Source organism: Pteropus medius, unplaced genomic scaffold (genome assembly GCF_902729225.1).
Source record: "Pteropus medius unplaced genomic scaffold, Ma_sr-lr_union100, whole genome shotgun sequence".
Lineage (NCBI taxonomy): Eukaryota > Metazoa > Chordata > Mammalia > Chiroptera > Pteropodidae > Pteropus > Pteropus medius.
In genome coordinates, this window is record NW_024340849.1 from 10272305 (window position 1) to 10344393 (window position 72089).

The 72089-nt window shown below is 44.1% G+C and overlaps 1 long non-coding RNA gene and 1 pseudogene across 1 annotated transcript; one reads left to right on the forward strand and one right to left on the reverse strand.

The window, feature by feature from the left end:
* Positions 1-9782: 9782 nt before the first annotated feature.
* LOC120589679 (uncharacterized) lies at positions 9783-9901 on the reverse strand (annotated as a pseudogene).
* A 215-nt stretch (positions 9902-10116) lies between these two features.
* On the forward strand, positions 10117-48407 carry LOC120584572 (uncharacterized). Its single transcript, XR_005648079.1, has 4 exons — positions 10117-10273; positions 37212-37353; positions 47338-47448; positions 47862-48407. It is a non-coding gene; the product is annotated as an uncharacterized LOC120584572 (long non-coding RNA).
* Positions 48408-72089: the final 23682 nt, after the last annotated feature.

Sequence of the window (72089 nt, forward strand, 5' to 3'; positions counted from 1 at the left end):
TTTTGAGCCTTGTATCATTTCCAGCCTGGAACTGGTCATTGCTGAGGTGAGATATCCAAAGCTCCCTTTCCTTCTGTCTGCTAAAGTTCAAGGTGGTGGCTCTTCCACCAGCCTGGGTCCTGAGTAAGAAGACATGAGCTCTTAGCTGACTTGTGGTGGACATGCAGTGTAAGCTAGGAATAAGCCTCCAGCAGTTTAAGCCTATCCTTTCTTCATTGACATGGAGACACGCACATAATCCAGAGGACATATAGGCCAGAAGTCATTTTCTCCTTTGTAAAAAGTCTTAGCTTCTAATTGATTTCTTAGCAGCGATAGAGTTTTTTTTTTTTCCTTAAACACTCCAGTTTTTGATAATAGGGCATGTGTTTCTTTTACTAAATACTAAACAAAATTTATTAGGTAGTATTTTGATTTTTCTTTTAAAAAAAAATCTCTGCCTACCTCCTTTGAAATCTTTATTAGATTATGTTTTTCTGTTCGAGGAATAAACTGAATCTACTACTTGCTCATAACAGAGGAAGCCGTTTATGATAAGAGGGGTGGGGAGAATCTAGATTCCTAGTGAGAAGCCAACTTTCAAAGGGCCCTGGCGTGCGCCCTTCAAGGGAAGGACAAGGTCACAAGGCTCTCTCAACAGTTTCCACTTCTTGCAGACAACCCTTCCTCCACTGATCAGACTGTGCTTTTAATTTAACTTTGGGTGAACAAGAGTAGTGCCACGATCAGTCGTGAAGGCCAACGCTTACAAATGTGCTAGTTCCATGAGGAGGTCCCTGGTATCAAAGGATGAGGTAATGAGGGTGCGAGAACACCATTGATGTTTTTTTTTATGATGATGACCATGGTTTTAAAATGTTTGGAATAATACAAACATGTAGTTTTTAAAAAATGGTGCTAAAAACTAATAAGGAATGCATTGGAGCATTGCTATATTCCTGTCGCCCCAGGCTTCCCACACTTAGCCTTTCTCCTGAGAGAACCAGCTCCAATTCATATGAGTAAATAATGTTTTTGATAAATGGCATGCTATAATCTATTTATCGAGATAACCTTACACATTGCCTACATTTCATTAATTCAGGATTTTGTCTCTTACACATTTCTACTTATTTTCCCTCTTCCTGCTTTTCAATATAATTTTCTATAAAAAATTTAGATAAAATCCAGAGGAAGAGTTGACGTTATTGTCAAACTACACAGACATTTTTACTACTCGATGTTACATACTTAGGAGTATATTTCCTTTCTTGTCTAACTTATTGTTTTTCTTTCTCCGGAGTTATCTTTTTGTGTTTGCTGAGTTTTCTCTATGCATATTGCCATGTATTTTCCAAATGCTCCAACAGATATCCCACGTCCGTTGAAAGTTTTTCCAAATATTCAAGTGCGACTTCAAATACTATCTAAATCCATTTCTACCCACTCTTCCTACGTCCCCTTAACCTCTTGTGAGCCTCTCCATCTCTGTTCCAATCTGGACGAATTGCTGTTGAGGTTTCGCGTGGCTGTCTTCCTGGCGCTTCTTTTTGCTGTTCTCTCCTGGGTCCTGTCTTCCTCTTTTTGATTTATTCCATTATCCTGATGAAGCACATGCTCCAAGTGAGAGCGTATGAATAGTAAATGTCTTTATTTCACCCTTGCACATGATCGGTAGTTAACTGGCAGGGCTAGTTTCATAGGTGTATGAGATGAGTGGTCACCATAGGGCCTTTCACTTAGAAGAGCCCCACATTTAGTTTAATGCTCTGTTGTCATCTTGTAATTCTTAATTTTTGAACAAGGGGCCCCACATTTTTATTTTTCACTGGGCCTCACAAGTTACGTAGCTGTTCATGTTGGCTAGATATATAAACCACCCTGTTCTAGTGTCTAGTGTTAGTATTGAGAAGTCTGGTTCCCTTTCTACAGCATTTGGCTCAATCTTTTCTCTGCGGAAGCTCTTACTTGCCTCTTTATCTTAATGAACTGACATCGAATGATCGGATTGGATTTTTTTACTATTGTTGCCTGGTGGGCTCTTTCAATCTTGAGCTTTCTATCTTGGATAGAAAGGAAATATCCTATATTATTAGTTTTTAAAGAATTTTCTTCTTTTGTCCATGGTTTCTCTTTATGAAACTCATTGTTTAGATACTGGACCATTCGGATTGATCCTCTAATTTTTATTATGTTTTGTTATTGTCTATTGGCTTGTTTTTGTAATACTTCCTGGGATTTTTCTTTGGCTTTATTTTCCAATGCTTCTATTAAATTTATGATTTCAGCTATCATATTTTAAATAACTAATCATCCCTCTTAGTCTCTGATTATTCCTTTTTTTGTAGCATTCTGTTCTTTATTATGGATGTACTATTTTCTGTTATCTTTCTGATTATTTTAATGATAGGGTTTTTTTTTAAAAAAAAAAAAAGCTTTCCCTGCCCTCTTTATGTTTCTTTTATATTTCTTTGTTCCTTTTGGTTTTTGCCTTTCCTGCCATAGACTTTCTTCAGATTTCTGCTGATCCTTGGTTCTTAGTTCATATTGAAGAGTAGAAATAAAAAGCTAATTGGAGGGTATATGTTTTCATTTTGGCTGTTGTTGGATGGGCTATACATAAAATAACAGAGGCTTGGGAATTTTTTTTTTTTTTTTTTTTTGGTAAAACCCCAAACGTCAGCATCCACAAAATTTTTCTTACTGGTCTCTTGATTTCTCCAGAGAGCAAATCCTCAAACTATAGGCATTGTGAGAGCAGGCAGAGAAAGAGAGGAATGGTATTTCACTAGTCATTATATAGTCATTTAGTGAATGTTCCTGTTTTTGAAATTATGTCTCATACTTTCTCTCCATTGTGGTATTCCCCACTTCAGAGATGACACTCTGATTCATTTTCTTCAGGGAATAAATCTGTAATCTCCTGTGGTGAGGTAAGGGGATGAGCTGGAGTCTCATCCCCTTACCTCAAAAGTCTACCCAAATGTAGACTTTTCATTAACCCTTGGGTCTTTAGCCCCAAGCCACTCCTCAGGTTTCCACGATGTCCTGTACGTCTAAGCCCTGAGCTTTTCTTGAGTTTTGCAGAGCAAACTGTTTTGTTTCTCATCAGTGCCTCTTATCAGGGCAGGTGGATTTGTGTTCTCTGTTTGGCTAAATGAGTTTCACGCCTCTATCCATTTTTAATCTTCCCAAACTTTGTGACATCTATTGTTGGCTTTCATCTCTGTCTTTGCTCTTTTCGTCCTTCTGACTTTATATATTTTTTAATTCTTTTATTTATATATTGACAGTATTTCAGGAGGAGACAGAGACACATTTGTTTTTTCAGTCTACTACATTTAAATAGAATTCTTAACTAACCTTCTAGAGTCTTTCTAATACTCTAATTCTATGTCAGAATTGATGTTGGCAACAAAGTGGTATGGAAAGTATCCAGAAGTGGGGGAAAAAATAATAAGGAGAGAAACAGAATGCTATTGTTTGACAAGGAATGTTCTTAGGTATATAAATAGATCTTTAATACCAAGGACAGATGGGGGACTTTTTTTTCTTCAAAGGTTATTCGGCTTTCTCATTTTTGGAAAATCTAAGTATTCAAGCATCAGCATGGAGGAACACCTAGCTCATTTGAGCGAGAGAAAAAGGGGAGGAAACATGTAATAACACCTATTCAGAATTGGGGAACCTGGATTGGTTTGAATAGAACTTTTTAACTCTGAAATTCTGTTTAAATTCATTTTAAAAATGATTCATAGAGAGAAAAATACTCAAGTGAGAATTGACAAAAACTTGATGGAGAAGAACAAAAGAAGAGTTAAAAATGAGAATTATGGACTGATGCCTCTAGTTTACTTTGAAATATATTTCAAAATGAGATTGTATCGAGGAATGGATAAATGGGTAGATATAGGGTCAAGCAACTAGAGCAAAATAATACCAGTATAATCTCGGTGAGTATATGACTGTTCAGTAAAATTCAATTTTACTGCGTGTTTGAAAATTTTCATAGTATAATGTTAGGGAAACAATGAGAATTGTGGTGATAAAGACGGAGATGAAGAAAACAGTACTTGTAGACAAAAACTGACGAGCAAAGCAAGCCCAGAGAAGACACCGTCACTCATATTTTCTTAGAGAAACATCTACATGTAGACTTTAAAAATTTTACCTCTAAAGACTAAAGTCAGTGCTTCATTCTTATGGATCATGTACACCCAGTCTTGCTCCTGTCCAGCACTTGAACTTCACACCTAAAATTAAGACAAGGGCTAACTTCAGCTCAAAACTAGAGGTTCTCAAACCATGGCCTGGACTTTCAACAAGAAGGAGTTGATATTGATTTTAACTGCTGCCGTAGAAAGTCACATTCCCAAGGAAAATTACTTCATGTCTAACTTTGTAGTTTTGGTTGGCACGTCCCGATGACCAGACATTGGTGCTAATGAAATCTGAGGAGTGTTGGCCAAACGGCCTTCAGCCTACACTAACTAGCATGATGCTGACTCGATATCAGAATTATGGGTCCAGTCATCACACAGATCAGTTGCTTCACATAAAACCATTACCCAGTGCCCTCCAAACAACCCTCATCCTATGGTTATCATTTATAGCTGTGTCCTTTGTGGCACAGGGGAACTGAGACCAAGCCTATCTCAAACATACTTATCACCACTTTTGGACAAAACAGTGGACTTAAGGCCATAGGAGATGTTCGACAGGATTAAACTTCTAGGTATATAAAAGCTCATCTGGGTGGTAAACAATGTTCCTTTCAGGAGAGTGTTTTAATAAAATGCTTTCAAAGTTGACAGTGTTATTGAAATAATTCAGAAATATTACCACGGAAAAGATTCTATACGAATAGAAATACCGAATGGACATGTTCATGTGTTGTCTGTATTCATCTGTTCTCATGCTGAATGATGCTGCTGCTGTTATTGGCGATGTCGTATATAAAGTGCCTTGGCAATCAGCATTGTTGCGTGCTGTAATCACAGGGCTGATATGAGGCTGTTAGGGAATAACCTCCCAAAGACCACCTGAACACATCGACTGCGGCCGTTCTGCACAGACGACTCTTCGCATGCATCTTTCTTGAATTTGATTTTTTTTTTACGAGCCCCAGGAGCTCCAGTGAATTAAAAAGAAAAAAAACGTTGAGTGTTCCCACATGGTATATTTCGAAAGGTCCTTGTGGCTATTTTAACTGTTTATCAGAAGGAACTGCTTATGTGTTGGAACTTCAGGGGAGCTTGATTACCTTAGTGCAATGTCTTTAGTTTATAAAAGAAGAAATAGGGCTCCGAGGCTGCAAGTGACTTGTTTAGGATTATGGCACAGGTGCCGTATGCCAGCCCTCTGGTTACTGACCGGCAGTCTTTCTCTTCACACTATCACCAGCACTGTTCAGGACAGAATTTCTGTCCTGGATTGGAAATTGTCTCTGCTGAGTTGTTTGTTAATCATTTGGCAGAGCTTTCTAAGCCCCAAATTAAAAACAGTTTTGCTCATACTTGTTGGAAAAATAAAAAGCTTTCAAAAAGTAATGGCTATAATAATAAGACAAACAACCTGTTTAAAAATGGGCCAAAGATTTAAACAGACACTTCACAAAAGAAAAAGATATCAATAGTCAATAAGTCCAGGAGAAGATATTCATCATCATTGGTCATCAGGGAAATGCAACTAAAAACCACAGTGAGATACCACTACACACCCACGGAAAAGGCTTAAATTTTAAAAGACTGACATTACAAACACCAGGTTTTAGCGAGGATGTGGAACAAGTAGCATTCTCCCACCTGCTGACGGGAAGGTACAATTACTTGGGAAACTTCTTGGCAGTTTTATATAAATTAGAGACACATTTGGGTAGAGCACATTCACCCAAGAGGAATGAAAGCATATGAAAGGCTTGCACACAAATGACGTAACTTTTATCTGTAATAATCAAAATCTAAGAATCCCAATGTCTATCTGCTGATGAATACATAATTAGGTTGTGGTATACCCACGCAAAGCTATGTCCAAGTCCTAACCCCTGATACCTGTGAACATGACTGTGAGATAATGGGGGAAAAAATGGTCTTCTCCCCTGATTCCTGGCACAGAGCTTCTAAAACCTGTGTCATTTTCTAACTGGTAAGAGCACTAGCAGCATCTTTTGTGCTAATATTTCCTGTTTGATCCTGGTTCCTGACTCTGAACCCTAAATCCCTTGGAATTTCCTGGATGGTAGGAGTGTCTTCTGGTTGTTGTAATGAGGCGACTCTTGGCAGGCTCCTGGATGGTGGATCAAGCCATGACTAGCAGCTTGGGATTTCCAGCCCTGCCCCCCATTCTCCAGAGAAGGGAGAGGGGCTGGAAATGGAGTTCATGATCGATCATGCCTACTTGGTGAAGCCTCCATAAAAATCCCCAAAATACGGGGTTCTGAGGGCTTCCGGGCTGGTGACGGTGGAGGTGTGGGAGGAGAGCTGCACTCTGGGAGAGCGTGGAAGCTCCGCCCCTCCCCCCACCCCTCGCCCTGCACGGCTCCTCTATCTGGATGTTCATCTGTATCCTTCGTCATATCTTTTTATAAGGAACTGGCAGACAGTAAGTAAATGGTGTTCCTGAGTTCTGTGAGCCGCTCTAGCAAATGAATCGGATCAGAGGAAGGGGATGTGGGACCCTCTACCTTATAGCCCATCTGTCAGAAGCACAGATGACAACCTGGACATGCGACTGGCTTCTGTAGGTGGGGAGCGGTCTTGTGGGACTGAACCCTTCACCTGTGGGATGTGACGCTATTTCCAGGTAGTGTTAGAATTGGGTTAAATTGTAGGGTATTGCAGAGAATTGCTTGTCGTGGGAGGAAAAAAACCCCACACATCTGGTATCAGAAAGCTTGCGAATGTGGTAGTGATGTGAGTAAAGGGGAAACAGGAGGAAGACTCGACTTTTCCCTCCCCAGTGACCTTATTTGGAAATAGGGTCTTTGCAGATGTAATTAAGTTTAGGAAATCAAGATGATATCCTGGATTTAAGGTGGATCCTAAATCAAACGACACAAGGAAAAAGGTACGTGAAGACAGAGGGAGAGATTGGAAGGATGCCACAAGCCAGGAAATACCTGGAGCCATCAGAAGCTAAAAGAGATGATGAAGGATTCTCCCCTAGAACCTTTGAAGGGAGCAAGGTCCTCGATTTCAGACTTCTGGTCTCTATAACTGCGAGAGAATAAATTTCTATTACTTTAAGCCATACAGCTTGTGGTCGTTTGTTGCTGCAGCCTTAGGAGACCCATATACTATATGATTCCATAGATATAAAGAAAATGCAAACTAATCTGTAGTGACAGAAAACAGATCAGGGATTGCCTGAGCCTAGGGATGGTGGGTGGACTGCAAAGGGACCAAAGAATCTTTTGGGGATGATGGAATTGTTCTGTGTTTACACCGTGGTAGTAGTTTCACAGGTGAATGTACTCATCAAATTGTACATTTTAAATGGGTACATTTTATTTTACATAAATTATCAAAGTTTATTTTTAAAAAGCAATGGTTATCTCCTAAACCCAGATAGTCTTTGGAAGTAGTGAGAATATCTATGGGCACAAGTTTTCCTCAGTCAAACCCCTCTCTAGAGAAACGTAATGGTGTCGTTGCCAGTTTGAGAATCGGACTGAACTTGCCTAGTGGGTGCGTTGGCTTTGCATTCTCTGTGGAAGTTAAGTAAGTGGTAGTAAGGAAAGTGGTTTCATTAGACAATTCAGCTTTACATTTTTCCTTTACAAAGTTCAAAGTCAAGGTCGAAAACATTTTTTAAACGAAGAGAGAGGGCTGTGAAGTCGCTCATATCTGTTCCGTCTGGTTTCCCCAGATAGATCAACACTACTTAATGCAGTGTCTTCCCTGGTGTCTATGTGTACATGCGTGTGAGAATTTGCAGCATTTCACTAAGGAAGAGTGGCCTCTGTTAGATACGATGGTCCTTCCTATCCTTCAGTACTTAGAAGTTTCTTGAGGACCCTTCCTGCTACTATAATAACCCCGACCCCGGGCTACTTGTGTGAGCTGTTTGCATTTCCCCAGACCCACTAAAGGATGTGATTCAGAAGTTTCCTTGTTCCGAGGTAGCAAGTTCATGGGCTATACCTTGAGAAACAACGTCCTTGGGAGACTTAAGTGAACACTCCCTCTCTGCTCTCAAGTTTTAGGAATTCCACCGGGAGCTGTGTCCTGTTGTCGTTAATCCCATGTGGAGCCCCATGTGCTCTGTCCGTCTGCTGACTCATGCCTCTCTTCAGACAGGGACCTTCTTCTCTAGTGCTTATGGAATTATGAACTCCCCTCCTTCTGTTCCTTCCTTTAGCTTCTAGACCTCCTCTCCACATGAAAGATCTCCTGGACATTCAAGTGTCTCCATTTTATCTTGTGATTTCTATCTCTTTGTATTTTATCTGTGTGGCGAGGTGTTTCTTCTAGGTCTCTGAGTTGGTTCTCATGACTGTTCGCTTTTATATCTCAAATGACTAAAGGTTTTAATTTTAAATGAAAATTTTTAGTTTTTAAAATGCAAATTAATTATATATTTGGTTTCGCAAAGTCTTTTTATGCCCTGATTAGATCTCTTTGAGGACTTCTGTTCCTGCTTCGTCGATAGTCTCAGCTGACTCTTCCATCAAAGCTCCTTCATTTGGAGCTGCCAGTCACAGCTGGTCACTTTCGTCCTTCTCTTCTGGATGCTAAATACGCTCATCTTCCTTGGCCTGCTCAGGGCTCCTCTGTCTTCAGGGACCCGAGGGCACACTTGGACGATGGTGTCAAGGTGCGGAGCAGCGGGGGAAGGGAACAGAAGTTTAAGGCTCTCGCTTCATTTTGGGATGCCACCTTTTGGGTATCAGACTCTTTGAAATATATATGTCCCTTATTTTTCTTAATTCTTTATCCCTTCGATATATGTACAATTCAATACAACATGTTATAGTTCTGTCCTGTTTCCTTCATTTTCTTAATTCTGTGCTGGGCCTGAGACTCCCTCTACTTAGGGGAAACCCTCTGCCCTAAAAACCCTCACGGTCGTGTCCAGGAAAAGGGGGCGTGCAGGATGAATACTCTCTCATCTGATCCAAGCGGGGAGGGCCTTCTTGCCCTTTGTGGTCCCAGCCAGCTCATCAGGTCAGGAACCAGTTGAGGATTTATGGCCGAAACCTTGGCCAGTGATAGGGTGTGGATTGTTTGCATGTCCCCTCTGCATAGGTCCTTCAAGAACTCATGAGTGCAGCTGGGCAGGATTCAAAGACCCTGAGTTATCTTCCCTTTGTGCTCGTAGCCAGTCCAAGCATGGACAACTCATCCTTTTCAAAAGAACTCATCCTCCAAATTGCTTTTAGTCTCTTACTAACCAAGCAGTTCAAAGTACCTCTTTGGGAAGGGGTGCTCTCTAGTACCCAGCCTGTCGTCAGCATTAGAATGGATAAAGAACTGGGGGAAAACTACTTAGGGCTGTGAATTAGCTCCCCATAAGAGGGTAGAGTGAGTCTGATTAAGTCCAGGTAAGAATCAGGTTTTACTCACGCCATCTCATTATACAGCCGAATGCAGTCTCCAAGAAGCTCTTAATGAATGGCTGCAGTTGCTAATTGTTGACCTGCTTTTTGCATGAGGCACAGTTTTGTTTCCAAAATCTGACCCATCTGATCTATGCATAAACTTGGAGGCTGAATCAGCAAGTACAGAAGGAAAGCAGCGGGTCCTCTTTTGAGATACATGTAAGTTTTCATGTTACAGTAAAATTTGATTTTTTCTTTTTTTTTACACCTACAGCACCTGGTCTTCCTAGGTGGTCTCCCATCCAAGTACTAAACAGGCCTGACCCTGCTTAGCTTCCGAGATCAGACAGGATCGGGCTTGTTCAGGGTGGCACGGCCGTAGACAGTAAGGTTTGATTAAAGGAAATGTGTGCCTGCTCCTCAATTCATCACCAGCTCGCAGGAAAGACGTCTGCCCCGGGGCTTCCCTGAGCATTGGCATCCTCAGGATCTGGCCCTTCCACAGCCACGCTTTCTTGGCTCAGAAGCTGCTTGGTTTACCTGGACCCCTGAGCCGCTGGGAATGGGCAGGTCCTGGAGAGACGAGTGATAGCTGTGCTGACTCGGGGGGGCCAGCTGGAGGCACAGACTCTCCGACGAGAGGAAGGGCAAGAGCGTCTATCATTAATTAAAATAGGTCTTTCTCTTGTTTGCAGGGAACTTTTCAAGATGCTCACACAAAAAGGTTTCCTGTGAGCCTCGCACTAGCCACGTGAGGTAAGTAGGAAAGTAATAGTCTCATTTCATAGATGAGAAAGCTGAAGCTTAGGGACTTGCCTGAGCTCACGTAGCTTCTCAGAAGCAGAACTGGGAGGATAATCCAAGTCTCTTGGTTCCCAGTGTCCGCCTACTGGGGATCTGGCAAGTTGCCTAGGTCCGCTGGTGGGCCCCTTCCTAATTTTTCCCTCTCTCCTTTGGCTATGGAGGATTATTGATGAGTAGCACTAGTGTGAGATGCTATAAAACTTCCTTCCCTAAAGGCACTGGGAATAAAATCCCTTTTGTCTGTGACCACAGAGGCGTAATGGCTTGAAGCCACTGTGAAGCAAGCTTGTGGCTTGTTCTGCTCTGGGCGTAGTCACCTTACGTTTCTAGGAGCAGAGTGATGACAGCAAGTATCTGACATGCTTAGCTTCTCAGAGTTCCAGCTGAGCTTATGTGGAAGGCATAGAACCCTCTGGAAAACCTCTCTAGACCGTTAATGCCTGTTGCTGTAGAGATTACTCTTTTTCTGTATATTACCATCCCTGGCATCAATTTCTACAGTTCACCTTCTCTGGGTAGGCGTTGGCTAATTTTTAGTTTTTAGAATTTTGTTTTTGGCTTAACTCTTGCAGTGGGTTTTGTATAAATGAAAAAATGGATTCCAACTCAGATTTTTCTCTTGACCTTTTATAAGTCAAACGGTGAAGTCCACAAAATGTCATCAGTGCTTCTGAATCTCTTCGGTTTCTTCAGTGGAGCTGTGACCATCAAAGAAAAAAGAAAAAAAAAAAAGGTTTGCTTCTCCAGCTGCTGACATCAGCCAGGTTGTCACTGCAGCTTTGCCAGGCAGCCCGATTCGTATCTCCCAGAGAGGCCGGAGAGCTGAGTGAAAACCCCTGGAGGGTCTAGGTTGTGTTTTAATCTACTTGGAATCTTCCTGGCTAGAGCTTGCCCACCTTGCCTGAGCTGCCCACGGGTAAGCAGTGTGGCGAGTGGGCGTCACCCCGCACAGAGAAGGGATGAGGCTCTTTCCCAGAGGACAAGGAACTCGGAGCCACGTTGAAGCCGGGGCTGCCAATTAATGGAGCCCATTCTCAAAGCGAGAAAAAATGTATCATTCGGTCTCATTCGGGGGTTCTACATGGAGAGGTAGGGTGAGGCCGACCTCAGCTGGCAGCTATGGGTGATTTCAGGTCATGTGGAGAGCTTTTAGTCACATGTATAGATAGCACTTCAGTCCTGTAAGAAATAAGGGCTTTGCTGTAAGCCATATTTGTCAGAAGTTAGGACTTAATTAGTGTAGCATGCTTACAGTTACTCGGAGGTGACTTTGCAATGACAGTCTTCCATTTTCCAGCCCAAGCCTTATAAGGGTAAAATGAGTGACAATCCACGGCTTTAAGACACGAGGTCTGTGCATGGACAAGAGTCTAAGGTCTAGACTTATCTCCATCACTACCTTGAGCGAGTCATTTGAATTTCTTGATTTTCCCTTTCCTTTCCTGTAAAATAGAAATATCCCCTGGTGCTCTAATAGTCTCCATTTCTGGTCTTCCCCAAAGGATGAAGTATACTACCATCTTACTCCAAGATAGGACCTGTGGCTTTATATTTTGACAGGCAGCTTCTGCAGTGGATTGCATTAGAATCGTCAGCTGTGTAGGGCCAAAAACAGCTCTAAACAAAAAAAAAAAAAAAAAAAAAAATCCTCCTATGAACTTTTCCTTGACTTATATTTGAAAAAATGCTAGGGCAGAAATGACACACACACACAAAAAAAGTATGCTCAGGAAAATTCACTGAACTTTTCCCCTTTGCCCTGTGCTTATTTTCATGCTTTAGTGTGTTTCAATGTACAACCAAGCTGTTAATGTTTTCTGTTTAGTCAACAGAACATCTGTAACCTCTGCTCCTGATGTTCTCAGCGTGGCTATTAGCTAACGGGGAACCAGTCTGAACTGCAGAAGTCAAGGTCACTTTCACTGTTCTTTCATTTGCACTTTCCATATAATTCGGCGTGAATGCTCTCTCTGAAAACACCCTGCTTTTAATATATCCTCGCTTTCTCCCCGGGGCTCAGGAAGATAATACAGCCCGTACCATACAGAGACCTGTGCTGGATTAGCACCACGATTCATATTTGGTGAGCTGTGTTCTGGGGCTCAAAGAGTGACATTCATTTATACCTTCAAAGATAATCCTCCAAGCACTGATAAATGAGTCACCAGGCACTGCTGGCTGCTGAGTGGCCTACCTTGGCTTCTTGACTTGAGAGCTCAAGTCTTCGTGTGCCCTGAGCTTTCTTCTGAGCGTCAGTAGGGCCCGGACTGCACGGGGTGTGTGCTGGTTCCGTATTCCACCCGTGGGAAACATCTCTAGAGGCGAGAGGAGGCCGCTCGGGGCCCTGCCTGTCAGTGGGGCTCCAGCTGCTCCCAGAGAGGACGTTCTGAGGTCATCTCCGTTTGGTTAGTAACCCTGGAAGGACGACGCACGAGAACTGTGGCTTCTGTCACAGTCGCTTCTCCCCTTTCTACCATCTTCACTCGAAAGTAGGCGTCACCTATTTACTCACTATATATTTTTCTTCTGAAGTGGTTTCGTTAGGTAATTTATTTTTATATTTTTCTTGTACATTAGCCTGTTTTCCGTTCTAATCTGCCAGTTAAATACTTCAAGGAATTAGCAATAAGGGTCGCATCCCTTTTCTAATTCTTCCTTCGTGCGATTTTCCAGACTCTTCAGATTTCCACACCGGTCTACCGGGAGCAATTTCTAAATATCAATATTCGCACTTCCTTTCCTTCCACGCAAGCAGACGCATGGTTGATTATTTTCCTTAAGTAGGAAAATATGGCAGGAAAACATTAAAAAGATCTACAAGGAAGAAATATGCCGGCGACTTCAACTGATCCTTCAAGCAGAACATATACACGGACATAACATAGTTAGGCTGTAAAGGATATAAACACAACGAAACACACAGCTCACCGGCCGCTGTGGAGGAGAGATTTAGGGAAAAGGGAGCAGCGATGTGGCAATGGAAGAAGGAAACAGAGGCGAAAGGTCTTGGACCGAGCGGGAGAGAAACATCAGTGTGGCCCAGAACCTCAATTAACATTTCTTAACATCGGGTTTTTCCCCCTTACTGCCAGGAAGTTTATGCAAAGTTGCAAACAGTCGGTGAGAGCTTTTGGAGACTTTGATCCTTGATATGCAATCTAAAGATGGAAAGATTATATTTTCTCTCTAATTAAATCCCTTCTAACCTTGTATGGAGTGCCTGCAAGGTGAGCAGGCAAGATTCAACCTGCTGTGTTTAGATTCTCGGGAAGGCTGGGAGAGACCTGTGTGATTGTGATTTGCAGCAGGAGCTATGGAAACGAGGGCTACGTGTTCGTATCAGCAGAGACAGAGGATCAGACACATCGTGTGTGTGTGTGTGTGTGTGTGTGTGTGAGTGTGTGACTGATGCTGATGCTGATCCCTAAGGACGACTGCAGTCCACCAGCTTCACAGGAGCGCCTGCATTTAAATGGACAGTCTGTGGTCAGAGCCCAGTACTTCAGCGGTACCGCAATGTAGGCAGTGGCTGGCACAAAATCACACTGGGACTAAGGTGCGAGGTAGCGTGTAGGTTCTAAGCACTTATGTGAGCTATGTTCCCTTGGGTGGGATGGACACAGGGTTCCCAGGGTTCTTCATGTTTTCCTCTTTGTCTTCCCTTTGGTCTTAAGGCCGTTATTTGCCAATAATCTTCTGATGTTAGTGACCTTAAAGATGTTTTGTTCAACCAGTGCACGCCTCACAGGGTTAAATCACCCCCTCAAGGTCACACAGCTAATTAGTAGCAGAGAAACAGTCTGCTACGCTTCTGCCAAGCAGTGCTTTACACACTGCACGAGTAATCCTTACTGGCTTTGGGTTGCTTTCCTCGTATTCTTGCCGCAGTCCATATGCTGCGAAGTGGGGGTGAGGAAGAACTAATCTCTCAGGTGAAGTATTTCTTCCCTGCATGGAAAGAGGGAGTGAGCCTGGAGGAGGAGATGGAGCAGTCCCTCCCATCGCAGTGGGGTGACTCGAGAGGCACCCAAAATCACCATTTGTGTTTGTTTCCTAGAGCTGCTGTAACAAGTTACTGCAAACTGGGTGGCTTAAAACAACAGAGATTTATTCTCTCACAGTTCAGGAGGCTAGAAGTCTGAAATCATAATGTCTGAAGGCCCTAGGGAAGAATCCTTTCTTGCCTCTTTCAGCTTCTGGTGGCTGCCTGCAGTTCTTGGCATTCCTTGGTATACAGCTGCATCACCCCCATCTCTGCCTCCATCATCATGTGCTCTTCCCCCTGTGTATCTCTGTGCATTCTTTTCTGTCTCTTATAAGGATACCGTCATTGGAGTTAGAGCCTTGAATCCAGTATGATATCGTTTCAAGCTTTACCTTGATTATATCTGCAAAGACCCTGTTTCCAGGTGAGGTCACATTCTGAAGTTTCGAGTAGACGTGAATGTTGGAGGGACACTATTCAACCCACTACCCCATTTATCCAGAAATAACAGCTAACAATTGGACACTAAATCTAAAGCATTATATAAAAACAAGGAGATAATGTTTTTCTATTTATGAAACCCGTTACGGTCTATTGCAGACCTGAAATTCTGAAGTTAAAACTCCCTAGCAAAAGGCTAGAAGGTAATATTAAGCACTCAATAAAGTTTTAGGAGAATAATATATTTTTAGTGTGTTATCCTGTGCCAGGCATTGCAGTCAGTGATTTATGTGGCTGATTTCACTGGAGCTTTTCAAAATCCCGTGAGGCTTGTACCACCGTTACAAGTGGGGAAACTGAGGTACAGCGGGGCTGGCATGCTGGCCAGTCTTCCGTTGCCGAACCCTGAGCCTCTGTATTGCTTGCAGGACGCTACACCTCTGAGTGTCTCCCCGTAACCCACAAAGAAGAGGATCGCGACCCCCAGATGTTGAAAAGATCAATAGTGGAGATTCCAGAGCTGGCGGGAACGATGAGATAAAGATATTGAGGTGAGCGCTGACCGCTTGAGTTCAGACCCCCAATCAGCCACGTAATAGCTGCTCGTATTCATTTCTTCCTGCTACTATGACGAATGACCAGAGACGTAGTGGCTTAAAAGAACGCAAATGTATTATTTTACAGTTCTGGAGTTCTAAAATTGAGGTATCAGCAGGGCTGCATTTCTTCTGGAGGCTCGAGAAGAGAATCTGTCCCTTGCCTTTCCTGCCTGCATCCCCTGGCTTGTGGCCCATCCCTCCAGTCACTCCAGCCTCTGCTTCCGTTGACACACCGATCCTCCTGCCTCCCTTCTGATTACATCATACCTGCCTGAGTAATCCACGATACTCTCTCCATCTCAGGATCCTTAACTTAATCACCCTGGCAAAGTCTCTTTGCCACGAAGGTGACACATTCACAGGTTCTGGGGATTAGAATATGGACAACTTTGGGGGAGCTTTATTCTGTCCATCACACTGTGTTACCCGGGGTAAATTTCTTAACCTCCTTAGGGATCACGTTCCTGTTCTTAAAAAAAAAAAAAAAATAGGGCAAATAATAATAATACTTGATCTATTGAGCCATTGCGTAGATCAGATGAGATTATGATGAACACGTTGCCTAGAAAAGAAAGGTAGCTGCTAGTCTCATCACTATTGGTTAAGACACGAGCCCAGAGCTACTGTCGTGGACTAGGTGACATAGGGTCCTTGAAGTCTGTAGGGGACGAGTGTGGGGTTGCTGGTCTCCACTCAGGACTGAAGTATATGACAGGTGCCCTATTTTGCAAGTAGGCAAAGCAATGTCAAGTGTGGTCCAGCCACTTGGACCTAGAGAATTGGGACTTGAGAAAAACAGGGCTTTACAGCTCTACTGAGACCATTTCCTCTTGTGCCTAAAAGCTTCCTGAAGATTTTGTGAAAAGTTGGATGAAGCATCCAAGCCAAGAGACTCCTTCGTGGAGTTCCCCACAAAGGTTCGGAATATTTGAATGCAGGCCAAAAAGACAGTGTGGGGCCCGCCAGCCTCCGAGTAATGCCCCAGATTGTGGTTTTGCGTTTGAGGACATTGGAAGCCTAATAGCCCTGGGTCTGACTTCTCTCAGAAGTTTCTGACTTCTGCGGTTGAAGCAGAAATGAGCTCTGGGCGTGTGGACTCCACCAAGCCAAACGGCCTGCAGTAGAACAGAACCCCCTGGCTAACTTATTTCAATACAGAAATAGACTCAGAACCAGAGGGATCTGTTCCCCCTCAAGTGCCCTCCCACCATTTCCATCATCCCTGTGTCGTTTCCTTCACCTGTAAGTGACATGCATAGTGTGATTTATGCAGGAGAGACTTCAGTCTCAAATTCTTGCCTGTCTCTTCATTTCTGCTCCATGGACTTCTTTGGGGTAAAGACTTCAGGTCCCCGTGAGCCTTGCTAAAATGCAGACACCGTTGACAGGGCAGCACTGTTGGGCTTCATGGCAAACTTTAGAGATCATTTCTTTGAATCGCATCATTTTAAAGATGAATAAACTGAGGAACTGTGAGGAGTTACGGCAAACTACAAGTTAGAAGAGACTGTCTCGTTACAAGACCACCCAGCATGTCTGACACCAGCTGCAAGTTCAAGGGGTTCCCAAACTGCCCTCAGCCTCCACCCTCTCTGGGTGTGACCTAAAGTCCCCACCCTAAGTCACATCATTGTTCTTTCTGGTGTGGCCAGCCCCCACTCTAAACAAAATCACCCCTACAGGGATTACACCCTAGAAGCCAACAGCAAAGCCCAGACCTCTCTGCGGCCAAGGTTAAGTTCTATACTACATTGTCTTGAGGAGTCGAATGACTCAACCAAAGTCACATGGCTCAGCCAAAATATTTAAATGATTAAAACACAGAAATGCTTCGTAGTCTTCAGTGATCAGTACAGAATATGAAGCAATATAGCAATGGTTAAGAGTTTGGATTCTGGAATCAGACTAAAGGGTCAGGCTACACCTCAGCCATTTACTCCTCTGTGACCTCGAGGAAGTTCTCATGCTCCTTGTGCCTCAGTTTCCTTATTTGTGAAATGGAGATAATAAAAAAACCTAACTCAGAGTCAGTATTTGTAAAACACTTAAAACGGTGTCTAGCACGCATTAAGTCCTCAATAACCTTATTCTTTAATATCATCACACAGAAAAAATACGTAAATAAGTCAGAAAGCAGAATTTATCCACGATGCTCTCCCTTTTCTCCTCCCACCTAATTGAAAGCTGATATGTTTCCAAACCTTTTTTATTCATAAACAATCACAAGTCAATGATATTACACATAGTCTGCAATTTCGTTTTACCTAAGATTTTCATCAGCAATTTATCGTTTGGAATTGGAACCTGTAAAATCATGTAAATCTTGAATGATTGTGGAAAAGCTAAGCAACAAAGTGCCTCCATTTTGGGGTTGCACAGGCATTAATTATGTGAGCAGCTGAAAGCCACCTGGGCCAGAGAGGCCTAAAAAGTCCTTCTGACTCCTGTAAAGCCACGATAACAAATGTTTGTCCCACACGCGGTCCTGCTCTGGCCCCGATTCTGTCAGCACATAGGAGAATGGCGTTTTGTCAGGAAACACTGCATTCCTCGTGTCGAGGAAGAAAAATAACCGTGTGGAAATTCCTGCTCACCTCCGTGGCAAATTTCCAGTTTTCCGATTGTGAAGCCGCAGAATATTGTTTTTAGCTGGTACGCCCAGAACTGAAAAGAGAGCTGTGTGAAAAAAACAATTATGTTCAATTAAGGGAACATTCGATCAAGTCCCTACCGTGTACCAGGCACTGGGCTGATCAGTCAGAGGGAAATAAAGTCAAGGAAGACATCACCTTGGGCCCCTGGGTCCCCCAGCCTAGCAGGACACAGAAATGCACAGGGCATGACAAATGACAGGCCAAACAGATGTTAAGCCCAGGGACATAGAGCTGCGCCAGAAGCGGCATTTAATTCTGACTGGGCCGTGTAAAAGTGGGGACGCTGGCGTTCTGCCTCTAGTGATTTCTGGGGGCACACGGGTGGGGGAAGGCACCTGCTCCGTGTCAGATGAAAGCATGGCACCACATGGGTGTCAAAGACGGGGCACAGCAAGAAGAATCGCCGAGTCCAGGCTGGCAAGACATGGAGTCACCAACCAAGGAGAGTGACCCCGTCTGGGGAGGCACCTTCGCCCAAGCGAACTGAGTGTATGTCCATGGGGTGGGGGTGGAGGTGGGGGTGGGGGCAGGTGGAAGTGCCCTGAAACATGATACTCTGACGAAAACGACTCTTTCCTCTCTCTCCATTTTGGGTAGAGAGCTAATTGCTTAAACTAATAATATCTGGCATTTATAGAAGTGCTTCTTACCCTTCAAGAAAGTTTTAGGGTCATCAGAATGATTTGTACTCAGACTGACCTTATGGGAAAGGTAGGGAGGGTGACACTAAGCCCAGTGAGGTCAGTGGGGACCGAGGCGGTGGTGTGAGCGAATAAGGCCACACGGGAGCAGAATCGTGATCTCCCTAATTTCTGTCTTAGTACTTCATCTCAGCTTTCTGGGTTTCTTTCTTTATTTTTTTTTTTCTTATTTTAATGGGCCAGAGTCTTTAAGTTGCAAGGCACGCTGGCACCATTTACATTTTAAGAGGCTTAAATTTTTAATTTTCTTTTCCATTTCATTGGAACATTTTAGAAAGTCGCGCTGCTTTTATTACACCACATTCTGAACATATCCTCCCACTTTGATCCTCACCCCTGCGGAGCCTGGGCAGGGCTGGACTTTTAGGGACTCGGTAAAGATAATGAGCGGCCCAAGTTGAGAATGTTCGATCAAGCAGAAGCAGGCCAGAGCCCTCACCTTGTGAGACTCCAGAGGATGGATTTGGATTACTGGATTCCAGCAGCCCCAGTGCTCACAGTTTACCTAACGTGCCCTCTCTGGCTTAAGATAGTTTCTAGCTTCTGTCCCCCAAACATTATCAAAGGGCAGTGTCGTCCCCTGGCCTCAGACTGCTGAACTGCATTAGCCGATGTCACCACATTGCATGGCTGACACCGATGATATCTATCTGCCGCATTTCCATCCAAGTGTCTCCTCATTAGGGTTCAGGAGGAACAGTTAGTGGCTCCATGAGAATTTCCTGACTTATTTTGGTTTCACCCTTAAGGAATAGCTTAATTGGCTTGTTTCTCTTGAGACCAAACATTTTCCAGTGGCGGGAGCAGAGAAAATTAATAGCTTCTGGAAGATAGAACACTTGGGCTGGGGTTTTGGAAGGAAGTCTCCCTTTTCTAAGGTTCTTCCTAGAAGAGAGTCTTTGTCATCACCTCATTGGGGCCAATTCCTGCATCCTAAATGCCGCCTGAACTTACCTCTGCTGACTTCCAAATCTACTCATTAAAGGAGTGAAAAGCAAATCTGCAACAAACCGACCATTAAAAGAAGTGCGATCTAGGGAGGTAAGTTAACGCTCACAAGTTCAGGCAAAAATAGGCTATTCTTGAGAAAGTTCAGAAAAGACACCAATCAAAAGCAAGGAACTCTTTCTCAGTAGCAACTTCTTTGTCCTGATCATCAAATCATCTCCTATTTTGAGTTTATAATCATAAAGAAGGTACACAAAAGAGATTTTCACCTGTGAATTATGACGACATTCTTCATTTAAGTGGTCGTCTGTGCTCTCTATTTTAAAGAACGTCTATGGAATTTCTGTTTTAAATAAAAAATACTTGGTCTTCAATTTTCTTGCATCCGTTGGCAACTGGTTAAATATTGTCTCCTTTCCTAGGAAAATCATTACCTTGGTGGTGAGTGCTAGGAACTTTTCATCCCTGCCTCTTCCTTCTCCCCTTTGAGTCAACCATGCACATTAATTTATTCAAATGTTCAACCTGTATTTATTGATACCCTTCATAAATACTCTGTGAGATTCTGGACACATGATGGCGACCACAGGACACACATGGGTCCTCCCTCCATAGAATTTACAGTCTTGAAGCGGAGACATTAAACATGTTTATATGGACATATACACACATGTCCATATAAACATGTATATATTGTCCATATATATGCATGTATGTTGTATAGATGCACATACATGCATATATATGCGTGCATGTATACACACAAACTACAAGTTGTGCTAAATGATATGAAGGAAAAGAAATGAGAGACGTAATTGAACCTGGGGTGGCTGAGAATGGCTTTCCTAAAGAAATGACTTTGGGGCTGAGACCTGAGGGTAGGTAGGGTCTAGATAATAGGAAAGAAGAACTCTGGGGAGTGGGAACAGGCTGCCTGTAGGTCTCTGGGAAGATGACTAGTTGAGAAACTGAAGGAAGTCCAGAGTGACTGATAGGAGTGAGCAGGAGCCACGTGACCATGCAAGGACTCAGGCGATCTGTTCATTTGAGGAGTTGAGCAATGCAGTGCAGGGGAGACGAGTTGAGATTTAAAAGGATCATTCTAGCTGTTGAATGGAGAATCGATGTGGAAGAACCAAGGGAGGAGAGGTGTTTACCCTAAAAATGGAGCAATGGAGGGAGGAGGGCAAGGCATTCAAGTTCTGTCTTGATGGGAGAATTGACAGGACTTGTTGACACATTGGCTGTGGGAACCACAGAGCGAGAGGTATAAAAAAATGACTCTTTCCCCTCTGATTTATGCCCTGACTGCCTAGTGAATTTCACTCCAGGTGACCTTTCTCCTATGACTGTGCAACTTGTCTAACTCCTAGTCAGAAATAAGCTGAGCTCGCTTTTCCACTCCGTGCTAGGACCTTACCTGGGAGAGGCGAGTCATCTCCACAGGAGGTTTTAGTACCTGGAGGGTTTTTTAAGCTCCAGATCTTAATACAAACAATGAAATAATTTGAAAGTGACTAGAGCCACACTCTTTAATAGTAATTATTTACAGGCTTTATATTATATATGATGAACGATTAGAAATATAAAGTGAGTTGTTATAACGGTCAATTCCACTTCGCTAAGGAATTGGCTTAAACCCTTAATTAGCGTCAACAGTCCTGGACTGGAATTTGTTTCTCTTCCAGGTCTGGGATATTTTTGTCTGTTTGATTGGTTGCACCATATTGGCTTGCCCCAGGATATCTGTGTAGGAACATTTATTTCTTGGTTTCAGGCCTCTTCAGAGTGACTCCTTTCTCTTTGCTTCTGCAGATATGTCAAGTGCACTTTGAATAATGGGTCTTTGCCAGTTGACTTCCACAGGAGGTTTTGTTTCTTTTCAAAGTTATTTTAAAACTTCATTGTATGTTTTATGAGTAAATCATCATAATTGATAACAAAATGATAGTTCCTACAGGTTCATTGCCAGGAAACTATGCTTAGTGCATGTCAGATGTAATCTCCTAAATTGGCATCATTGTCCTTCATCCAAAGTCATGTGGTCAGGCGAGCGGTGGAGATGGGATCGGAACCCAGGTGAGCGGTGGAGATGGGGTCGGAACCTAGGTGAGCTGGTTTCGAAGCTGGCGCTCTCGGCCGTCGCCCTGGACGGCGGAGGGAGGCTCCCAGCGACCTGGTAACCAGTCCTCTGGGCTGAGCTTCTCTGTGGTGGCCGCCCTCTGGTGTGATCTGCGATCACTGTGTGCTTTGACAGGGGGGAGGACATCTTAAACCACCCGAGAAGGAAAAAACGACTTCCTCCCAGGCACCTCGATTGAACTGAATCACCTCAGATCTAACATCTGGGGTTTACTACACATCCTCCTTGTTATATATATATATATATATATAACTTACATTAAGGCAGGAATCCTGTTCTCCAGCTTTGTCTTTATTATTCCCTCTCCAAGGACAATTGAGCCATCATGATGAAAGAGTGAGTGATACACTTTTATATATAAAAAAAGTCTGTTCTAGACTTGGTTCTGCCATGTGACAATTTTTTTTTTTTTAATAATTATGGATATTATCCCAGATGAACCATTGACAGCTTCTTCACGTCAATGCACCATGGCTGGTACAAAGTAGATATATAATCTGTTAGTCGGTGTTGAATTCTAAATAGGGCGGGGTTAGGCATCCATTCACTCACCAAACAAGTACTGAGGGCCCTCAGTGTGCCTGACGCTGTGCCAGGGGCTGGCGTGCCAGGCGATGCTGAGATTAGAACATCCCGAGTTAGCCGGCTTGGAGTCAGATCTCTGCACAGCCACACTAATTGCAAAGCTTGGAAATCTTCTCATCCAACAGTGAGGGCTGATGAGGGGCCGATTTCATAGGACCGCTGGGAGGTTTGAGCGGGGAGTGCATACGAGGCCCTTAGCTCGGTGCCTGGCACATTGTGAGCGCTCGGTAAGTGTGTCACGGTGCTCTGGAAAGGGAGAACAAGCGGAGATGTAATGTGTTTCCGCAAGCACACGTGTGCACGCACGTGCACATTTGCACGTGGGGGGTAGTGGTTTTTAATATTGGGGAGAAGAAGGGTGAATATTTGGTCTAAATTTATTTTTGTAAAACTAACCGAGACATCTAAATAACACAAAGTGCGGGAAGTCGAGCTTAGCAGCGTTCTTGATGGGGATGTGCAGAAGTGGGGGTCTTCAGCGTGGAAGCAGAGAGGGGAGCAGGCGGTGAGAGAATTTCTGGAGACTAAAATCTCGGTTCGTTCTGAAAGGATGACTGGGTAACAGATAAGCGAACTCGAGCCAAAGGCTCTGTGTCCCTTGGTGTTTCCCCTCGTGTATGAATCTGTGAAGAAAGGCAGGCCCAGATTCGATGTAAATTTAGACAGCACAGAAACCAGGCCTTAACCGGATGTTCAGAGCGAAGACAGACGTGACCCAGTGATGTGTGGACAGAGAAGCAGGCTGGGCGGGTCCAGGCATGGGGCCCCCTGCTGTGGCAGCGATATTGCTTGGTTGCAGCCCAGTGGCCGGTGTCAGGCTGAAGTTTGGTGTGGAGTCCAGGGCAGAGCACCTGAAGTATACAAGTGGGGGCCAGCGTCCTGGTGGCACTCAGCAGCGGGTGAATGGGTGGGCCTGCCCCTAGCGGTCAGGTCCTTCCAGCAGGCAGGCAGAGCATGACAGCAGAGAATGCGCAGGAAGAGGTACTCAAAGTCCAGCAAGGTTGGCCTCAGCAGGGATTAGGGTTCCGATCTCTAGGCTTGGGCTCCGAGAACGGGACTGGCTAGAGTAAGTCGGGTGTTGTTCACAGACCTTGAACTCTGGTCCCTCTGACACTCAGGTCTGTGTGGTAGGATTCATAACCTATCACGGACACCTAGCAGAACCCCAACACCTCGATTTAACTTCCTAGACTGGAGGTGGGACTGGGCTCTTGGTGAGGGTCAGATGTCACTTGCTCTGAGGAATAGAGAGAAGCAGAGGCTGAGAAACCCAGAATTGCTTTCAGAATCTGCACAAACAATTGCTACTCGTATCTCCTAACCACATGATCTGAAATGTCCAGGGCAGCCCCAAACTGCAATTGACCTTATTGTTTTCAATATATAGAAGTCCTGACACCAAATCAATTTTTTAAAATAACTTTTATTTCTTCATTCCTATAAATGGACAAATTAAAGACAATTTTTAGCACCTCGAATTGTCTACTTTTTGGTTTGGAAAGCAGTCCCCATGTTGGGGGTTGGGGGGTTCTTAGAAAAGAACATTTGTTGTTGGGTTGAGAAAGTGATCACACAGGGGTCATTTTTTCTGACGAAAAGATGCATTCTAACTTTGAAGCAGCCACATAGGAAGTTCTGTCCAGACAAGATCTGTTTGAATGTACAACAGAGCTGCACACAGGACCTTCTATGAAACGGTGCTCAATAGATATGAAGTGTGGCTTAGCGCAGGGAAGGCTCTTAAAGCAATGCCTCCCCCAAATTAAAGCCAAGGTGCTTTGTCCTCAAAATCACAGGACCAACCCTGGCCAAGGCAGGGCAGCTGGCCTTGGACATTTGGCCTTTCTTGCCCGTCCAGTTTTAGTCCTTTCCTGCCTTTGGACCGCTTGCCATTTTGAGTGTGGCGAAGGAGCAAACTTTACCCTCCAGGTTCTCTTGGCTGGTCTAATGATCAAATAGACATGAGACAGATTAGCAAGAGACAATAACCAAATGTAATACATACATACATACGGGAAACCCACACACCTGAGAGAATCAGAGACCCCACACGCATGAGAGCTTCAGAGATGGACATGAGAATCTGGAGTCTATGAGACATCCTGAGCTGGGGCTCAGGTCAGGTGCCTTGGGGGCTTCAAAGGGTCACTTTAGGATGATGAGAAGAGCAGATGCTTAGCAAATAGAAGTCTGTCCTGCCCTATAGATAGGTCAAAAATGGTTATCTCTTATAATTTATTATGGGCAAAGCCCCTAATTCAAGTTCTTCTAGGTAATCAAGAGAGGGGCAGAAGTTTTTCTTAAGGCTGGAGCTAAAGTTGCCCTTAGCTCAAAACGAGCCACAAACCACAGAGGCACATCTTGGGGTGGTTCATTTTAAACCTCCACAAGAGGGAAGTTTCCCCTTAATACCTTCGAATATTTGCCCTGCCATACCTCCGTCAGAGGGAAGTGTCACCTACTGAAATGTGATCAAGTCAGTTTGTCACCATCTCTTCTGTCTCAGTCCCTCAGAACCTCTTCTCTTCCCATGTTCCCCACAGAGTGAATGTCCCAACCATCTTCCTGGGTGTCCAAGTCAGAGATCATAGTGTCATCCTGCTGCCAGGAAAAATTCCTGCTTCCGCGGAAAGTTGTACGTTGGCTAGAGGACACCACTATGAGTATTCTGGTTTCATGCAGCCAGTTGTACAACCCTGTAAACTGTGCACTCCTGATACAATGCAAAATAATTCTTAGCTGCACATGTGCAGATTCTATCCTGTCTTTTAGAGATTCGGTTGAATTCTGTCCCCCACTGGGGAAGAAGCTAATTGGGCCTCCGTGTGCACATTCATTTCGATATGCCTCATCTATAAACGTGTGTATGTGGTTTTTTTCCTTCCAATTTCTCCCTCGAACCAGTTATAACATCTGCTTGGTTCCTTCTTTATGAGTAAAATAAAATCTTTAACATGTGTTCATTTTATATCCTTATGAGTCATGATTCTACCTTTTTAAAAAAAATTTTAAAAGCTACGCTTTTTTGGTCCTTCATTTCATTCACTCTGCTCCCTTTAAATGTCTCTCTCATTCGTCCCTCCCCGTGATCGCATTGCTGCTCTCCCAGTTGGGTCACCGTCGTTTTTCACATAGATAACTGCACCAGGCTCCTAATCAACACCCCGTCTCCGGCCGGGAGCCCTGCGCCTCCCCACGTTCTGTGCCACGCTCTGGCTCCTCCGACTGCAAAGCCCACGCTCCCCTTTCCTGCTTAGAACTCCTCAGAGGCTTCGCCTCACCTTAGGCCATTGGCCACGTGAAGAAGTTGGGCCTTTCAGACGCACGGGAGCTGGGCCTTCTCCCATCTCTCACTCTCTTTCCTCTTTTGACCGGAAGGTCAACCGCAATTTCTTTTAATACCTCGCAATGCCTCACTGACTTCGGGCCTTCTCTTGTGCTTTTTCTCCTACCTACCTCTCTTCCCCATCTACCTTCACGGGTCTAGCTCCTGGGTACCTACCTATGATGTCTCAGCTTAGATGCATAGAAGAAAAAATCTTTCCTCCTAGATTCAAAGTCTAGGGCCTGCAAACCAAACTGGAAAAAAAAAAAAAAGAGGTTAACAAGAGAAAAACAATTTTAATTGTATACTTTGCATGGGAGTTTTACAAAGAAAATGGAGCTCAAGGAGGTGGCCAGATGATTGAAGCTTATATACTATCTTAGCCTAAATAGAGGAAAAGGGATTTGGGGCTTCTGGGCTGGGGGTGGTGCAAGTTAGGGGAGGGAAGGAGGGAACTGTTTGGTACATAAGGATTGTCTCGTTATGCACACAAGAATCTCTCAGATGATGGATTGTCTGCAGAGTAGCTCTTTCCTAGTACAGAGACATCTTTACAAATGTAAATTACCTTTCTAAAAAGGGCAAATTATAGAACTTTATTTTTAGGCAGTTAGGGGAAGGTAAAGAGCTTTTCCTACATCTGCTGGTTCTCAGTTACCTTTAGCTTAAAATAACCCATGTGCCAAAGAGGCATATTTTGTGGTGGACTATTCTGGTACCCTTTGGAGGTCACTTTCTATGGGAAGCCTTGTCCATTGTCTGCCCTGTTCTTCCTCTCTGGTAGGGTGTGTGACACTGTGGGGCTACACTATTTATTCCCCAGAAGACTGTAATCTCGATGACATGGGTTGTCTTCTTAACTCTTGTAGCCACTAAGCCTAGTTTGGTACCCCAGTAAGTATTTACTGGATGCGTATGACTTGGGGCCTGGGCTTTGAGTGTGGCCCAGGAATGCGGCGGTAACTTTTTTTGCCAGGATTTTGCAATAGTTATAAAAGTTCAGAGCCGAACAGCGTCCAGAGATCATCCTCCAATCTCATTTCTCTAACAGAGAGCTTAATCTAAGTCTTCGGAGCACACAGTGGGTAGCTTGGATCTGAAGTTCTAGAATCTTGCTACTCAAAAGTGTGGCCCCTGGGACCAGCAGCAATGATGTCCTCCAGGGGCTTGATGCAGAGTCAGAATCTGCATTTTATGCAGAGTCAGAATCTGCATTTTAATAAGATGCACAGGTGATTCGAATGCACGTTAAGGTTTGAGACGTGCTAAGGCTTGACTGGCTGCGTGATCTTGGACACATTACTTGACCATGCAGATACTCCTATAACTATAAAATGAAGCTCCTACTCTATACACCTTTATAAGGCTGGTGTGGAGATTAAAAGAGTTAGTATACACAAAGCTTAGAATAACGGCATTGAGGAAGACCTCGACAAATATTAGCTTTTAGTAATATGACACTACACAGAAGAATAAGACAAGTCTTGGGTGTCAGGCACCCATCTGAAGGGACGGCCTACAAACAGATGCATTCTTGAGAGTCAAAGCTTGAAAACCACCCACTTTGGAGATTTATTTCAAGGAGTTCGTTTTACTGATGTGTGATCTCTTACTGAGAAAAGAGTTGTCTGTATCATCTTCGAACAAAGATTTCTGACTAGAACAGGAGCGGCAGAAAGATAAGGCCTTTTTGTGAATTATTCTGTATGTAAATATATAGTCTTGTGCATTTCTTCCTGATGGCTCTCAGTAAACACCTCCTGATTTCACTCGACTTGCTTTGTCTCTCCTCTGTTTTCTCTCTGTTGTTTCTCTGTCCCCAGTATCGCCCCCTCCTTGCCCCCACCATCTCACCAGATAGTCCTTTATCCCACGGGGTCCGTCATTTCTGGGATTTTTCTTTTGAACCGATTAGAGGGCCTTCAGACTGATATAGGCTCGTGGCCCCTGCTCCCGGGAGGAGAAGCCCGACCAGACTTGAGTGGGAGTGTCTGCCCGCTGACACTGTGGCTTTCACCAAACTGTTTCGCAGCTTGGCTCTGAGAGTAGATAGACTCAAGCTGAACTTGAATCGTGATAAAGCCACATTAACCTCTACAGCCAAGGGGAGGTACACAGCCCCGTACTCTCTAAGGCGTTTACTGAACCTTCTCATGCCGTCAGTCACTGAGCTAGATCTAGGAACAGAGGTGAAAGGCCCAGATCGAGACTGAAGAGCATGTTCCATTATCTATGGGGTTATGTGATGATCTGAGAGGCCTAGAACAGCTCAATCTATGGAAAGTTCTATACCAGAAAATAATATAGAAAAACTGGTAATCGCACCACATAATATCATGGTATGTATCAGTCCATTTAGTAAACTCATGTACGGTAACTCTGTCAATTATTCGTCTATTTGCTGCTGTTGGGGAGAGAAAATTTTTTCTCTACTGTTCTAGGTTTTCCTGACTGGTCTAATAATCAAATTAACATAAAACAGATTAACAGGAAAAAACAAACACTTGTGTACGTACAGGGACCCCAAAGACAATGGGGCCCCAGGAGAAGTCCGGCTGTTGTGGTTTATGTGCTATTTTGAGTAAGGATGGAATAGGGGCCTGGGGCTTCAAAGGAGAGGAGCGTAATTCACAGGATACATTCTGAGACATGCGTCATCCAGTGATTTTGTCGTTGTGCGGACATCATAGAGTGTACGTATACAAACCTAGATCATGTAGCCTACTGCACACCTAGGCTATATGGCATAGCCGCCTCCTCTCAGGCTACCAGCCTGTACAGCATGTTACTATACTGAATACTATAGGCAATTGTAACAAAATGCTATATATTTGTGCATCTAAATATACCTAAACATAGGAAAGGTACAGTAAAAATATGATATGAAAGATGAAAATGGTATACTTCTATGGGGCACCTAACATGAACGGAGCTTGCAGGACTGGAAGTTGCTTCGGGAGAGTCAGTGAGTGAGAGTGAGTGGATGTGAAGACCTAGGATTTCCTGTACATGACTGTAGACTTCATAAACACTGCCTCACAAGCCCCTCTCCCATCCTACTTCCAACAGGGTCAGAAATAGAACCTCGAAGCCGTCAGTGCTGCTCCATGGACAGGGGTATGGGCTGGATTGATTGGGAATATCAAGGAGAAACTAGCTGAGTGAGGCACAGGCCACCATAACAGTGACTGTCAGGAGGCAGTGAGAGGTGGCCTGAGGGGCAGGAGGAATAAGAAATCAAGATGGAGAGACGAAGGAGCACAGGGATCGTCGTGGCAATGTGGTCTCGGCTGTTGCATGTTGGAGCAGTGGTCAGATTAAGGAGCGCTGTGGCATTTATGTAAAAAGAGGGTGTTTAACGTGGAGAGGGTGTAGAACCGATGGCTTGATATCTTGACTTTGGGAGTTTGTTTTCGGTCCCGTTGACGCTGTCAGGCACTGAGGGCTCTCTCCGGCACTGGACTGATGGAAAAAGTACAGCTCATCTACGCTTTAGGTCATGACAACCTGAAAATATTTCTAAAGTGCAGGGACAGGCTGGCTCCGCACTACCCCAGAGAGCTTTCACTAAAGTGGCAGTGGCACCTAATCCTCGTTAAGGTAGGTCCTGTGGACCCGCGTCCTTGTACAGGGTCTCAGGTCCTCAACAAAGAACTTGCAGCAACGTGCTCTGAAGACCATCAGGTGAGAGCTGGGCAGGCCACAGCTCCCTCTGAGTGTGTGGGTCTGGGAGGGGGTGGGGGTCTCCAGTTGTGCTCAGACATCAGAGGCTGACTGATTGGACGGTAATCTGTGCACTCAGGATCGAGGTGCTGTGAGTGAGAGGCTATCTATCGCCAAGCCCCACAGAACTGCTCCCATTAGGGAAAAAAAATTCCCCCTGAGCCACTATATCCTTTCATTTCTTACAAGAAATTCAGCTCTATTATAATCTCCCATACAGATAGGTCATTCGGGTAAAAAATTATTTCTCTCTCTGGGCCAGGCCCTCTATCTAAATTCTTTGGGTAAAAGTTTTTCTTGAAACTGCTGGGTCTTAATTGCCTTCAGGTCAAAATAATCTGCATATCAAAAGGGCACATTTTGGGAAGGCTTGTTCTGAACTCCTTCACCTCCCTGTCCTAGTACATCTGTATACGTAAATGGGATCATTCCACATATGTATCACATTCTGCAGTTTGAGTCTCTCATGTAACAGTATATCACAGGCGTTCTTCAAGGCAGTATGTAGGATGACACTCCATTCTTCTTCAGGAGTACCTGGTATTGGTTGAATGGATGTAGCTTTATTTGATCACTCTCCTTGTACACATATGAGTGTGTACACGTGCAAGCATTATTCTAGAGTAAGTTTCTAGATATGGACTTACAAGGTTACTAGGTTCATGTTACAGTTGAAAAGACATTGCAAAAATGCCTTCCAAAAAACTTCTGTACCAATTTTTATGCCGACTAACAGCACATAAAAGGTCCGGTTTTTTTTCACACACTTAAACTTTTTTTTATCAATATGAGGGAAAATGTTATATTTTTATTTCTTTAGTGGGTTGACTGTGTTTCCACATATTATTTTTCCATTCATATTTCTCTGTGAATTCCCTGTACCAACCCCCACCTTTTTTTTCTTTTTTTAGGGGGGTATTTTCTTAGGTTTGTACAGGTCTTGAATAGTAGGCCACTGAACTAATGTCTTGTACATGGTACCGTATCTTTTCCCAGTCTATCTCTTATCTTTTAATTTGATTTTGTTGGCCTCGTATTGGTTATTGCCAGGCAGAAGCTTTAAAAAAGTTAGTATATATTCTGCACATTTTCCTTTATGCCTTCTAGATTTCAGATCTTGTTCGAGAAGTCCTTCTTTCCCATCCCAAGATTATCAAACCTAATACAGAACCTTGAATTTCGTGTATATATAAAGAGACAATTCAGTATACTTTATTTAAAAAATACAACCACCAATTGCCTTGAATTAATAGGCAATGCATACTTGTCAAACTGTTGAATGACATTCTTTAAATCAAAAAGGAGGTTGATTTACTAAAACATGTATACTAGACTGAGTTCTCCAGACTTGCGATAGCTCTTTAAGTATTCTCATTCATGTCATTTGATCTTTTTCAAGAGGGAGGACTTTAAAAAAATATTTTAAAATCTTAATGTACTAAGGGGATATGGATGGAGTCTTCTCGCTTTTCTTGGTGTGAAGTAGATATTGAGCTTCTTACACACAGGATCCTGTATCTGTCACCTCCGTACACCACACCTAGGGTAGATTCCCAGACATGTGGCCTGGAAATCCAGGTGCCATGCGTTTGGGGATTCATGGAGGCCTCTCATGAGAAAGCAGTGAGATGACACAGTTTAGGGATGTAAAAATTAATGATGGATGAAACCAGCTCATTTGAGAAACCGCATCCCAGACAGAATCGAAATCCTCAGCTTCTACTTCTGCAGCTGGGGCCCTGCCCTCACTTGCGGAAGCTGCCAGTACGCCTTCCTCTCGGTGTCCCCCAGCTCTGGCAATGAAAGTGCCATTTCAAAGCAAAGACTTTTTGAATATTTCACGGCCTTCCTCCTTGGATATTCCGAAGGGCTCAAAGAAACCCAATGAGAGGATAGAGTTTCATAAGACCTAACTAGCATGGCCTGTGGCATGATTACTTCGGCGGGTCACAGTACTACTAGACCCCAGGGGCAGGAGACAACCTGCAGGCTTCCTTGAAGGTGTGGACGCTGGGTGGCCTGAAGCACCCATAAACCTAATTCCAAAATGGTTTGGGGTTGAGTTGAGGCTCATTCACCGCTCTTAAGCAAAGGCGGACAACAGAGTCTTTGGAAATAAAGGGCTCAAGGCAATTAGGGAATCACAGAGAATTCTCGGTATCTCCAAGCGGATCCTCTTCCGAACCAGGACTGCCTTCCCACTTCTGTTTGGGGGCAGCACAGAGCCCCCTCCACCTAAAAGTACCCCTGATGCCTCTTTCCCACTCGACTCTAGTTGCCTAGGTTGCTCTTCCCTTCTACTTGAAATTCTGCTCTCAAAGCAGCCCCAGGGGAGCAGGTAGGGGTGATGGAGAGCAGGAGAAAGGCAGAAATGAAGGTAAATCTGGGGCAGACTAGGAACTTTGGCATATTTATAGCCTAAAGCAGGAGCCCCACTGAAACATGGGCAAACGCTACAGACAGGCCATTCCCAGTGTGTTCGTTTCCTAGAGGTGCCATAACAAAATACCACCAACTGGTGGCTTCGCACAAAGGAAACTCATTGTCTCACAGATATAGAGGCCAGAGGTCTGAGATCAGGTGTGAGCAGGGGCAGGCTCTCTCTGACACTCGTAGTGGAAGGATCCTTCCTGGCCCCTTCCAGCTTCTGGTGACCCCAGACGTTCCTTGGCTTGTGGCAGCACAGGTCTCATCTTCGTACAGCATTCTCCCTGCATCAGTTCACATAATCTACCCTGGGAGAACCTCGGTTTGTGTGTGCAGATTTCTGCTTTTCATAAGGACACCGGTCATATTGGATCAGAATCCACTGTCACGACTTCATTTTTACTTGATTACATCTGCAAAGACCCTGTTCCCTAATCAGGTCACATTCCAAGGTACTGGCGGTTAAGACCTCAACATCTTTTCTTGGAGGAAATGAGAGACACACAATTCAACCCATTACACAGAGGAGGAATTTCAAAAAGCTAATAAGCTCATGAAGAGATGATCAGAATCATTAACAATCAGAGAAATGCAAATTAAAACAACGCTTTCTTCCTATTAGACTTGCAAAAAATTAAAAAGCTGGTAATGCCAAGTGTTGCCTGAAATATGAGGACAGGGAAATACTTGTGCTCTGCTTGGGGGAGGGAGAGTGGCCTGGGGCTGCCATTCTGGAGAGTGACCTTGCAGCACTTGGTTAAATTAGAAATGTCCCAGCAATTTGGCTTCTAGGAATTTCCCAGAGAAATTCTCACACAGTCCCCTCATGAGACAGGCCCAGAGGTGTCTCCTGCAGTCTTACTTATTGTGGTGGGGAACTGGAGGCAATTTGGATGTAAATGTGAGAGTATTAATGGTAATTTTATGTTTAACTTTTTGAGGAACTACCAAATTTCATTATATGTCTGTCTCTTCCAGCAATGCAGGAGGTTTTCAGTTTTTCCACGTGTTTACCAACACTTGTTATTTTTTGTGTTTTCTTTTTGTTTGTTTTTAATAATAACCATCCTAACGTGTGTGAAGTGGTATCTCATTGTGATTTTGATTTGCGTTTCTCTAATGAGTAATGATGTAGAGCATCTTTTCATGTGCTCCTCTGTACTATTTTTTAAATAACCTTTTGTGTCTATAATTGTTTCGAAATAAAAAGCTCATATATATACACACATAATTCACTCTGTATCCATTCGTCCATCCATCCAACCATCCATATACCCATATGTATCACACAATAATAGCATTTTGCTAAAACACATACAAATAAAAAGATGCATATTAAATGGATTAGAATGGTGGCCTACGAGGGGACATGAATGAGATTCGGAGATAAAGAGAATAAACAAAGCAACAGAGAGGGCCTTTGAGAGGACAAAGATAATAATAATGTTCCCCAAACTGAGGAACATAATTAACTGAAACCTTTACACATAAGTCCAAGATCGTAAAAATAAAAGGGAAGGCAGAGAAAACAGTTTTCTAAGCCACTAGTCATTTCTGGTCCTGCCCTGTCCTTCCCACTGCCCCCTCTTTTGTCCCCAACAAACAAATTCAAGCTGGGGAGTTGGGGAGGTGGGCAAGTCTGGTGATCGAAAGGACTGTTGATAGGGATAAGCAGCCATTTTGCTTCCCTCCCCTCCCCTCGCTCTGCCAGCCCTATGGCCTTGGGCATCCGCTTCTCTTTCAGGAAAGTGTGGGAATTCACCTTCTCCTGGTCCCTTCGAGCTCTCACATTCTCTGGTATTGAAATTCAATCTTAACTTGATCAACTCTCCCTGGGCCAGCAGAACGCCCAGGCCCCGAGCACTGCTGCCACGGGTCACAATGCGAGCTGCTGGGAGGAACCACCTCATTTGCAGATAGAAAGAGTGGACAGGTTGTTCTTTACAAGGTGACCTCAATCGGTCTAAAACCCAGGCAGGAAACCAAGGGAGGTTCATTTTTCTCAGGAAGCTGCCACTTAGACAGCTTCAGCCTTCTCTTTGGCATTTCAGCATTTCCAGTGCCAGCTGAGACCAGTTGGTACAGAAAGAGGGAATTTATTAAAGGGCGTTGTCAATTTTTTAAAATCCAAACAAAACTCAGAGAAGGTTGAGCCGAAGGTAGGTTAGGAAGAGGAAAGTGAAAGGCCTGTTTTTTTTTTTTCCCCCACTCCATTTAAATACTTGGCTCCTTTTAGATAAATACAACGAATGGCACTTGCCAGAAATAAACTTTAATAGTATATACGTGCAGGACTCAGCCCAAAGGACTGTGTCGGAAAGGCTGACAGCTCTTCTCAGAGTGATTTCCCTCTAGGACGTGTGAGAGGAGACTGGTCTCCATTATTTACCTTATGACAGGGACCCTTACTCTTCTGTTTCACTGAGGAAACACGGAGCTGGCAGTCTCTTAATTAAACAACTTGGATTGTGTCTCGGGCGACTGACTGCTGCATGGTGGAACCGGCACAGAGGAGGGGATGTGACAGGGCAGCCTCTCCCCTGGGCGGGGGGCCCAGCTGCGTGGCCAGCAGGGTTTACCTCTTTGAACTTGCCACTTGGCTCCAGAGTCACCTCAGTGAAAGTCATTTGCTCCGGAGAAAAGGAATTCAGAGATGAGAGGCACAACTCCTCACGGAAATTTACAGGTGACGGATGCCCCGCGGGAGGGCACCCCTTTTTCTTTCCTAAATTCAGCACTCAGATTCAGAATGACAAGCAAGCAACATTGGCTCGAGGGGAAAATAAATAAATGAAGAAAATTCAAACTCCTTCAAACTCCGTTTCCCAATTTACTTCAGAGAGCCTGTTTTCAGTATATAAATTAGTACTTTTTTTTTTTTTTTGCCATTTAGAAAACCATAAAAACAAAATGTAGACAAAAAGTGAAAAAAGATGTATCATTTGGGAAAAAAAAGACCTATTATATGTGTGCTGCTTTTAACTAATCTCAATTCAACAGTCTTCAATGCTACTAGAAAACATAAAATATTTATATCTAATAGCACCTTTAAGCAAGAATATAACAAAATCACTATTTCTTTTCAGTGACCCGACGTGAATCCCACATATGCTAGCACGTGAGGGGATGACCTCAGGACGGTATTGGCTGGAATATTCACCAATGGCACCCCACAGTTTTTAGGAAGTGTAAGAAGTCGTGCGGACATACCAGCCTTTAGAGAGACTGAGCAGCCCTCTCCCAGCCAACAGTGATAGCACACGTGACCTGGGGTGAAGTGCAAAGAACTGAGTAGGGCAGACTGCCATAAGTGCAACACACCACACGCTCTCTGCTTGGCATGGCTAGGTGGCTAGCGGTCCGCCTTAGTGAAATCCCCCCAGCGTTATAAATGACTTCTCCATGAGAACAGTGTAGGGGAGGAAAAATTTTCCTTCTACCCTTCTACGTTCTTTGGCTGGTGAAATAATTAACATGAGTTAGATTAACAGGAGAAAAACAAGTTTAATTACACACATATGGGGACCCCACAAAGACGACAAGACCCTAAAACAAGTCAAGCAGTTGAGGCTCATATGCCATCCTGAGATGAGGAGTGATATAGAGGCCTGTGGCTTCAAGGGATGGGGATGTGTGTGTGTGTGTGTGGGTAATTAACAGGATGATAAAAAGAACAAATGTTTAGTAATTAGATGTTTATCCTGCCTATAGATAGGTTATTCAGGTAAAAATTATCTTATCGCTGATAATAGCTCTTTTTCTAGACCAGGTTCCCTATCTAAATAATTTAGGTAAAGATAAAGTTTTTCTTGAGTCTCCTGGATCTTGATTACCTTCAGCTCTAAATAATCCACATGCCAAAGTGGCATATTTTAGGGAGGCCCCATCCTGATCCCCTTCATGATCCCCTTCAATAGTGCACTAAGAGGGGGCTCAAAGCTGCTTAGGTGGGATCAAACAAAGCTTCCAGGCTCATATGCTCTTCTGAACACAGGTCTGGGAGCTGTTACAGTAACGCCCTGAAGAAAAGGGAGGAGAGTCTATGATTTGGGAGGGGGTGCGACCTTTGTGTCCTTCTGGGAAATGCACGGTGCTCATTGGCATATCATCCTGTCGGAAGTCCTAGAGAAAAGAAACGAAGCTGGTTTAACTTCGAGGTGCTTTTTGAGACAGTCTTCCAGGAAATAGGAGTTTGCAAAATTCCCTTGTGGAGGTCGGACACCAGCGAGTTTCCTAGGTTTGAGAAAGTAACCACTTTCTTAAAAATGGCCAGATGAACACCCAGATAGAACCTCGCCCTACGTCTCCGTCCTGCCTAGCTGAGGAAGCTGGCCAGGAGGAAGCACGCGTGCAGTGTGGAGTCCTAGGAGACAGAATCCCCGCCACCACCCCCTGCCCCAGAGCGATGCCCCAGCCTTGAGTGATGTAAATTGTCCACTTGGGACGAGAAACACCTGGAGGAGCTGGAACTCCCACTTTTTGTTCAGCCTTGACCAGGGCTCTTCCCAGAAGTTTAAGACCGGAGGTTTGTTTGAGCCACTTGCAGGGTGACCAGCTCTCCCCAGTCTGTCCAGAGACCCTCCTGGTTTTAGCATAGCCAGTCTCCTGTCTAAGGACCCCTCCTCTGTCGTGGGAAAACCTGGACATTTGGTCTCCTTAACTCTCTCGGAAAAAGCAAAGCATTCAATTCCATCTAGTTTTGAAAAGAAAATAATCAGGGGTTCGCTCAGGGGCTGTAAAAGATTGCCTTTATCTTTATAATTCCCTCTCTGCTTATTTTTGTTACCTCTTATCTGTTTCCCAGTAGTAAATCTCTTATAAAGAAAATGGACTGTGGTTTGCTCAGGGGCTGGGCAGGGTGTGGTAGCTGGGACGCTGCAGGCCCACACTCTGCAACTGGCTCAGAGTAGAAGAAACCTCTAAGGCGACAGTGGCCAATGGCAGCTTCAAGCAAGTAAGAAATGTGGGCTTTTCCCCAGGACCAGTGGAAAGGAAGAACAGGGTGCTGCATGAGCTGATCTGTGCCCTAAGCGGCCTGAGGGTGGCGAGCCTTCAGCGGGTGCTCAGCCAGCCTCTCAGGTGAGGCTCCAGCATGAGTGGCCTTTCCCTCCTCCCCCCACATCAGACCTTCTACCCCACTATGCACTTCGGGGATTAATCCCATGCTTTACCTGATGATGAGAAGGGAGCAAGGAACTGGGCCAAAACTTCAAAATTTCTCTTGAGCTCTTCTTACACTGCGCTTCGGTTTCTTCTTCCTCCCTCCCTCCTTCTCCCTCCCTCCCTCCGCCCTCTCTCCTTTCATCGTTCCCTCCCTTCCCCTTCCCTCCCATCATTTTTTCTCTTCTTTTCTTTTTAGGTATCAATTTTGAGCCCCATCACCTTAAAGCCAAAGTGCTACTACTGCCCCCTTGTGTTTCATCGTTGGAAGGACTCCGTCCCAGGCTGCCCATGCACGAGGAGAACCAATGACCTTGGGATGCTGTGGATGGAGCTGAAAGGTTAGGACGCACATGCCCACTGGGGCGACGTTTCGGATGGGGCGGCCTGACTGGCATCTGGAAGCCACATCAGTCAGGCTGAGAAACTCCCTGAGAGAACACCTCGATGTCGTCTAGATGCAGTGTGCTTGTGCAGCCTTTGTCTCCCTCCGTCTCTGCCGTATACACAGAGCACAATTGTGTCTGTCTCGTTCATCCTGAGTTTTTAATGTTTAGCATTATGTGGCCCATATTTACTGGGCTCGAGTCAGATTCCTATCACAATTACATGCATATCACAATTATACATATGCACGTATAACAATAGTTATTACCTTTTACTATATGCTAGGAACGTTATATGTATTATTTTATGTGTTGACCACAAATACCTCATTAATTACTAATGAGAAAGCGAAGGCACAGGATAGGCAATTTGCACAAAGCAGGTGATGGAGTCAGGGTTCGAGTCCAGGCTGGTTCCAGAGCCCTCTCATGGACCCTGACATCACGTGTCTCCCCTTTATTTCATCGTAGTGCAAGAGCAGCTGCTGTTAGTACAGTAAAATGCACTGTTTAATCTAGAAAAATTATACATTATGGTATCATTTTTTAAGTACTTGAGTACTCAAAACTATTCCAGGATTCCTTAATATTTTTAACTACTAAATTCTCCCATCAAATTGAGTACCAGGCTTTGTCCTAGAAGGCCCCAAGCAGCCATTTGCCTTGGGTCGGGGAGGGGGAGTAAATGGGACTGGGAAATTCGGCATGTCACAGTGCGAATGCAGGGAGAGGTGAGATAACATTGGGCCTCTGACTCAAAGGCGAAATAAGAGACTTTTCTAGTTCTCCATTCCTACTCCCCTCTCCCCTTTGACATAGAAAGGCCCGTCCTGGGTAACCCAGCCCAGACAGTTCTCCTGCCGAGGACGGTGGACAGGACATGAGAGTGAGCTTTATTACCGGATGATCAAAGGGGGAAAGTATGATTCTTCCAGCCCCAGAGAGTTGTGAAGAGGCCTGTAGAGGGAGGTAGGAGCCCAAGGGTTTGTGCATGGCTAGATTCTTGCCTCATTTGGCTTTGGCTCAAGTGAAGAGAGAGAAAAGCCAAGGGCAGAGGAAGGATCCTCTCAAACCAGGATGCTCATTAGGACCCTGAAAATCCCTCTGGATCAAGTCTCAGACCTACCCACACCGGGAAAGACCAGATTATAATTTACACTAGTTGCAGAATTCACCCAAGAATCCTGGTAGAACAAGCAGTCATAGGGGGTTCCCCCAAACGTCCAGGCACTGTCTACAGAGGAGAAGCCGTCGGAGAGCTGAGCACCTTTATCCAAGACTTATGGACCACGATTTACATGATCAGATTGGATTTTGTTTTAAACCAGTTTGGACATTTAGTTAAACTTTTTTAAATCATAAAAATCATAGGAAGGAGGCCAGATTATTTATGAACAAAATAAAAAATTGCATTTCCCCTACATGCCAGTTAAATTTTGCAATCCTGATACAATATGTACACCCAGGCAGATACATCCAGGACCATGCTTACATCAGTTCTTCTGTTTTCACTCTGAGTTACGTCTTCGTTGTTGCAATTATTCGCTGGTGCCCACTGCTGTCTATGATAAAGAGAGAAGCTATGGTCAGGGGACATTGGATTAACAGAAGAATAAATTGACTAATGACGGTACCCTTTGGGATAAAGATTATTTTGCACTAAAGACAAATGAGGACTAGCAGGAAAAGCTCTTTACTGCCCCCTTCTAACTGCCTAAAAATAAAATATAAATTTCTCCTTTTGTAAAGGAAATTTATATTTGTAAAGGTGCTTAGTGGCCAGGAAGAGAGCTACTCTGAGACAAGCTTACCATCTGACAAACTCTTATCAGCATACCGAAACATTCTTTATTTGCCATTCATTTACTCCCCACACCCCGCCACCACTCCCTGCTGTAACCTGCCTCCCCCTCCCGGAAGCCCAAACTCCTTTTGTTTTGGTTAGCCTAAGATGGCATACAAGCCTCAATCATCGAGCTGCCTCCCTGAGTCTCATTTCTTTATGAAACTTCTATGTATACACATATAATTATTTTTTTTCTCTTGTTAGAACATCTTTTATCAATATGATTTGTGGGACTAGCCCATGAAAAAGGTTTTTCCTCCCTATGCCCCCTCCATCTCTCAGCCCCTGGCAATCACTAATCTACTTTCTATCTGTACAGATTTGCCTATTCCGGTCTTTTCATCAAAATGAAATCGTATGATAATATGGCCTTTTGTGTCTGGCTTCGTTCACTTGGCAGAAGTTTCATCCATGTTGTAGCATAAATCAGTGCTTCGTTCCCTCTTATGCCTGAATAATATTCCATTGTATGGATATACCACATTTTATTTATCCATCCATCAGTCAATGAACATTTGGGCTGTTTTCACTTCGGGGCTATTGTGAATAATGCTACTGTGAAGATTTGTGTACAGGTTTTTGTGTGGACGTATGTTCTTAATCATCTTGAGTATACACCTAGAAGTGGAAATTTGAGCTCACCTGGGTACTCTGTTTAACTTCTTAGAAACCATCCAACTGTTTTCCGTGTGGCTGCCCCATTTTATATCCCCACGGGTAGTATATGAAGTTTTTTAATTTCTCCGCATCCTTGTCAATACTTGTTATTGTCCTGCTTTTTGATGATAGGCATCCTAGTGGATGTGAGCAGTATCTCAATGGGTCAGATATCTTTCTGAAAGTTTCTGGTAACATTTTGGGTCGTGTGCAGGTATTTCTGAGAGCCTTTTATATTCTTAGCATTCCATCATGATCCTTTTCTTTCTTTCAGTTTTGTAGTTTACTACTATTGTGCCTTTCCTGCCTCTAAAGTAAACACTTCTAAGAGACTTTTTAAGCAAGCGACTAATCGTATAAATCTATATATGGAGTAATTTTAATTGTCTAATATATGGAGCTATTTATCTTTACAAACCCCCAAAATAAAGTTACCACCAGCTCTTAGTAATTCACTTTGGGAGCATGGGGTAATTTCTGTGTCCTGTCACACTCTGTATGACAGATATGTGTCCAAACTTGACTCTGTTAATAACTTTACTTTTTAATTGAACTTTTACCCTTCATGGGCCGAGGGGCAGGTTATATGGCTGGTTCTGTTAATTATAACTGCCATTATTTTTTTATTTGCAGTGCCTGAACAAGCAGTAAAATAGCAAGTTAAGTCACATTTGCAGTGGGACCATGACTCGATTAATGTTTTTGAATAATAGGCAATAGTAATTAAGGTCATGGCTTCAGCAGCAGCAGCAGCGTTTTGTGGTAGCCCGGCTTCAGCAAAGGCTCTTTTGCAACACGTCTCCAGGGAGGGGGTTGAAGCGAGACAGAGTAAAACACATGGAGGTTCTATCTTTCATGTCTCTTGAAAACTAGGAATGGAAATTCTTGAGAATATCTTAAGTTCTTTGTCAACATCGGTGTATCGGCTTCCGTTTCAGAAGGTCAGAAGTCAACGCAGGACTTGTAGGTCCTACAAGGTAATATTTTCAGTCCAGTTAACAGTGGCTCTGAAAAGCCAGGCTCCTGAGAATAAAAACCGTACAGGAGCATTAACATGTACCTGGGTTATGGGGTATGCAGTGGGGGGAATTACAGCCCTTTCAAATTGGCTTTGCAAACCCAAGCCTATAAAATTCTTCCCAGTTCAAGAGTGAATGTGCCCTTCTTAAGGCACATCAAAAAGATTGAGGCACAGGGTGCTCATGTGACTTGGGTGTGATTCTTCCAAGAGGGGTCCCGGTGAGACATCTGGCTCTCATTGTAGACTTTAGCTGCTCATATATCACCATCTTTCCGGAGCTGCAGCTAAAGTCTAAAGTCTAAGAATATAAAAGGCTCTCAGACTGTAGGGGCCCTTCGTTCTAGCCCGGTATTTTATCCCGGTGATGGAAAAATCTCTTTAGGGAATAAAGAAAAATGTGATCCAAAGGATGAGATGTAACGAATGTTAGGCTCAAGAAGGGCTACAAGAAAGGAGGCCCAGATTGATGCTGAGTGCTGTCCAAATGGACATGAAAGCATCCTTGAAAGTGAGGATCCTAGAGGAGAGAGGCTAGGTTCGGAGATGGACTGATTGTGTCTGAGGGTTATCGCCTTCTCCTGTACTCCTGCCTCGTCACAGTTCTCGCCTCCCAGAAGCCCGGTCCTTGCTTGACCTCAGGGCAGTACTGTGGTTGGTCGAAACAAGCTTCCCTGGGCCATCTGTGGATTCTTCCTCTCCGGTTGGCAGTGATTCTATTTGCAGTCACGAGACCATTGACAAACCTTTGTGTCTCTTCAAAAATTCATATGTTGAAATCCAAACCCCCAAAGATGATGGCACTGGGAGATGGAGGACTTTGGAGGGCGTTTCAATCATGACTGTGGAGCCTTCACGAGTGGGATTTGTGCCCTATGAAAGAGGATCCATAGAGATCTTTAGCTTCTTCCACCACGTGAGGACTCAGGAAGAAGGCACTGGCTGTGACCCAGGAAGAAGGCCTTCGCCAGAACATGAGCATGCTGGCACCTTGACCTTAAACTTCCCAGCCAAGATGGCATTTGATACCATCTCCAACTATCTCTACTTCAAATCCCACTGCCTTCATCCCTCCTTGACCTCCCTCTTCATCCCTGGAGTGCACATGTGTATTAAGCACTGAGCAGTTTCAGTCCATCTGGGCTGCTATAACAAAATACCACAGGGACCGGGTGGCTTAAACAACAGAAATTTGTTGTCTCACAGTTCTGGAGGCTGGAAGTCTAAGATCGAAGGTGCCCTCGGGGTGGTTTCTGGGGACTCCTCTCTTCCTGGCTGGTGGACGGCCACCTTCTCACTGTGTGTTCACACGAGGGTAGACAGAGTGAGAGAGAGAGACATCTGGCATTTCTTCTTATATGGAGTAGGGCCCAACTTTATGACATCATTTACCCCTAATTACCTCCCTAAAATTCTAATCTCTAAATACAGTCACATTTGGGGGTTAAGGCTTCGATGTATGAATTTTGGAGGTAACAATTCCGTTCATAACAACACATAACTCACTTCTAAGGGTCAAACGGCTCTGATTGTCTCAGAATCAGCCTTTGCTTGTTCTTATATTTCTAATTGTTTCTAGTCAGTCCTAATGATTATTTTATAGCCCTGAAGTCATTGAAGAAGGACAGAGGCGGGTCTTACCTTGGGGTCCTGTGTCTTTCATGGGAACACAGAGTGGTGAGCGAATCCCTGCTTTCACTGACCACAGGGCTTAGTTAAAGTTTAACATCCTTACTAAAGTAAAGCCCTCTAAATTCTTTTGACTGGTCAGCCTTATCATAAATGTTTTGAGTGCATACCCATGGCATACATTTATTCATTCATTTATAAATTACATACATATACTATAGTCCTGCTATGTTATATTATAAAATATGCATAAAATATTTAAAAATAAATAAAATTTTAAGTTAAAAATAAAAATAACTCGAAGCAAATTTATATACTTGCTTCCTACACTTTAATCTGGAGACCAATGTCCTGGGGTCAGGATGTAGTAGAGGGAAAAAAAGCAATGAATTTGAAACCACTAATTTTAGATCCTAGTTCTCTACTTATCCATTATATCTGTTGAGCTTCAGCAAAATAAAAGACCCAGGAACCCCCAGGTAGCTCCAACAGGCTGATTTCTTGCAAAGCTCTGGGTATTTTAGTAGCGAATATATTTGATGAATATACAAAGAATATTATGCTTTCCAATGGAGGGAGGCAGGAAGGGGGTAAAAAGAAGAGCTTGGAGTTACATAATAGGAAGAGGACCAGGGTTTGATTTTTTATCTTTAAAGAGCCTTAGCATTCAAAGCCAAAGTTTGCCCTTTAGTTATGAAAATTTCACAGTAGCTCCTGGTTGTCACTGACATTAAGGACCCTTAGAAAAGGAAAAGTTAAATTTTATTTACTTGCAGATGAATCCAGGCTCCATGGATTGATGATGCACACCCAGCTTGTGGTCCAGTCATTTAGACTTGAATTAAAACACCCTCCCTGGGGTGATAGGGTTTCACCTCTGAGGACCCCTGGGAGAAGGAATGGAAGAAAAGTCTGGGCCTCCAGAGAGAAGCATCTATTATCATGCTAATGTGCCCTGAGCAGGTGTGAGCATTTAGTTCTCAGCTATGGCTTCCCTTCCCTCACATTTTGGATGCTTGTGGCTGGATCCCAGGTAGGTTCTTACTCTGGACTCCTTAAGAGTAATTTGAAAAAAGGGTAAAAGCACAAATCTCATACAGATATATGAACGAACACGTTAAAGATTGAACTCAAACTGGTAAAAGCTATTACAGCCAGTTCAATGGAAATGGACAAAGAGAAAGCAAAAAGGCCTCGACCTACGGAGTACAGGAATATCGAAATGAATGCGCAAAAGGGCCCCGACATAGCTTTTATATTGAGAGAGGGAAGTCGATGGAACCTCTAGGGGCAGGACAGAATTTGCATGTCTATAGCTAAATTACTTTGCATCGCTATCAGTTATATACGATTTTCAGGGTTGTAAAACAGCTTCCGCGCAATCATGCAACTCAGAAGTCTAGACAATGCATAGTTTTCCATGGAAGTACAAATTTGTCCCCATTCCTTAACCCTGGGGGTCAGTGTGCAGCACAGGGGCCCTGGGCCCGTTTCATACTTCCAGTCCGTGTTTCGTCCTCCGGTCCTATCCTTGGTGTCAATTGCAGCTCCCACATAGATCTACATAGAAAGATGTCCCCCAAATTCCTGACATTGTCAGATGAACTCAGAAAGGTCTGGAGGCTTTGGCTAGAAATAAATGATAAAGAATTATTCACGGGCCTTAGAGTTGGCATAATGGAAATACAGCCAGGCGAACCCCCAGGAGTGTTCCAAAGAAGAAAGAAAAGTTAAGAGTTCTGTGGACAAAAAAAGGACCGCATACTAAACCTGACAAGCTCAGGGGAGGCCCTACGAACTCAGAGATGGAAAATAATCATAGGATGGTCTGAACATAAAGATTTCGAACCAAAAGCAGGTCACGGCGGGTAGTCACATCCTGGGCTTGTAGCTTTCTTGACGAAGGTCAATCGTTACCTTAGGTGAGCCGATCTGTTGTATTTTTGCATCTGAGAGAACATACCCTAAGAGTGTCAGAGTAATTTCTTTTTCCTACACCTCGTAGCACAGCCCACCTCACCAGAGCAGGAGACCACAGAACCCCTCATGGTCATCTTGTTCCCGCAGACCATCTCTACGTGCTGTAAATGTTCATGATTAACTCTCCTGTGCCCACCAACGTGAAGGAAGTATGTGTCCCTCCGTTTCACTTTTTATCCGATCCCAGAGATTTCCAGCTTTGCTTCCTCCTGCCCCCTAATCCACCACCAATGAACCTCCTTATGTCTCCTCCTTTGATTTTAATGTATAAAATAAGCTGCAAAATGGCCATTCTCAGGAGCATTTTCTCAATCCATTGAGATTTTACTTCCCAGCAATTGCCATCAGTTTGGCTCAAATAAACTCATTTAAAATTCTCTACAGGGTGGACATTTCTTACGTTGACAGTTCTTGCAGTAAAAAAGGACATTCTCGAGAATTATCAGTCCTGCATTTTTAGCCCCAGGAGTGAGTGGTCTAGGACATTTACAGTCACATGTCAGGTGGTCTGGAACATGGGTACCAGAGAGTCAGGCCATGTTCAGTGGTCAGGATCTTGGATGTCATGTGGTCTGAGTATGTGAATCCTTCAGGGGCAATGAGAGTTATCTGGAGGTCTGATGTATGTACAGATCTATATCCAGACGTGAATGAAGGACTGGAAAGTTCAATAAGTGTCAGTTCCCAGGCTGTTTAGAACAAGAATAGAATTGTCTCCTCAGGCCTCAGCCTGCTTGACTTTAGTAACTTAACAGCCTAACTACAGCGACTCCTTTTTATATCTTCACTCTATTCTTTAACACATATAATATTTTTACTTTCCTTAGTCCCCACTACCTCTATGATAGCTGAAGAGAGACTGCAGAAGGAGGACGATATCGGCTCCGCTCTTTCTGTTTCTGTTGATGACCTCTTCCTCTTTCGGGGCTCTGTAAAGAAGCTGGGACAAGGAAGAGGTAGCATGGTGCAGGGTTTAATTGGGCATCCAGCTGTGATGTGCCTGCAGAATTCCAGGAGGCTTAGATGGGAACCAACTCCAAATCCTGTGTTTTTTCACTCCATCTGAAGTGGAGAGGCAGGAGAAAGAGGATGGAGAGAGCAGAAGGAAGGGTCCAGGACTAAAATGAAGGGTTTGGGGGGAGGCGTTCCTCCCCAGAGAATGCTGAGTATCTTTGAAGTCATGCCAGCCGAGCTACTAGGTAAACTTGGGAAAAACAATAGGCCACAAAATCAGTGCTCTCTGGACCCATTCATGCCTTTGTAATTATATCCAGGTAGTCTGATTTTCCTATGCAAGTTAAATTTCAAAACAAAACAAAGAGAAGAACCTCTACCTTAGTGGGAGAAAGAAACACGGGTGGGAGGTGGGTCTGTCGCCATCTTGGTCAAATGACCCGGTCTGGCATTGAAACAGAGCTATCAGGTCTTCTAGCCAGGATCCAAAAGAGATGCATACGGTAGATTCCATCAGATACAATTCAAGGTCAGAGCTTTGCTGAAAGAATTAAATTTTACAGTGATCAGCTCGTGATGTATTTTATTTAGCTTCTCTCAAGCACGAACTGTTTTCCTGTTTGTGTTTCATTCAGTTCCGTCTTCATGAACTGAACTCATACTGTGTCACTGTGGACTCGGTGATGTAGTGCCACGGACTGAGATTGGAGTACGGAGGAAATAACCCACAAATATCGATAACATATGACTCTTGCACTTTAGCAGCTTATCAGTAAATGAGAATTTTTTTTTTTTTAAATAATGTGGAGGCTCCCAGGGTCTCTTGGAGGCCCAGACCCCAGCACTCATAGATTATCAGCTTTATCACATTTGGTTGATCAGAAAATAATCACAAGGCCTGCCCCAATCTTTGGGAGGATTAGCAATGCCACATTGCCAAGGGGCTTGCCTACTGGGCTGGGAGAAATTGGTGACCACTAAAGAATTTACCACATATACACAGATTAGCATCAGGTATATTGATAGAGCACATGAGCAGAGGGATTTCTGTTGTAACAGGATTGTTTCTCATAGTTGCCATCATTTCAGTCATCATCAATGTCATCATAGGTAACTAAAAGAAAACTCTGAAAACAGTAGAAGTTGCCCTTTAGCAAGGGAAATTTACATTGATAAAGTAAATCTCCCTTTTAGGGGGTGTCTCCCTCTCTGTATCAGTAGAGAAGAGGATTGCTCTAAATCACAAGAGCATCTTATGGATGAAGAAGGCATCGTTTTAAATCTAAATAACAAATCTTACCCTTATTTATGATGCTTTTTCTGGTAACTCTTCCATAACTGGCTTCCCTGTGACCACACCTTTCTGGTTTTGCTTTTAGGTGAAGATGGTACTTAAGCTAGAGTTCTAAACCACCTCTTTGAGTTACTCATTTTTTTTGGGGGGAGGAGGGGATGTCTCCTTTGTATACATGAGTTATACATGTTATTAGACTTCTGTTTGTTTTTCTCTTTTGTTTTGGGGGCCCCAGCTAAGAATAAAGAAAACTAGAAGGGAGATTATTTTCCTCCCCTACACATCAACAACTTTGCTAGGATGTATGTAGCCTCGAAGCTAGTCCAGACTCAGGCTAGAGCATTTTCTCAGATGACAGTGCATTAGGCTGAGTAGTTGTCTGGGCTGGGCAGAACCTCAGGTTGCTTCTTGTCCTGATGCCAGCCCTGCTGATACAGACAGAACATTCTTTATCTCCCACCGCTGACTCGAATTCAAACAGTAGATCTCCTTAAGGTTTATTAAAATCAGTTGTCTATGGGCATTACCTATTTGGCATTTTATCTGTGTTCAAAATTTCAGCTCAAGAGGAACTCTCCAAATTGCACAAGACATGATTCTTTCAACTGACTTATCGCACCGTTTTGGTGTTTTGCTGTGGAGAAGGCAGCTGGATTCCCTCGTTTTCATACGGTAAAGCACAAGATTTTCCCTATTGGTCTTAAAGCAAATCAGAAGGAAAATTATAATGAGAACAAATATTTGAGAACTCATCTAAGAATTCTTTGGGGGAAAAAACTTGCTTGGAGAAAAGGGATTTCAATCAACACAAACTGATTTTCTAGGAAAAATTGTTACTATTTTCCTTCTCCTTTCTTTTGGCATTGCTGTTTTCACTGTGGAGTCAGTGTGTGCCACATGGGGCGGGACAGGCTTTGATTCTGTCTCATGCAAGGCTTGTTGGGAACAGAAAATAAAATGGGGTACTAAAAGGGTATCAATATCTTGGTGGATAAAAAGTGAATAAGTTCTTCTGGTACAGGTGCTATGTCTTGTTCATCTTTACTCCCACTGAAATGACAAGCCCGGTCACTTATTCATTGTAGGTGATTGTCAAAGTTTTGCCGAACTAAATTATTGAAGACAGGTGAGTCTTGGGGTTAGATGTGTGCTCTTCATCTTTTCAGACGACTGTCAAGGACAAACAACCGTGAGTCTTTTGGGGGAATGTGTATTCGTTCTAATTTTTAACTACATTTCTGAAGGTTTGTACATCATTATTTATTTATCATGGCATAAAATCCAAGGATGTGGCTGATTTATCTTCTGCTTGACTTAAATTAGACTTAAGGAATGCTTACTCAGCTTATTCTATTATTAATAAATAACATGCATATTCAGAAGAGACTTAGATACTGAGATGGGAGATGTCTAGTTCAAACCAGGTAGACTTCTGACATTTTAGTGTGTACCGAGTAATGTAAACACTTTGCATTAGCAACTTATGAAGTATATTTAATAGCCCTATCTTGAAGTAATGGAATGGCCAGATCAGTGATCGGTTGTTTCTATGTCTCATATCTCGTTTTTTTTTTTCCCCATTGAAGTTACGGCTAGTAAACAACTGTGCTTCCTACAAACCCGAAAACAACACTTATGATGGTCATACTTGAGGGAAGTATGTAGCAATATAAAGTGGGTGGTCACTTCTCCACTCAGGATTTATTTTCATTGTTTTCAAGTGAAAAAATAGATGTAAAAATTTCTCAGGCAAATATAGTTTCTTGGAAATACAAGTAATTGCTCCTACCGGTGTAACCTGGAAGGGCAGCGAGAGTCGCCAGAATAGATCACGAGCTGACATTGCATTTCCGTGCTGGAGCGCTGGCCTTTATTGGAGCCTCTAAGGAAAAGGCGGCCGAGGTTGAATAAGGCTGTAAAAGAGCTGACTACGGAGACTCTCACCTTTGCATATAAATTTTAGGTCCTTCAATAACATGAAATGGTCTGTGTATGTTAAAATTCCCCATGACACGTGTGCTGGCTGTTAGACACCCAGGTGACTAAAGAAGAAGAGATGAAAAACACGAGTTAATTTATTTCTTTGTAGCTTGTAAGTTAATTTGAGCCATAGAAGATGCTGAGATTGACTTGGAAGATCATTCTTTGTGACTCTATTCCCTATCTTGATTTTCTATGCATAAACGCATGTGCAGTTATCAGAAATGAATCCCAGGTTTGTAGCTCTGTTTGTTTTTCTCTTTCCATGCAGAGGAAAATGGGCAGGGCACGGAGAACCCTGCTGTGGAGGTGGAGGTGGGAGAGTCAGGGCCCCTGTGGAAGGAAGTGTGCAGAGCGAGGGAAGAGCCGGAACTCGGAGGGCCCTCGCCCTCGCAGGAGATGGGGGTGGAGTCCAATGAGGGGGCAGGGCCCGCAGGAGCTGGAGGTGGAGTCCACAGCGAGAGCAGCGCATGTCAGGCGTGAGGTCAGCCTCCTTGGGTCTTTGCCTCAGTTAGTCTTGATCCTGGATGCAGCAAGAGGAGGATATTCTTCCTTAAACTTTCCTTCTAGGATTTGGGGCAAATTTCTACAATCTTCACCATATTTATCTCCTTACTTGGAATCCATCCTTTGGGTTTGCGCGTGGGTAAGGTGGGTCACTTGAATGAGTCTGGAATAATCCATGGCCAAAGTCAAATGAAGCATTTCTGACCAGGCAATAGATTTATTTCATTTTTTCTCCGATGAGAGAAGAAGGAAAGAAAATCCCATTCAATGCGGTACGTACATGTACAAAGTCGTACTCGAAGCGGGAGGCGATTCCCAAGAGAAGCAAAGCTCAGTTAGACCTTTGTGGGTCTCTCTTTGATTTTCTGACATGCCCAAAGTTTCTTTTAGAAAGGAGTAGGTAATTATTTAGCCAATTCAGCATCATTAGAGCAATAACGACAACAATGACAACAACGACAGCAACAAAAACAACAACAATCATTTGATCAGTGCTGAAATGGGCCAGGCACTGATCTAAGATGTTGATTCTCGACTCCTCCATACGAACTTTTAAATCCAGAAGACGTGAATAGAGACCAAAGTGTCAGGTAGCAAAGCAGCTGTTTTCTTCAGTTTGTTTTGTCTGGGAATTTGGGAGAACCCTTTTCCAAAAATCTGTAAGCTTATAGCTTTCTTAGAAGAGGTCCTAGCAAGGTCCAAATGGCACTCCTCCTTATGAACATTATAAAAAATAGCACTTAATGTATTCACCGATGTAGAGAACCTGCTGGAGTTTCACTAATATGCCGGAACGGGCACCAGCAAGCCTGCAGTTCCTAATCACACCTCTTCTCCTGGGGCAGCTCTGCCCACTTCTCGCCCTTATCCTGCTATCTTTACCCTCTACGAAGGGGGACACATGTCTTCTTTCCTTTTGCTTAGAAAGAGATGAAGGGTAAATGGGGTGAAACCAGAAAGAGACAAGAAGGGGGAGAAGGAGACGACTCCACCAGGGCAAAAATGAGAACACAGTAATAATAATGGCATTCAACCCAAATCAGCATGGTCGAGCAGTCACAAAAAGGAGAGCCCGAGGTCCACGCGGGACAGCTTTGGGGGCCTCCTCATAGGAGGCTGATCCGTGCATCAGTTTCTTATTGCTACCGTAAAAAGTTACCGCCAACTTAGAGGCTTAAAACAACACAAATTCATTCTTTTACAGTTCTTGAGGTCAGACGGCTGCCACGAGTCTTATGATGCTAAAGTCAAGATGTCCGTAGGCTGGTTACTTCTAGAGGCTCCAGGAGGGAATTCGTTCCTTGCCTCTTCTCGATGCTGCAATCACTCCAATCTCTGCCTCACCTTCTTCCTCTTCTAAGGACACGTTACGGTCAGTGCCCACGTGGATCATCCAGATAATCACCCATGTCAAGGCCCTTAACTTAATCATATCTGCAAAGATATAAGGTGACATTCGCAAGTTACACAAATTAGGATCTGGATGCATTTGGGGGTTCTGATTCAGCCTGGCAGTGTTTGGTTCACCAAGATGGCTGATGAATCATCATGTACAGTGGCTTTAAGACTGGAGGGTCCAGAGGTCTTGGAGAAGCGTGGTGGTAAGACACCCCTTCCCTCTAGAGGAAATCTGACCAGGCCTGAACAGCTCCTCCTGAGCTTGTCCCTAAATGGATTTAACTCTGTCTGCACAGTGGCCCGGGCTAAGAGCAGCCCTCTGTTACTGTGGTCTGAAACGCAAATACGCTTCCCAAGACCTGGTGGGGAAGAAAAACTTTCCCTCTACCCTCTTAGATTTAGTGCTGGAGGGCCTGCAAATTAATCTGACAAAAGAGATTAGCAGGAGAGAAAAATAGATTTCATTACGTATGTATGCATGGAAGTTTCCAGAGAAATGTGACTCAGGGAGCTGGTTAGAATTTGGGGCTTATGTAGCATCTTAATAGGGAATGAGGAAAAGCAGAGGGACACTTTTGGGAGAAAAGATAAAGGGCACTTATGGAAACATAAATAACTTTTTTGAAAGATAAATGATCCCTTAGGAGAATATATGGGAGACATGATAGTTTTGTGGCAGTGTCTTTTTGAGTGTGGTGCCAACTTCTCTCTGAGACTTGAAGATTAGAGTTGCTCTGGGGAGGGAATTTATGACAATTTATTTCATTTGGGAGGCTCTGCTTTTAGGCAGATAAAGGATTTCAGGAACCCAAATGCTTTTAGCTCAAAAATACTTTTATGCTCATTCCCGTGGCTCGTTCCAGATCCCTTCAGGACCTAGAGTTCTGCAGGGTTCGATCCTGCTCAGAGCTCTTCATTTTTCAGTCTTCTGCACGAATCATGTGCATGTTCCCTGTTCACGCACATTTATGCTACGTGGAGAGAGTGAGCACATATGTTTGGGCCAGTGTGTCAGTAGGCCTGTCCTTTTAGGGTAAGAACAATGTAAAGGGAAACCAGGGCAGAGGACAGACTGTCGTGACCCTGAGTCTGTCATTCACCCTCTAGTGTTGGAGGAAGGTCCTTTGGAAGGAGAGAAATCTGTGCCACGCCGTGGGCGCCGGCCCTGGCTTCCTTGCCCAGATTCCGCTGCTGTCGAAGTCCTCAGGCCTGAGTGAACCCGCCAGTGTGTCCTACTTTACTCCTCCCTGGCCTGCGTCCTGGGTCACCCCCTAAACCTCGCTGCTTGGGCTTGTACGCCCTTGTATACACTACAGGAATTTTGGCTGCATTGCTCTACTGTTTAAAAGTGTATACCCTTAGTTATCTAGTTCTCATGTGTAAACCCTAATAATGTCATTTAATCCTCTCAGAAAAATCTTCCCACTTCCTTTGCGAATACTGGAGCAGTGAGTCACCAGAAAGCCTTCCAGGAAAAGGGAGGTGGCTGGGTCCCTGGGCTCATCATTTACTGGCACATCCGTTCTCTGTCCCCTGCAGATGGGCCAGCACGTCCTTCAGACAGCAAATAGGAAGTAGATGGGTGGCCCCCAAGAGGGCACAGACTTTGAAGCAGGAAAATGACAGGGCGGTGGGGGAGGGATCTAAGCAAGGGGACTTCTGTGGTTAGGGCCACAGGGCGTCCGAAGTGAAGACTGCTTTCTTCATGTTGCCAGTCTGATCCCAGTACTTTCGCCGGCCCGTTCTAAATTTCAGGCCGTACTTGCTGCCTCTTTTACTTTACTACTCAGTTTTGAAAGCTGGCTTTCATCACCGCCAACATTTATTGAAACGTTCACTCGTCGGCTCTTAACAACCACCCTCGCTCGGTCCCACCTTCCTTAAAAGCATTTAATGCCATCACTTTTTCCTTCTTTGAGATTGCTGATTGTTATGGGTTGAACTATGTCCCCTGAAAAGATGTGTCAAGTCCTAACCCCCTGAGAATGTGACCTTATTTAGAAATAGGGTCATGGCAGATGTAATCAAATTAAGGTGAGATCATTAAGTTTGAGCCCTAATCCAATATGACTGGTGTCCTCATAAGAAAAGAGACAGAGTCACACAGGGAGAAGATAGCCATGTGACAGAGATTGGGGTGATGTAGCCGCACGTCAAGGATTGCTGGCAACCAGCAGACAAGGAGGGATTCTCTCCTCTAGGTCTCAGAGGGAGCAAAGCCCTGCCAACACCTTGATTTTGGACTCTAGCTCCCAGACCTGTAAAGCAATAAATTTCTGTTGTTTCAAGCCATCCAGTTTATGGCATTTTGCTATGGCAGCCCTAGGGAATTAACACACCAATCTTAAACATATTATAATCCCGCAGGGGCCTGGTTCTCTAGCTCCCTCTCTGACAATTTCTCTCTCGTTTGCTGGCACCCCTTCCTCCTCCTGGTCCCTAATGCTAAGGGTTGACCAGGATTTCGTACCTTAGTTTCCGTTCTCTATGTACGCATATGGTCCTCTCACTGATTTGTAAGCTCCAGCCCTCGCTTCGACACAAATGGAATGAATTTCAAAATTTAACTTCCCCTGAGCATGTCTAACAGTTACAGTTTTATTTTCTGTAGAATATATTCACCCTGGATGTCCTACCACTCACTGTCTTGAATTAATTATATCTAAAACTAAACTAATTTCTGATGACTCCCCCGCCCCCCGCCCCCGGCCCCCGTTCTAGCCCCTTCTCATTCACCCGACTTCCTCATCTGCCTATAGCTCAGTCACCCTGCTGGTCTAGTCGTCCATATCTGAAATCTTGTATAGTCTTGTTGTGAGTCTTTTTTCAATTTATTCTTAACCGGTTGCCAGGTCCTGTTGATTCGACTTCTTGTCTCCCATCCCTTCTAATTTCTGTCCCCAGCCTGAGCGCTCGCCTGGACCACAGCCCGTATGTTCTTCCCTGTCTTATCACTCACTGCTCTTTCTTGTACCTCCTTGAACTCGGCTTCAGCAAACGCTAACACCTTGTCTAAAGGGCACTTTTAGAAGGACGGGAGGTTCTAGCCTCTCGGTCAGGGAGCCACCTGTTTCCAGAGACCAGGGACAGGACAGAGGCTGCATCCTGCCAAGGGTCCTAGAACACGAGGGCTTAAGGGGAGAAACCCAAAGCGAAGGATGGGAGGGCTCGGCTGGCTCCGGTCGCTGATCGTTTCCAACTAGGTCTGTGCTCTTGGATTTGGTCTCATCCATGGGCTCCGACCCTCATTTTCTCCTTTGCTTCCATCTTATCCCTGCCACCCCCTGTCTTGACCTGCACCTCCAGTCCTGAGCATTGGGGTGGGGGGGACCCAATCACCACAAAGACCCCTTTATACCAACATAGACGATACAGAGAGAACACGTCTTATTTTTGAGTATGCACTATCAGATCACATGCATGCAGGCAATCTGTGAGAGATGACTACATCTGCACAGAATTCCACTCAAATGCGGATAATAAAGTAGAAGAAAGAACAACTGAACCTTTTCTTATCTCCTCCAGAGGCAAATGAGTAGACCTTGTGTTGGTCTCCTGTCCTGCAGAGAGAACCCCGCATTCATTCTGGAGGAATGTGCTGGCAGTTCTAAGGGGCAGAAGGCTGTGACAGCGCATTGTAAAATCAAAAGATCAGGCCTATTATTGGAGCCATTATGTTTTCAAGGAGACTCTCCAAGGAGAGGGCACCCCATCCTTGTCCCAGGGGTGACCTAGATGTCACGGAATTGTCCTAGAGCTGGCTGTATATTTGTCACTTGGGGACTTTTTAAAAAGATTCGAGTGCCAGGGCCCCTCCCCCAGAGGTTCGGATTAGTTCATCTTGCGTGGGCTGAGGACACTTTTTGAAAGCTCCCCAGAGGATCCTAGCGCACAGCCAGATTGAGACCTGGGCTCTGTCAGAAAGGAGTGATGCCAGAGCCTGAGAAATGATTCTTGGTCTTCCTGTTGAAGGAATCTCTTTTTTTTTTTTTTGGCTAAAATCAAATCCTTCCTCTAGTTAAGTCCATCAGAGGCATCTGTTAAAATTTGGACTTGTGGCTTATTTGAGGTTCACCTTGTAGACTAGGGATCCCCAATCCCTGGGCTTTGAACTGTGGGAACTGGACTGCACAGCAGGAGGTGAACAGTGGGTGAGTAAACGATCGAAGCTTCATCTGTGTCTGCAGCCGCTCCCCAGCGCCAGCATCACCACCTCAGCTCTGCCTCAGACAATCAGGCATTAGATTCTCATAGGAGCACCAGTCCTTGGTGCCAAAAAGGTTGGGGACTACTGCCGTAGACTCTAAGCCGGTCATCTTTGGTCAATTCCTAAAGCCTCTTTGTGGCTTTCATAGGCAGTTACTATCATAAACCGTTTTTGATGCCCTGAATCCCTTTGGGGGGGCAATTTCCTCCCTAAAGAAAGTAATAAGTCTAGGGCTGCGGAACCACACAGCTCAGAAATTAATTTTATTTCCTTTGGTTCCATAGGGGCCGGAAGAAATTATTTTCCTTCTATCTATTAAAATAAATCTGTAGGTCCCAGATAGAGCCGCTCCTGCCAGGGGTGCTCTGTCAGTCAGCAACAGAAACCGAGACAACTTTCGTGTTCCTCTAAGTGTTCTGCTGGACCAGAAACGAAGTATATTCTGTCAGCTAGTCCCTAGATGCCAAGTCCGTTCCCACCATCTTTGGAATTCCTGTGTCCCCGACTCAGTAGCCTGATCCAAATAAGGAGACCACTAGGCAACCCATCAGCTGAAAACAACAAATAACTTCTACATTTACTCCACAAAAACCTGTTCGTCAGCCAGGAGCTCAAAACTCGTTGCCCCTATAGCCTTGAGTTTCTTAGCTCGCAGGTTGAAACGCTTGCAATAAACTCTCATCTTTCTACTTCGTCTTACTCAGCGTGCAGAGTTGGGTTCTTGACACACCCTCCTAAGTTCTCAACTGGGGCTTTAAAACAAAAGAAAAACAGGTAGAAAAACAGGTAGAAGTTTATTAACGTGTTCATTATGCAAGTAACACATGGGAGTACCAGATACGAGTAACTTGTTCACTAGAACAAGTTTATGTGCTCTCTTGAGGGTGGTTACGCCTCCGCCTCCGAAGCGTTACTCTGGCATTTCAAAGGTGTGTTAACCTAGATGCACAGAAACAGTGGACGAGCCTGACTTAAGGCAAAGATAAACCTACGAAGGAAGTTCTAAGCCTGGGGTGTGACTACCTGCCTTGACCTGCCCAGTTAGGAATTAATGATCAGATCACCCTGTGAGGTTACCCTCCCTCACTGGACTCATCGGTTTTATTACAGACCCCTTTCCCCTGTTTTACTCAACGGTTAAAGTACCAACAAAGGAAAAGAGATTTGGGGGCTTCTGGGTTGGGGGGGCGAGTTATGGAAAATGGCTATGAAAGTACAGTGAACAGATCAGTTTTGTTACCCAGGTTTGAGTCTTTGTGATTAAGAGTCACCCTTCTCTTCCTTATATAAAGAGTTGAGACCCTCTTACAAATGGAGATTTTTTTTTTTAATAAATATACATTTTCCTTACAAAAGGGAAACTTAGGTTCTGTCTTCAGAGGTGCTCTCATATCTTCCGAGTCTTAAGTAATTTACTCAAAATAATCCTCATGCCCAAGAGGCATGTTTCGGGCGGCATACCCTATCGTCCTCGTTCTGCATTGGGACATACCGACTGCTTCCACCAGAGCTGCTTCAGTTTTTGAGGTGGGATCTCCTGCCGTTTATATATTTTTGGAACTTTTGTAACTGAGAAATGTGAGAGAAGAAGAAACATTTCTCTACCCTCAAGAGTCTTTTGGGTAGACTAATAATCAAATAGACATGAGACGGATTAACAAGAGGAAATAACCAAATTTAATGACATACATACATATGGGAACCTCACATACATGACAGAGTCACAGACCCCCACATACATGAGAGGTTCAGAGACAGAAAGGGACAATGGGTATATATGACATTCTGAGCTAAGGCTGAGAAAAGGTGCCATGGGGACTTTAAACAGGATGTAGGATGATGGGAAGAGCAGACATTTAGTAACTAGAAGTTTGCCCTGCTCTATAGATAGATCGAAAATGATTTATCTGTGATAATCTCTTATTATGGGCACGACTCTTAATTCAAATTCTTCTAGGTAGTAGGGAGGGGGCAGAAGTTTCTCTTCCGGGTCACCATTGCCTTCAGCTCAAAACAATCCACATACTACTGAGGCACATCTTGAGCTGTCTCGTTCTGAACCCTCACAGATATATACTGTTTTATTTTATGGAAACTAATCTTCAGTCCTTTAGGCTTTAAAACATTTTTTTTTTCTTTCTTAAATATTTGTTTTCAGGCAAAAAACAAGTTGAAGGATACCAGAATCTGGCATGCCAAAATATCTCTTTGGCAGATCAACTATTTTGACTTAATAATCAATAGTTGTAGGGAAAGCTCCAAAAACAAGGCAGAAGTTATCCTCTTATATGGAAATTTACATTTATAAAGAAAGTTTTACGTGCAAAGGTGTCTCCCTTTCCCGTACCAGGAGGAGTCAGCTCTCATCAGTGAAGAGGCACCTACGAACATCTGCTTAGCAAACTTGACTAAACAGCTCGTTTCCCATACTTTCGTCACCTTCCTTCCCATAACTTGTCTCTCCCCCCCAGAAGCCACAAAGCCCCTTTTACTTCGTTTACCCTAAGATCATCTGGCCATTTCTTTGTGAAACTCCCATGCATACACATGCAATTAAATCCACTTTTTCTCTTGTTAATCTGTCTTTTATCATTTGATTCGAGGGCCCCCGCCAATGAACCGAAGGTAGGTAAAGAGAAAAATAATGTTTTTCTCCCCCGCGAAGCCTCTCAAGCCGCTTGGTTCTCTCATCGCTCAGCCTTTCCCTCTTCTGTCTTGCACACCAGACTGCCAGCAAGTGCAGAGCAGCTGTGATTCTCCAGTTAAAAAGTTGCTCAGCGTGAGAAGGGGATATGAAGAGGCAGGGAAATTGTGCCCATCATCAGGCTCCTCGCTCTCTCACCCAGACTTCCTGGGAAATGAAGGAGAAATAATAGGCAGCTCACATGTGCAGCCAAGCAGCCGGGGTGGTATTCCTTGAAGTGAAGAGCTCATAAACCCCTCCTGGAGCCCGAGCCGGTCTGACAAGCTGGAGGATTGGGGTGGCTTGTAGTGTGACAAGCTGGAGGATTGGAGTGGCTTGTCTGCTCTTTGGGGGCAACCTTGGGGAGCTGAAGAACTCAAATCAAGGCTTCAAGCCCTTTGCAGGTTTGCTTCTTCAGGAAGCTGTTAATATATACTCAGTTGCTGATTTTAAAATCTGGTTACGTGACATTGAAAATGTCGTAATTATCTTTTTTTAATCGCAGCTGCAACTTGGGCTGACATATCAGCTTGTGACAGAGTTGATAGGAAGGCTCTTTGTCCTTGTTTTTTCAATTAAAATGGGTAAATCTAAATGTACCACCTACTTATTTCTTAGAGTTGTCGAATGGATTATTTTTTTTAATGTAAACTGGATGTGTTGATATTAAGAATCACCTATTTAGCTACGTTCTTTGCTAAGGCAAATAAATGCCACATCGTCATTGCTTTTGTTTTTGTCAGAATGTTTCAGATTCAGATTTCTCACCCCGGAGGAAGAGCGATGTGTGTATAGGTACATTTGACAAAACTGGTTTGCAAATCTAGACGGACTGTTTCTGAGCACGGCAGAGTTTCCTGTTTTCTTTTCGTTATGGATTGAGCAGACTATATTTTCAAGCCTGGGCATCCCCTACACTTGCCAAATGAAAACACAAACAGGCAAATAAATAAACCCGTTTTTCTTTTAAGTTAAAAAGAATGGGAAGGCCAGAAACAATCTAATTTCAGTAATATTTTCAATAAATTAATGGCCCGTGTTTGTGGCAGCAGACACTTGGAAAAGATTGAGCTGGCAGATGGGCACAAATAAAGCCACAGGAAAACTGGGAAGGATGATGAATATCATCCGCAGGCCATTTTTATCTTCCCTGTTAATTAACCACCCGGCTCTCCTTACAACAGCTAGGCTTATTTTTCTGTTTACTCTGAAATTCTTTCATGTCGTGTTGTTTTCTTCCACACTTTCTGCGGTATCCCTCCTGTGCTGCTTTCTATCCCAAATCGGTTTTAATGTTCAATCCTGTGTTCTCTTCCACTTTCTCTACCGCGAGGCTCTTGCAGGGGACAAAGCAAGGACACTTCCTTTACCTCTCGTCAGCTCCCTAACAATGTTTTTACTATTTGTGTCTAACAACTTTCCAGCCCCAGGGAATACAAATTCCTTTTCTATAGATTGTTGTATCTGTTCTCACTGCCTAGCGCTAAAAATACGACGCGGCATAACTGATCTCCCTCTCCCTCGCCTTTTTGCCTCTTAGAAGAAATTTATAGATGAAATCGTTTCTGCCCAGTATCTTTTAACGGGTTATATGTGCTGACGTCCAGTTTGGCAGCCTGGCAGTTCATTTAGTGGAAAGAACATGGGGTTTGGAAACTGCCAGTCCTTGGTTCATATTCTGGTTTTATCTTTTATTAACTAGATGACCTTGGATACATTTTTTAATCCCTCTGAGCCGGGCCCTTCATTCACAGGATAGCGCCTACTATCCTGGTTTGCTGATGGGTCTCAGGGAAACGTGGTGCATAGGATTCGCTCAGCATCTCCTTTCATCTCTCTGAAGGCAGAATGTCGGAAGGAAACGGACAGTCAAGGCGGCTTTGGGTCAGTCATGACTTCACCTTCTGCAGAGATTAATGCCTTCTTTTCTTGCTACTGAGAAAGCATAGTGGCTGAATCAAATGACACCTTTTTGATTTTCAGCAAACTTTAACTGGGCCCCATTCTCCAAAAGGGCTCTTATCTAGCCAGAGGAGAATGGGTTTGTGGTCACATGTTCCGGCGGGTGTCTGGCACACGTCCCCTGGTATTCTTGCTCTCTCCTTTTATTTACAGCTCTGAGAGGGAGGGGGCAGCAAGAGGGAAAACAGGACGATGCTGGGATTCCCCTTCCTGTGTAGCAGCCCAGGAGGGCTGGAAGGCCAAAGCGCTGTAATGAAACTCACTGAGGATTTGTCTAATTCGAATAATTCACAGCTCAGACATTTATCACCTCCTCAGAGAAGCCTTCCCTGACGATACGATCCAAAGTAATTCCCCCAGTCACTATGTTATCATTGAAGGGGTTTGGAACGCGCCTCCCCAAATGTGCCACTTTGGCTTGCGGTCTTTTTCGATTTAAAGGCGATGGAGACCCAGCAGACTCAAAAAAAAACAAAAACCAAAAAACAAAAAACCTTTTACTCCTCTCTTAATTACCTAAAGAAGTTAGATAAGGGGTCTGGACCAGAAAGAGGGGTAACTTTTTATCTAAAGGGCCTATCTGTATGGCAAGGCAGACCTCTAGCTATTAAACATCTGCTATTCCTATTGTCCTGTGAATTACCCTCCTCCCCTTTGAAGCCCCAGGCCCACATCCCATCCTTAGCTCAGAATAGTATATAAGCCTCAACTTGTCTTGGGGTCTCATTGTCATCCATAATTAAATTGGTTTTCTCCTGTTAATCTGTCTTATGTTAATTTAATTATTAGACTAGTCAGAAGAACATAGAAGGGTAGAGGAATAATTTTTCCTCCCCAGCATCAATATTCTGCTATATCATCATCACGACCCTGTCTGAAATTACTTGCTAATTTGTATGATGAGTCACTTATGTTTTGTGTTTATTTCTACCACTGAAATATTTCTACCACTTGCTAATTTGTATGATGAGTCACTTATGTTTTGTGTTTATTTCTACCACTGAAATATAGTAGACAAAAAAAATTTATGTCTATTCTATGACAGCTGGAAACTTATTTTCTGTAATAGCTTCATTGCTTAGAGCAGAGTATGGCAAGACTGGACCCTCAATAAATGCTTGTTACATAAATAATAAGGCTACAGATCTTGCTAATGTTGGAAATTACCCTGGCATCTAGGAATAAATGAATGTAGCAGAAATTCTGGTTGAGGCTGGGCTCAGCTTATCCTAACTGGCTCATTTGTGAGTCTTCAGGTAAAGTGGGTATGGCAGGGCAGGTTTCGTTACTAGATTCTGTGTCCTTGTTTAGCACAGTCATATACCCAACAGTGACATGACTCCTCAGGAAGAACCAGGCAGCAGTGAAAAAGTTTTATTTAGTTCACAGAGCAGTAATTGACACTCCCTTTTAAAACACTTTTTAAGCTTGTCTTCTAGAACAGGGGTCCCTAAGACCCCAGTTTGTGGACTGTTAGGAACCGGGCCGCACAGCAAGAGGTGAGCGGCAGGTGAGCCAGCAAAGCTTCATGTGTATTTGCAGCCGCTCCCCAGCGCCGGCATCACCGCCTCAGCTCCACCTCGGATCATCGGGCATTAGATTCTCAAAGGAGCACCGGTCCCTGGCGCCAAAAAGGTTGGGGACCGCTGCTTAAGCCATTGAGTTTTTTTTTTTTTAAATTAGTTTTTGATTTAATTTGTATAGTATAAATCACATATATTTAAAGCGTATAATTCAGTGAGTTCGACTGTGTGTATTCTGGTCATCTAAAACACTTGGCCATGTCGTCTTTTAATGTTCGCCATTCTAACAAGTAGGTAGGGATATCTCATTGTAGTTTTAATTTCATTCCCCTGATGACTAACGATGTTGAAAATCTTTTCATGAGGGGGCTTCCACAGTGTGGAGAGGCTAGACAAAGTGATGGTCGATGTCCTGGGCAAGACGGAGTGTGTGCTCATGCTGAAAAATTTGCCCCTAAATCAGTAGCTTTCAAAGGGAAGTTATCTTCAAGAAGAAGGGCAAACAGCTACGATGAAACATAGAGCAGTTAATATGTAAAATATTAAGTATAATGCCAAGAACAGGAAAAGCGGCTTTGAAGCGAAAATATATTACAACTTGTAAATGTGCTCTGAGAATACATCTGTCTTATTTTATGTTTATTCTCTTGAGATAATCATTCTTGAATTATGCAAGTTCAGCTTACACAAGGTCTTGTGAGAGGCATTCTTTGTATGAAATAAGACCTCCCCACATTTTTATAACCAGAAATAATCCAACTTAAAAAAAATGTCAGGGCTGCCTGGCACTTAACTAAACGAGTTCCAGGCTGTCTTTTTAATAGAAAAACTGCATTTTTAGATTATGTGATCCATCAGTTTGAATTGCTTAGAAAGTGCTTAGCAAAGCCCCATGTGCAAATAGGTGTAAAGAAAATGTTTTTGGTGATAAGAGTCGGGTAGTTAATATTTCCAAAGCATTTTGCTCAGACATGTGAAGAGCTAAATTAATTTCCTCAAAACGTTTAGGAGAATGCACAATTATTAATCTAATTCAGCTTCTTATTAGCGCAAAACTCACTGGAATGTTACAGTGTAATGGTCAGCTGTCGAGATGATTTATGCCGCTTATTATTTTTAAAAGGAGGGATGTTTTGCATTTTTTTCTTTTTAATTTCCATGTGATAACCTTGGCAGAACGAAATTCCATTTCTAGTTTCCACAGTGCAATAAAAACAGGTTTGGCTTTTCAAGTTCAGCCGTGTGATTTGTGTGTGTAGTTGCAGTTTGTGACGTGTCAGCCAACGAACAGCTGATTTAATAACAGTTAAGAACCTCTGCTGCACAAGGATGACTGAAATGATATGTCTGTGGATCAATAGTATTATTGCCCGCTTTTACCAAGGATATAAATGATTTTTCCACGTGGTTGCCAAAATGAGAGAGTTTTGGGGATCAGTGACACAAACCTGTGTTGCCTTTGGAGAGACTGACTATGCAATCTTAGTCTGTCAATCAAATCAGCTTTAATGAAATATAATTTAGTGGACTCTTGCCAAATACAAGGAACGCTGAAAAGGAAGTCATAGTTGAAGCACACAGGGCTCTTTTCCCACTGCTGGCTAATCCACCGGAGGGAAAGCAGCATCTCAGTGCGGCTGGCCTCAGATCCTCCCAGCCCTTGAGTGTCTGAGGGCGGCGTGTCTCCTGAGCTTCTTGCTCAGTTCCTCTCCTTTTAATGCAAAGAAAGGGAAGCCGCAGGCGATAGCTGTTACCAAATTGATCTTTGATTAGATTTTTCAATGTTTAACATTAGAGATCATCGAGAAGCCTTTTCCTTTTCCTTATACCTTTTCATGCAACCGTATCTTTTTAAAAAAAAATTGTGGTAAAATATATAAATAACATCGAACTTGCCATTTTAGCCATTTTAAAGTATACGATTTAATGGTATTAATTACATTCACCGTGTTGTAAAACCATGCACGCTGGCTATTTTCAAAACTCTCATCCTCCCAAACAGAAACTCTGCGCCCACGAGATATCAACTCCCCTTCCTCTCGTCTCCCAGGCCCGGTAACCTCGAATCTACTTTCCGTCTCTACGAATTTGCCTATTCGAGATATTTCATATACATGGAAACCATACGATACTTGTCCTCTTGAGTCTAGCTTCTTTCACTTAGCATAATCTTTTTAAGGTTCATCCCTGTTGTAGCATGTGTCAGAATTTCCTTCCTTTTTGGTGGAATAATATTCCGTCATATGTATATGCCACATTTTATTTATCCATTCATCTGTTGATGGACACTTGAGCTCTTCGCAGCTGACGGCTGTTCATACGATCATACCCTGGCAGATATTTTACCCTTGGTCTGGAATTCACATCCTTCCCCTTTCATCTGTTCATCGTCAGCTCGAGTGTTACCTCCCAGAAGAAGCCTTGCACTGTTCGGGGCAACGTCCGATCCTGCTTCACCTGTGTCTCTGCAGGCCTTCGTAAACCTCCATTTTGGTGTGTTTACACTGCCTCATAATTGTGTTTAAAAGTCCATCCTCCCCGCTGGAGGAAGAGCTCCTTATCCCTTTCGGGGACTCACTGTGACAAATTCCTGGTGTTTTCAGAATTCAGAAGTAGAACTTATAAGGTGAATTCACAGTGAGGGAAGGAAGAAGATGGGAGGACATGGTTTACACCCCCAAGGGCGGCGGCAGGAGGGTGAATCCTGAGCAAGCGAAGGTCCTAGAAAGGCTGATGGCAGGACAGGCCGCGTGCACTGGACGGGGCAGGGTGGGGTGGGCGGAGTGGAAGGTGGGGGACTAGGACAGGCTAAGCTGCTGGTGGCAGTCCGGTCAGGCGTAAAAGGAATGTGGTGGAGACGGCCAGCTGTCCAGCATTGTCGCATTTCCGTCCACAGCGTGGTCACTGAGAGGTGACCGCCCAGCCAGGGTCTGCCTGGCCCGGCTCTCCTTATGTCCAAGTGGGACCGTGGGACTAGCTCTCACTGATGAAATGTGAATGGAAGCGATGTGTGTCACTTCCACACTGACATGGATGTCATCGTACCCACTCCCTTTCCTGTTCTACTTGCTCGGAAGAACGTCAAGGTCTAGAGGGTGACAGGCCCATGAGGTAGAAAGAGCCCGCGTCTTGGAATCATCGTATGTGGCAGAACTGGGAGGTGTGGGCTCGAAGGGGCTAGTCTACTTTTGATGTCAGGGAAGACAGAAGACTGAAGCGTGGGTGCTCGGGGAGAATGGCCTTAGGGCTGGTGGGCCAGCGCAGGCTGGAAAGCCCTGCTAGGCCTTGCTGAGGACGCAGGGCCTTACCCATAACTGATGCTAATGACTAGCATCTGTTTCTTCACGTTTACCCAAGTGGAGCAGTTTGCTAGGGCTGCAAAACGCAGCAGCATGGACTGGGCGGCTTAAACCACAGAAATTCACCGCCCTGCACTTCGGAAGCTGGAGTCTGAGATCGAGCCGGCAGCAGGAGAGGTTTCTCCTGAGGCCTCTCTCCTTGGCTTGCAGAGGGCCGTCTTCTGCCTGTGTCTTCCCATGGTCTTCACGCTGTGTGTGTCTGTGTCCTAATTTCTCCTTCTTGTAAGGACATCAGTCATATTGGGTTAGGGCCCATCCAAATTACCTTATTTTTACTTAATTATCACTTTAAGGTCTAGCTCCAAACATAGTCACCTTCTGAGGTACTGGGGATTAGTTCTTTAACGTACAAATTCCGGGGGTACAAAATTCAACCCACAACACCAGGATGTAGACTTTTAGATTGTGGCAATCATGAAAATGCAAATCATGTTTTTCTTCAATGAATTTGGTATCTATTTCAGAATAATTTCTCTCCTCGGCTCACATATGTTATCAACTCACGCCAAAGGCACAGCCCGGCTGAGCACAGCGTCAGGGTCGTGGAGAACTGGCAGGAGCTGGGCGTCATGGGCAGTGACGCAGTGTGGGGAGGAGACCAGGTACGAAACCGCCAGATCAGCTGTGAACCCAGGTGAGGAGTGGGGAGCATCAAGTGTGCTCTCCGTTTGCCTTCCCCTCTGTCCATACGTGTAGCCTTGCCCTGTGTTGGCCAGTGGACATGCCCATCGGAGCCCCCAAACATGAATAGAATATGTTATTTTAGAAATTGCATACTTAAAAAAAAAAAAACACAAAGATATATTAATTCTGTAAAACTTTTGGTTCAATGGGAACTCGGACAAAAAGCCCATTTTATTATGATACTAAAAACAAATTTTATACAACAGTACAGCAAATGGTCAGGCCTCAGTTTCTGCTCTGACGGTGTCCCTGGAACTTATGCGGAAAGCCGGTGACTGCAGGAAGACAGGGCCAATGTTAAACGATTTGACAGTTACATTCTTGTTTCAAAGGAGTTAAGGACCAGACTAAGAATGTATAATTCGTGTAAAAACCACAATATCTATGAACCGTTATCATCGTATAAATAGTGAAATTATGTTCACGGTCATAAAATAGACAAAAATATACTGTGTTGGTGGATTATAAAATAGGTACTAATGTATTCTAGAATATAACCATGTTATGCGATATCACAAATTCGACTCGTTTCTAATATGTTGGCTGTCCTAAACATATAATTAACATTGAACGTGTTCGACTTATAATTCCGAGGTGCCTTTGAGGTGTGCTTTTTAACTTGTTTCTCTGTTAAGGGCGGGTGGAACCGGCGCTTTCAGCTTCCCACAGAGCACCGAGGCGGTGTTCTCCCTCGGGGCTGCCGTCGGTGATGGCAGCGTCCTTACATTCACCAGAGACTCTGTGTGAACTGCGTGGACTTTGAGATTAGCTGTCTGTTGAGTCTGTTCCTCTCGTTCTTCTTTGTTGCTTCTCTGTCTGACCTCCAACGTCAGCGGTCATCCAAGTGTCATTTTTTGACTGTCTCAGAGCACACCTACTTCCTGTTTGCCAACCCCCCCCATGCTGCATCTTATGGGTGGGGGTGGGGAACGCAGGGGGCGAGAAGCAGGGTCCTCCGCTGCCGCAGAACTTGGGGTTGGGAGAGTCCCGTCCCTGCCCCTTGAGAGCCAGCCCGAGGGGAAGGACTCAGGCTCTGTCAGGCTGACCCTCCAAACCCAGGACTTAAGCTCCAGAAAGTGAGTCAAAGAAGGGTCAGCTGATAAACAATGCCACCTGGTGCTGAGAATCCATGTCCCCTTGGCCTTGAGTGTCCAGTAGAGGCCACGCCAGCAGCCCTGTCCTGGGACCATTCTTCCCGCTGCCCAGCCTTCCTGGGATCCTGAACCTTGTCCAAGCCCCATCGTTCAGTCATCCTGTTGAGGCTGAGTGCCACCTGGCCTTCTTCCAATAACTCTCCTCTTGCTTGGCTTAGCTGGGCCGCCTTCTGTGGCACAGCTATCTGCCGTGCAGGGGGCATCGGAGGGCGAAGCCTGATATGGGCAGCGGCACACATTTGCACGGGGAGTGGAGCAGATGAATGATGCCGAGATACTGATATGATTCTCAGGTATTGCCTTTTCCTGCACAGCTGCCATCCTAGCAGTGGAAACTTCGGGCATTTTTGTGGGAACATCCTCATGTTCTGCTTTGCTGGGAGACCTGAGGCCCAAGATTCTCAGTGGTAAGTTCTTTCAGGCCAGTCCCTCCCCCTTCTCTCACTTTCGTCCTCCCTCCCTCCCTCCCCACCCATTGCCACTCACTAATTACTGTGTTGCTTCATTGGCTGGTTAAACATGGATATTGGCACCGACAGACATTTGAACACTTAGGCCTGGATGTTTGGGTCCGCGCCACACATCTGGAACTCTCTTTTTTGTTTTCTGAGCTTCTCATCCTAAACCCGCTTTCCCCCCTCTGGCACCTGGCCTCAGCTAGGGAACCCTGAATGCAACACACCAGTTTGAATCTTAACAAGAAGGGGCGGGGGTTTCCGTTTCTTTCCTCCCAAGAGGCTTCGCACTCCTTATGCAAACCTCCCATCCTCACCCTAACCGAAGGGGTGGGTACGGGACTTACATGTATGTCACTAAAGGGACACTCCAGGGACTTACTGAGAACAGAGAGGTCAGCTTGAAAGCTCTAGAATCTATGCTGTACCAGAGAGTGGTTTCTTTGAGACTGCGAAGCAGACGTAACTGAGGATCTGGAGTGTGAGTGTTAACTCAGCTTCGGGGACTCCGTCACACCTGCGGCACCGCTGGGCGTGGGTGGCCTTGGGTGGAAAGGCAAAGGTCCTATTTGTCCTTAAAATTCCTGCGCCTCGCACAGGGCATCTGCTTACCCACAGCTTGGGGAAATGACCGGATCTACAACCAGGAATTCCCTTAGTTACTACATTTTTCGGAAGGGCTTGGAGCAGTGAGGCCTCGCCAAGGGGTTCCCGGGTTTGGACTCCATTAGGGCTTCCTGAGGATGGCCTCGGGTCTGAGTCTCTGGCTCTATCACACTCGCAAAATTCATCAGAATTGCAGTTAGATACAGCAGAATACATTTATTAATTTCATTCCCTAGTACAGCTGTCTGCAAATGGCATTCTCTTCCTGGGTATTTCCCAGGTAGCCAAATTCAGACGAGAACACCCCAGGGGGATTATATAATTAGACTCCAAAGGGAGTTATATGTCCCGAAGGGATATTTCTAACAAGCTATGGAAGCTTAGCAGAAATACCTTTTTTCTCTCTAGGGGGAAAGAATATTTCTGTTCGGTGATTGTCTGAGAGAAAATAGCACAGCCGCGAAAGCTGAGTTTGGGAGCTCGCAGCTTTTCTGTTGCACGTGTTTAGCTTTTTCCAACGCCCCGGCCTCCTCTGAATTCGCAAAGCCTAGAGCGCTCGCACCAGTGTCAGACGATGCCGGCTTTTACCGCGGTATGAATTCAGATCTGCGTATCACCTTCCCAAGGCATTTTAAGTTGTGAAGCGCACCTCGAAACGTGGACCCCGGCAGGGGAAGCGCAGTGACCCGTGCGTGTCGGGGGAGCGATTCTTGGTCAGAGGGCACGTCGTGAGGGCCCCTGGCGCCGTCCCATGTGGGCAGACGCCTGCTCTGCCTCTGCATAGGACCTGTTTCTGCTTTAAAGATCCCCAAAGGTCTGTGTGAAGTTACATAACTGTCGGGAGGTGGCTGCGGGCGTGTTTTCTGGAAGAAACACCCCCCTGGTTCCTCCCCTGTGTTTTCCTAAACTCCACGAGGACATTCACTCGTTTTGGCCTCTCGATTCTTCACGTTCCCAAGTACATGCCCATGTAGAACTCCTTCCTCGGCCTAGAAAACGCTTCTCCCTGGTGGCCCCACGCTCCCTCACGTCCTTCAAATCCCTGCAGCGCCCTCCCCCGTCGCCTTCTTCACAGCGCTGATTACCACCTGCCAGTGCGTGATGCGTGTACTTGTTTCGTGTTTCTCTCTCTTGCATGTTAGCGTCTGGAGGGCAGGGGCGTTTTGTTCATATCCGGTTCCTAGATCAGGGCCTGGCACTTTCTGAGCGCTTAGGAAACATGTGTTCAGACTGTCAGTGGATGAATCGATAATTGCATCAATCCCCGGTTCAGAGGTGGTTTCTCCCGGATTATTTTTGTCAGCCGGGCCCATTCTTTTCTTTGTTTTCCGCCGCCTTCTTTCCTTATTTTTCTTCCTAAAGCAAACACTTATTGGGGCTTCGACACCCCGGAGCGGAAAAGGTTCCTTCTGGAAGGGTTTTCTGTGGACCCACAGTGCTGTTTGTCCCTGAGCGAGAATCTTCTTTCCCAGATGGTGATCTTTTTTTTGCAGGTGGGTTCTTTGTATTTTAGGGCCTGCAGCTCTAGTTTACTGATTACACCACTGCGCTTTCCACCCAGCTCGAAGGATGAGAAGGATGACAAGGATGACCAGTGAAAGAGTGAGCTCATGAAGGTAGCGTCATCTGGAGCTGATCCCTTGTGGCCCCGGGGCATGCCAAAGGCGTTTGGTAAATATTCGTTGAATGAGTGGATGTGAATGAGGATGGGATGAGGATGTGAATGAGGATGGGACTCTGGATCAGAAGACGTCTGGGAAAGCCACTTCGGGGTTGGAACGCACAGAAAAGCCACATGCCTACCAAACTCGTTTTTTAAATGTTATGGATAAATTTCATTTCCTCTCCTTAACTCGAGATTCTTTTCTACTGCCCTTTTTAGACAGAAAGGGAAATGAGAACAAATGTATCCAATCATTGTTTTATATCTAATCATTTATTATCATTTATCCAAAGCATAAGGGCTGTAATTTAGCATCAGGATTAACTGTCATTATAGCAAATTAGGAAATGTATTTATAATCATAATTTTACTTTTCCCCTAAGTGTATTAATTTAAAAATAACTAATATACATTTAGATGTTAAAAATTTTTTTTAAAAAGATATATCCAGTGAAAAGTTAACCTCTCTTAGCCCCGTGTTCTCGTTCCCATGTTTCAGTTCCTAATAGAACCACCATCCCATTTCGTATGTCGACTCCTACTTCGTCTCCACGTAAACACACGTGTAGCTATTCTTTTTTAAAAATATAAGTGGTAGCATACAAAACTCATTCTTCATCTTGCTCTTTTTATCTAATGTGTAATTTAGAGATTAGTTTATTTTACTTTATCAAGAGCTGCCTCGTTTCTTTAACAGCTGAGAATTGTTCCATTGTATATATCTGTGTTAATTTAATCTTTTATGTATTGATACACATTTGTTTCCAATGATTGCAGTTACAAATAACATCATTTTATACACATAAAAGTATAACCGGAGCATAAAGTTCTAGAAGGGGAATGGTTGGGTCAAAAGGTATATGCATTTGTAATTTTGACAGTAAATGCCAAATTGCCTTTCTTGAAGGTTGTGCTATTTCTGCCCTTACCTGTAATTGCTGGTCTTTAGTAATAATTCTTGCTATGGGTATGAATATTGTTATTTTCTTATTCTTCTCCAACAGTGTCTTATTAAATATTTTGATCAATTGCCAATCTTTTAAGTGAAAAAACAATCTCACTATCATTTTAATTTTTATTTCTTTTTCTGTTAGGGAGATTAAACATTTCTTCATAGTTTTAAGATTCATTTGTATTTCCTTTGCTGGAAACTGTTTGTTCTCATCCTTTCTCTATTTTCCTATTAGGTTCTTTTTCTAGTTATTGTTTATTTGTTAGAGCTATTTATATATTAAAAAATTAGCAAAAGTTATTATTACTGACAGTGGTTGACTAGGGTTAAAGCCACTGAAAAAGATTTTATCAAATAACACTTTAAGGACTTAAAATTCAGATGTCGTTTTGCTGTTTCTAGAAATGAAGATGTATTTAGAAATATACCTACCCTAATAGATTCTCTAACCAGGACTTGACAAACACAGTTAGTGCCAGTGCCTAAACATGCAATTCACACACACTGAGGGCTCGAGGAGATCTTCGGTTCTCCAGTTTATAGGTAAGAAACTAAGGGCATGAAAACTCGATCCTTTGGACGCAACGAACAAGAAGCCAGGCTCAAACTTGCTTAAACAATAAAAAAACGTATTGGTTCACTTAACAGGAAGCCCAGAGTCAGCGCAGGCTCGGGGCTGGTTGATCCAGCCAGCTCAACAGCATCACCAGGGACCCAGGTGATTTCTCAACAAAAGGTCGTTGCCAGCACCAAGCCAGGGCTACCGCTTCCTTATTCCCCTCCAACACAGAGGGAGAGCTGCTTCTGTCAAGCCTGTCAAAAACCTGCTGCTGCGAAGGTATTTTGTGGTTAAGATTTATCATGAGTTGACTTTGAGTGAAAGGGATTACCTTGATAACGTGGGTGGACCTCATCTAGCCAGCTGAAGATGTAAGAAACAGACACTAAAGTTTATTGGAGAAGGAATCTTATCTCAAGACAGCAATGTTAACTCCTATCTGCATTTCCAAAATGCAGCTCTGCCCTACAGATTTCAGATCTCTTAGGCTCCACAATAGAGCCCGTTTCTTAAAATAATTATCTTTACGTGGTGTGTGTGTGTGTGTGCGTGTGTGTGTGCGTGCGTGTGTGCGTGTGTGTGCGTGTGCGCACGCGCGTGTGTGTGTGTACTATTGGTTTGTTTCTCTGGAGAACTACGACACAGATTTCAACTGAATCTATTTTATTTTTTATATTATCTAAAATAAAATAATGACGAGACCTTCCGTCATGCTATTTCACATGATATTTTTCATAGCATGGACTCCTGATTGTACCTGACCCCTCCCCAGCAGCCCACCCCCCTCACCGGAAGCTGACCTGACCCCCAGCTTCCCGGATAGTCCTGAGGGTGGGCTGTCCCCTTATCGGTGATTGGTTCAGGAGGGGTCATGTGACTTTTGTCAGGGCCAGTGAGATATGAGAAAGTTTGTTGTGGATGTCCAGTAAGATTTAAATGTTAGTTACACCTAAAAAAGACCTTCGTAGCAGCATCTAGACTAGTATTTGTCCAACCATCTGGGCATCCTACCTTAGCCAAGTTGACATGTAAAATTAACCATTTCATAATCTTTATTCTCTTATTTTCCTTAATGTTTCAGATCTCCTTGGACTGAGTGGTTGGTGTGACTTCAGAAACATACACCTTATGGTGAGGGTGTGGCCACTGTAGAAAGCAGTCGAATCATTGTTTTCCATATTACCCATAGCATCCTTAGAGACGCCTATAGAAATAGACTCTCAGCCCAGTATTATACATGGAAACACTGTTCCATTTATGCTCTGATTCAGATGTGATCTGTAGTGTTCTGCTGTGGGGAGGGGTCTGGAGAGAGGTTTTCTTTCTCATCCGCAGTAATGCTAAGGCAACCCGTCACCCAGTAAGTGTGCTAAACTGTAGGACCCAGATTCAGTAAATAAAGGGGAAAAATTAGGGTTAGAAACCTTTAATGCTGGACTTTCCCTGAGCCAGCCTCTGGCTGATAAAGCACTCATCTGATGATGATGATGATGATGATGATGATGATGATGATGATGATGGAGAAGAACATGGTGATAATCTACTCATTTAACAGTGCATGTGACTGTGTATGGTACGTTTTGGGCATGTGTCTTGACAAATATGTTAAAGCAATACAGTT